At 55.5% G+C, this 70,006-nt stretch overlaps 4 protein-coding genes and 1 pseudogene across 5 annotated transcripts in view; 2 read left to right on the forward strand and 3 right to left on the reverse strand.

Annotated features, from left to right (window-relative positions):
* The window catches only part of LOC119100056 (ras GTPase-activating protein 1-like), a 10,714-nt gene extending 1,278 nt beyond the window's left edge, over positions 1–9,436 (reverse strand). Inside the window, exons 1-13 of the mRNA XM_037223170.1 lie at positions 9,432–9,436; positions 8,714–8,863; positions 7,834–8,040; positions 7,302–7,444; positions 6,573–6,766; positions 6,215–6,274; positions 5,566–5,680; positions 5,136–5,257; positions 2,992–3,153; positions 2,483–2,715; positions 2,126–2,246; positions 1,626–1,849; positions 1,132–1,336 (exon numbers count right to left, since the gene is read on the reverse strand). Coding sequence (XP_037079065.1) covers positions 1,132–1,336; positions 1,626–1,849; positions 2,126–2,246; positions 2,483–2,715; positions 2,992–3,153; positions 5,136–5,257; positions 5,566–5,680; positions 6,215–6,274; positions 6,573–6,766; positions 7,302–7,444; positions 7,834–8,040; positions 8,714–8,863; positions 9,432–9,436 — 1,941 coding nt within the window. The remainder of the gene's footprint in view (positions 1–1,131; positions 1,337–1,625; positions 1,850–2,125; positions 2,247–2,482; positions 2,716–2,991; positions 3,154–5,135; positions 5,258–5,565; positions 5,681–6,214; positions 6,275–6,572; positions 6,767–7,301; positions 7,445–7,833; positions 8,041–8,713; positions 8,864–9,431) is intronic.
* A 2,242-nt stretch (positions 9,437–11,678) lies between these two features.
* LOC119101103 (multivesicular body subunit 12B) lies at positions 11,679–20,172 on the forward strand. Of its 2 annotated transcripts, none has more exons than XM_037224370.1 (8): positions 11,679–11,738; positions 14,924–15,058; positions 15,700–15,898; positions 16,416–16,545; positions 16,881–16,970; positions 17,505–17,563; positions 18,141–18,253; positions 19,421–20,172. In XM_037224370.1, the coding sequence occupies exons 2-8, from the start codon at positions 14,924–14,926 to the stop codon at positions 19,475–19,477; spliced, it is 783 nt and encodes a 260-aa protein (XP_037080265.1). In that variant the 5' UTR covers positions 11,679–11,738; the 3' UTR covers positions 19,478–20,172. The 2 variants fall into 2 exon arrangements, with proteins under 2 accessions (XP_037080265.1, XP_037080266.1); XM_037224371.1 differs by lacking the exon at positions 11,679–11,738 and adding an exon at positions 11,744–11,786.
* LOC119100057 (protein FAM102A) lies at positions 19,738–42,701 on the reverse strand. Its single transcript, XM_037223171.1, has 8 exons — positions 42,575–42,701; positions 41,513–41,720; positions 37,740–37,860; positions 28,613–28,803; positions 25,160–25,272; positions 23,409–23,568; positions 21,727–21,905; positions 19,738–20,821 (listed from the first exon to the last, which is right to left on the reverse strand). Exons 2-8 carry the CDS (start codon positions 41,656–41,658, stop codon positions 20,718–20,720), a joined length of 1,014 nt encoding a protein of 337 aa, XP_037079066.1. The 5' UTR covers positions 41,659–41,720; positions 42,575–42,701; the 3' UTR covers positions 19,738–20,717.
* A 17,187-nt stretch (positions 42,702–59,888) lies between these two features.
* Positions 59,889–62,687, reverse strand: LOC119101567 (phenoloxidase-activating factor 2-like; annotated as a pseudogene).
* Positions 62,688–66,729: 4,042 nt separating this feature from the next.
* The window catches only part of LOC119101838 (protein odd-skipped-related 2), a gene marked incomplete at its 5' end in the record, with an annotated part of 4,939 nt that continues 1,662 nt past the window's right edge, over positions 66,730–70,006 (forward strand). Inside the window, 2 exons of the mRNA XM_037225261.1 lie at positions 66,730–67,115; positions 69,861–70,006. The exon at positions 69,861–70,006 is cut by the window's right edge and continues 1,662 nt beyond it. Of these exons, the coding sequence (XP_037081156.1) occupies positions 66,730–67,115; positions 69,861–70,006 (532 nt within the window). The remainder of the gene's footprint in view (positions 67,116–69,860) is intronic.

Raw genomic sequence — 70,006 nt, forward strand, 5'->3', positions numbered from 1 at the left:
TTCTGTTAAGGCGACGTGAGTGATACCGATACTTCATTCATACGCGGTGCGTGGTTTTCTGTTGGAGTACGCTCGGTGATCCATGCACCAATTCTCGCCGGACCAGGTCTTGTACAATGTTTGTAAGCACACTGATCCATGCAGCTCCAGAACGGGCCACTGCCTGGAGGCTAAACGACACTGAGCAAAAGCCGCGCATCCCTTTAACAAGATGCAGGTCACAGTAGGCCGAGCTTTATCTCGTCACAGTGTGCCGAGCTTTACCTCGTCACACTGTGCCGAGCTTCACCTCGCCAGTGTGCCGAGCTTTACCTCGTCACAGTGTGCCGAGCTTCACCTCGTCACAGTGTGCCGAGCTTTACCTCGTCACAGTGTGCCGAGCTTTACCTCGTCACAGTGTGCCGAGCTTTACCTCGTCACAGTGTGCCGAGCTTTACCTCGTCACAGTGTGCCAAGCTTCACCTCGTCAGTGTGCCAAGCTTTACCTCGCCAGTGTACCGAGCTTTACCTCGTCACAGTGTGCCGAGCTTTACCTCGTCACAGTGTGCCGAGCTTTACCTCGTCACAGTGTGCCGAGCTTTACCTCGTCACAGTGTGCCGAGCTTTACCGTCAGTGTGCCGAGCTTTACCTCGTCACAGTGTGCCGAGCTTTACCTCGTCACAGTGTGCCGAGCTTTACCTCGTCACAGTGTGCCGAGCTTTACCTCGTCACAGTGTGCCGAGCTTTACCTCGCCACAGTGTGCCGAGCTTTACCTCGTCACAGTGTGCCGAGCTTTACCTCGTCACAGTGAGCCGAGCTTTACCTCGCCACAGTGTGCCGGGCTTTACCTCGCCACAGTGTGCCGAGCTTTACCTCGCCACGGTGTGCCGAGCTTTACCTCGTCACAGTGTGCCGAGCTTTACCTCGTCACAGCCACAGTGTGCCGAGCTTTACCTCGTCAGTGTGCGATCTTTACCTCGTCACAGTGTGCGAGCTTTACCTCGTCACAGTGTGCCGAGCTTTACCTCGTCACAGTGTACCGAGCTTTACCTCATCACAATGTGCCGAGCTTTACCTCGTCACAGTGTGCCGAGCTTTACCCCGTCACAGTGTGCCGAGCTTTACCTCGTCACAGTGTGCCGAGCTTTACCTCGCACGACTGCTTGGACTCGACGATGCGATTGATCATGTCGGAGACGGCGACGTGCAGGAAGCCGGTGCAGACCGACTTCATGTAGAGGTCCAGAAGGGCAGTGGTGAGCGAGGCGCCACGAAACAGCGTCGACTTATCCTCCTCCGTCTCGATCTCCAGGTCGTTCAGCGTCTGCAGCAGCTCGGCCTCCTTCTTCTCGTACCTGCGGCACGGCGTGGGGCGGGGCCGTACAGGTCGAGGCCGGCCGACCGGTGGCTACAGGCTCACCCCTCGTGATGGATCGCATCAGCCTGAACCACATTTAAAGGTTGCCCATTTGTGACTCCCTGAATACCGTGACCCGCAGCTGGTCACCAGTAACTTATCGGGACACCATGACCCGAAGCTGGTCGCCGGTGACTGACCGGAACACCGTGACTGGGAGATCCCGAAGCTGGTCACCGGTGGCTGACCAGAACACCGTGACTGGCAGATGCTCGCACACGACTGACCTGAACACCTTGAGCAGGGCGGCGGCCAGCGGCACCCGGTCGCCGTGTCGGAGACCGGCCAGGGCGCGCACCGCCTCCAGCTGGTCGTCGAGCAGCAGCTCCTTGAGCGACGAGTACTCCTCGCAGGGCATGGCCAAGTCGTGCGTGTAGCGCAGCCGCAGCCGCAGCGAGCCCCACTCACCGATCGGCGTGATGCCCGACAGCTGGTAGCCAGTTCTCTCCGTCTGCCGGCCGGCCCGGGGCGTCACGCTCAGGCAAGCGGGCGCCGCCGATTGGCAGCGCCGGCCGGGCGCCAAGCCACCTCCGGCAGGGAGGAAGGGGGAGCGCGCCACACAACTGATACCCGGATTATTGTAAATTAATGCTGGTCTCACGTAAACGAATGCTGCCACATCCTTCCCCTGCATTTGAAATGGCTAGTATCAAATGTGTTCACGCTGAGGCTCATAAGACGGATTTCATCCCCGTGGGAGCCACCTGCTGGCCTCGTGATCACTGACCTCCTCCCCGCTGACAAGGTCTTTAAGCTCGAGGGTGACCTCGGCCACCTCGTTGTCCTTGGAGCGCTTGCCCTTATTGTAGATGATGGCACTGAAGGTCAGCACGTCCGGCGGAAGGTCGCTGAAGCGGTCGGTCACAAGTCAATCAGGTTGCAGCTCGGTGGAGCGACGGGCATGCCACAGAGTCGCAGTTGGAGCGATGACACCGTACCACGACGAAGACATAAGCAGCTGTGAGGTCAGCCACCTGGCACTCCGAATGAACAAGTGGGTACCAGATGTTAACGTTGTTCACCACGACCGGATAAAAAGAAAGAAAAAAACGGAGAGCTGAAACTGGAAACGCCCTTCACTCACTCCAGAACGAAGTCCTCGCCCCAGACGGGGTCGGGGCCGGTCTTGACCTTGGTGCGCGCCACCTTGACCTGATTGACGGCGATGACGCAAAATGGACTGGGCACCAACTTTAGGGGCAGCCGGTACGCCTCGAGCACGGAGAGCTGCAGACAGCGCAGCTCGCGCAGGTTCGCCACCTTGGGCAGCCGCGCGTTCTGGGGCACGCACAGCGGCTTCAGCGCCGCCACCCAGTCCTGCGGAGCGCAGAACGTCCTGTCAGCTGGCATGACATCACGTCAGCCGGCGTGACGGGGTCCCGGCACCGCTCCACACAGCACAACGCGACCCGGACGGACAGTCGGCGGCGCGCGGTCCAAGGACAGCACGCTCCACACGCGCCTCCAACAAGAGCACACCGCGGCATTGAAGTTCACACAAGCGTGACGCCAGACGTGCGAACAGGGGTGATTACGTCATAGGTTGTGGCACGCGCAGCGGCGGCATGACCGCGCACGCTCCGGGGAACCGACCTGTATCGAGTCGGCACAGCCGGCGCACAGGTAGGTGACCGTCGCCAGGCACGGCAGCGCCTTCTCCACTATTTGAAAACAGAACGACCGGTCGAAGAACGAGTCGTCCACGGGGTACACGTAGGCACAGCTCAGGTCAATCAGACCTTTGGGTTTCATCCGCTGGAAAGAGACACAAACAACGCTGATTACAAAAAGGCGCATGCCTACATGTGAATGACATATTGTCTCCAGAGGTTACCCAGGCATATTGTTTTCAAGTGCTCCGGACAGTAGCCTCCAGTGTGCCACATTCATTACTGCACGCACAAAATACCGAAATGAACGAATGTGAGAAGATTCGAGCAATCTGAATAGTACCACACCTTTGCTACATGACGTGAGTGAGCAAATGACTATTTTCTTCTTGGAAACAACTTGTTGATTGTTGGAGTTTTAGAGCGCGCCGACTACCGAGGTCATTTTGCGCCCATAACAGCTAAATTACTACCTACCTATGTAAATGGCTAAAGGATCCTATGTTATGCTGAAATAAAAACAGCAGAGTCGTGACAAAAACGTGAGATTCGTCACCAGTGATGTCCGATTAGACAAGAACTGGAGAGCATCTCGTCGGAGGTGACGAAGGCAGCGGAGCACACGAAACGGAGACGGACGAGGGCGGCGAAGAAACCGACGCGAAGGCCCATGGGGCCCGCGGGCCACTGCAGCGCCGGACCAACGTCCAAACCTCCTCTCCGGCAGGAGACAGCGACGAAGGGGGGGGGGGGGTCGGCAACATGATAGGTGTCGACCGGCCCGGCACCGGGGATGGAGCAGGGGCTTAGCCCGGACGCCAACGTCCGCTACAGACTGGTTGGCCGGCGATGAGGGAGTTCGGACGCCGGCTGGGAGCCTGGTGTACGTGCTGAAGGTGCAGCTGTGAGACCAAATGATCTCAGGAGTCCCGCGAACTGGGCGACGGCCATCTGCTCGATGACGTTGTTGTGCGGCAAAGCAGTTCTTACTTTCGATGCATCCGAGAGCTTGGGATGATTCGCGTCATACATGTATCTGGCCTCTCGGAAAGATATTTCTTTGGACGTTTTTAGCAAAGGTACCTCCTTTTCTCTGAGGAGCGCTGGGCACGTAGTCAAACACAGCGTGTGGTGTTTGGTCCTTACTACAGTTGACGCAATAAGGATGGCCAGCGGTGCACTTGTCCCTTAGGTGGGTGGTAGACGAACATTCACTGCACACTGGCTTATTGCGGCAATGGGGTTTCGTGTGGCCGAACCGTTGACATTGAAAACAGCGCATTAGGTTGGGGAACGAAAAGACGGATTATCACGCGGACAATAGCCCCACGAATATCTGATTCTAGATCTGGACGATTGAAAGTGAGAATGATGTTGCTGGTAGCCGTCAGTTCTCCTCCTCCTCTCCTGACTAGGATTCTGCACGCGACGGTTACATCGAGCCTCGAAAGCTCCCGGCGATTTTGTTCCCACTTACATCACGAAAGTCACAACAATTTACAACAGCCTCTAGATGAGTTTGTTGTGTTGTGAGGTGTTACTGTCAAAGCTACGGTTTGTCATGTTTCCCGTTCTCACCACGAATAGCGTAAGTGAACTCCTTCGCTTCTAATGCGCGCTTCGCCTCCAGACTACTGGCGAACTCTACCTCGATGCTGCCATCCCTCAGCTTGTCACATCTCGTGATGTCTCCAAACTTGTCACGGCCGTTCCGTCGTTGTAACGATATACGTTGGATAGAAAGCTTTATATCTCCGCTGGAGAAGATCAGAATCCGAGGGCAAGGGGAAGGGGGGGGGGGGCGAATCCCCCTTGCACCCGGGCCTCAGCGCTGTCCGACCCCCTCCCGGGGGTCAGGTGTCTGTCGAGTTTTGATAAGCCATGCGATTTCTAGCAAGCATTCGGCACCGGGGCTCTCCACCCACCTCGAAGCCCAACTGGGGGACGGTCCAACACTCCCTCGGGAGGTGGTCACCGCCAGGGCTACCCCGGTGCTATACGGGACGAACGATGCCTCCCAAAAGGTCAGGTGTAACCGGGGAGACAACTTGTAACACGAACGAGTGAATAAAGGTGTTCACTGACGTCTTTCCCTAAAAGTGACGGTCACGCCAGGAGGTCACTTACCTTGGGATTATCATAGAAAAGGAGATGTGTATCTGTTCCCTCTACTTGCAATACGAAGTACATCGTCTTCCATTTCTTGTTCTTCTCGTTTTTCTTACTCAGGTATCCCTGCATCTTAACACCTGGCATAAACGACTGTATTAGAACACATCTAAAAAAATGACAGTACATAATGCATTAACGGCGGTGTGTGGAAAGACAAGAAGACGCTGTAGAATCTCCATGTACATCGTTTATGTCTGCAACCGGCGATGACTACTGTCTTTGCAGCAATTGTCTGGACAACAGGCAGTCCACACAAAATAAGTTAAAAACAGAGTGGGACCATGTGACACAAAAACACCATCACCAACGTTCCACAAGAACAACACTATCGCAGGTGAGTTTTCGACCCTGTCATCATCAGCGGATGTTGAGGCCGTTCGCGTACCTTTGCTCTTCTTGAGTCCCTGCATCTCCCTGCACTCGCGCAGCGTGGCGTAGATCTCGTCGGCGTGTTTGACGTCGCGGGACTGGACGGGGCCGTCCAGCTCTGTGCTCGTCTTCTGCGGGGGCAGCGGAGCCGGTCAGAAGGACACACACGACAGTGCCCCTGGCTGGTCTGAGCGGCACCAGTAGCCCCGGCCGGCCAGCTCAGCACCGCGCGCTGACCACACTCAGCGGCGGCAACAACCGAGTGTGATAAAGCATCTCGCAAAGCCATCAGCAGCTGGTGACACCGTGGCTTGCTGGAAAGTTACATGCTCCCTAATGTACACATAACCTCTAGTATGTTTTCGTGTCGCAGTCACCGTGACCACAAACCAAATACAGACCAAAGCGCGATCCCACTCATCAGAACTATCCGGCGCCTGCTGCCAGAGCACCAGCACGACAGTGCGGTGTGACCACAGCTGACAACCTAGACCACCACATCGGAACTGCCAGAACAGCTCAGTCCAGCCCAGCCCCAGCCCAGCCCACCCAGCCCAGCCCAGCCCAGCCAGCCCAGCCCAGCCACCCAGCCCGGCCCAGCTGGCGCGGAAGAGCACGCACCTTGACCGGCTGCGAGAGTGTATGTCCTTCCACTATCTGCTCACCTTGTACCGGTTGAGTGACGGCCGCCAGACACTCGAACGGTCCGGCCGCCCATCACGTACCTGCCCGCGCCAACGCGTAAGCAGGCGCAGGGCATCGGCCCTCACCCATCCGTCCACACACCGGCTATCAGCCACCAGCCCCGCATTGCCGTGAGAAGAACTCTTGCATCGCCCTTACCCATCCGTCCACACACCGGCTATCAGCCACAGCCCCGCATTGCCGTGAGAAACTCTTAAGGACAAAAGCATCAAGCGAGCACGGTCAGATCACCAACGAACAGAAGCATGGCCAGGACAGCAGTTTGGTACGCCACACCGCGCAACAGCTCGCGCCTCCTATGGACACTACAGCACTGACGTCGCCGATACCGCCACACCACATGACCACCCGCTCCTGCCATGGCCATGACTGCGGCACTGACGCCGCCGACACCCACCGGACGCCCCTCTTCTCTATCCGGAACCGCTGGATCTGGTTGTTGATGTGGAAGAAGAGCGAGTAGTCGCCGGGCGAGTTGTCGCTGGGACGGACCAGGAAGCTGCCCGGCCCCGCTGCGGACACGGCGGCCGGTCAGCGCGGGCCGCGTGCTCGCGGCGCCGGGCACGGGGGAAGGAGGTCACGCGACACATGGCCGCCGCGCCCAGCCACACGTGCGCTGGCCCGGGTCACGCTCTGGTGTTGTGCGAGACGGCGACGACGGAAGCTGAGCGCCGGCCACGAACACGGTAAGCCACGAACACGGAACGCGATACGGTGAGCAAATCCGCCACCGGTAGCAAATGCTTCGCGGACAGCGGGACAGATCGAGGAAGGAAAAGCGCCCACCACCACTCTTTGCCAAGGTGGAACAAAACAGGTTCAGGTTCCTGCAGCAACCCCACCGATGTGAGCGATTTCCCGTCAATGTCGTTCTAAGGACTAGCGCATTGCAGTAAATGTCGCTTTAGCCTCACGGCCGTGGAAACTGTGCGCGCGTTACGCTCACGTACACACCGGGAAAAGCGGCGAATGGCGAAGTCGGTCACCTTTGACTAGAAGGTCGACGGCCTCGTTTTTGGAGACAGTGCCGTGGAACCAGGGGTAGACCGAGTTGGGGGTCGACTGTCTCGTCCAGCGTCTCGGTCAGCTCCTGGAAGATGAGGCCCTGCTCGCCCGACCGGTGCGCCGTCACCCACAGCCAGCCGTCACCGCAGTCGTTGTGCACGAAAAATATGTCGCCCTTCTGAAAGCTGAAACCGAGTGGTGTACGTTCGTCATATCATCTTGAACAAGAGGGTTACAGGGATCTTTAGAGAAATAGCTAACAGCGTGCTACAAAACGGATGCTCGAATAGCCCATGGCAACATCCGCAATGCACAGAGGAATGTGCCACGTCACGTATAAAAGTGAGGATAAAACTCACCGCTTGCCAAAAACAAAAAGGCCCACGCTTGATAGCTACTTCATTATTTTAAGTCCTCAGAAGGAAGTGAAGCAGTGCTGCGCGTGGCACGGCGCTGAAACATCACGACCACCCACGACAGCACGGCAACCGGTGTCGCCTGGCCGGCCTCTCCTCGCAGGATCCCGCGCGGTCCCACATCTCGAACGGCACTGCGGCACGCGTCCTGGCCGCACCTCAGCTCCTCAGTGTCGGGCATCTTGGTGTAGGGCAGCACGGCGACGGCCTTGCGCCTATCGTTGACGGGCTCGGGCGGCGGTACCGGGTGCTCCAGCCGCTCGCGCTTGAGCAGGTCCGAGTACTGCGTGTAGTAGCCGATCAGGTCCGAGAGCGAGGCGAACTGGCGGCCGCCGATGTAGAAGTCGCCGTACACAGCCGTGATCCTGGCGGGCCGGCCCGGCAAATGCCATTGGTCAGTGGCGTGACGCTGACCACCACTCACCGGGAGAACTGATCCGATGATGCCCTTTCCCTCACTGGCCTTAAACCGTTCCATGGTTTACGGCCCCATGAGTCAATAACCAGGTTCCGACTGGAAACTGGATTATCTTACGTATGCCTGCAGCGATGTCAGAAACATCGTACCACAGTGATGGTCGGCGGACCTGCTCACGCGCAATCCCTGACACAAAGACGATGACAGATTTTCGACACCTGCTGAGCCATGCATTGTTGTTTTGCCTTTGCCCAGCAGTCAGACTTTCCCAGCTGACCTGTCGGTGCGCTTAAGCACTGCGACACCGTCACCGACCAGCGCGTAACGACAATTATATTTCCAGGCGTCCCAGGCATCATCTCCTTACCAATGCATAGCTGAACAACCCAGCTTACAATGGAAGTACAAAATGTCGGTTTTACGTGGAGCAACATCCCCTCCACTGCTACGTTTAGCCACAGCACCTCCCTACATGCAAGAACCCTTTATTTGCTTGGTAGGTAAAAATCTGTAGACATTTCTTATCAGCAATCAAGTCTGCAGCGTTTTGGCATGTAACACGAATACAAAACCGGCGGGTCGAGCAGCTCTCAGCCGGTGACATCAGGGCCGGCACTCACCGGAAGTGGTTGACGCCCGTCCTGCCCAGGAAAGAGAGCACGTACGAGCCGGGCTTGCGGTCCGACTCGCGGATGAGGTAGGCGCCCGACTTGCCGAACGTGCGCAGTCGCTCCTCCGAGCCCTGCCGGTCCAGCCGGCCGTGGTACCATCTGGGGCGAGATGAACGCTGGTGAGGATGGCACGCCACCACAGCGGCACGCCGTCGCGCATACGTCCGCGGCATACAAGCTCAAGACCTGCAGCTATCTGCAACCTTCCATGTCAGCTTCATGGAAAAGAAGCACTCGCCACACAGTCGTGATTAAGTTTGTGGATATTTGTCTCAGATTGGAAACTGGATTCACATGCTGCATTTTGACCATGCCTGTGGGTTCCCAAACCTGCAAATTTAAAGACTAAGCCATCACAATTAGTTTGTCACAGGTGCTCAGCTGATTGGATCCTGAGATACTGGACAGGGGTTGGAGTGAGGGGAGCGCTAATCCAGGTGCAGGAGAGCTGAAGAAGAAGACATGTATATGAAACACAGCTTCAGCCTTGCCACATTCACCCACCACTCCTACATGACTTACACATTTGTGCATGTGAGGACATGGAGGTACCTGGTCCCTAGATACTACCAGGACCCATTTCTGTGGTGGTGCCATTTTGCACAGCCATGCCACAAACATGGCCATTGCACCTAAAAGTACTGGGGGTTTGAAACTCCTCCCTGACTCCATGGCAGCAATTGGCAAAAAGCTCAATGGCCTGAGAAAACTTGAGAGAAAAATAGCATCTAGTACAAACTGAATTTTATTTTAATGCTAAGGAAACATAACAAGCTTCATGCAACACTGAAGTGCAATGCAAATGCTGAAAATTACTGCTTGCAATTTTGAAAATTGCAAATGCTGGCCATTTGCAGTGCCAATGGCCTAGTACAAATGCAGCACAAGCCAAGAAAAAAAAAAATGCTGAGCTGGTTCAAGGACATCTTTCTCCACACACAGGTTGAAAAACATGGACAATATTATGCACATATTGTGCTGCTAACAGCACAACCCTTTGTGCAGAGTGAGAGGAACAAGGGGAAAGCAGATATGAGGGCTACCATTTGTGATCATGGATATGAATCCAAGCAAATGAGACATCCATGGGATGGAAAGTTCACTCTTCATGAGAGAATTCCTGACAGAGGTTCATTGATGCTGCATTTATGAGCTATCCAACAGATAACATCACTGGATAATTGGGCTACCTGCCCTGCAATTTATAGGCTCTGGTCTGCAAAATGTATGTATTTGCATTCATTTGCAGTTTGAGCATTGGTGGCCATGCCATTGTAAAAGCACAAACATTGTTTGGTAAAAAAACAACACAATAAGCAAATCTGAAAGCCTGTGAACTTTTAAAGGCTCTATTTCTCAAGTTTAGGTGATAATGTCCAGCATTTGAATCAGTTTCAGAGAAGGCATCCTTGCCTTCTCTCAAGTCACTTTCTGTTCTACAGGTCAGACAGTTTAGAGATATATTAGTAAGTTATGGCAGGTATATCCGATTCTATGATGCTGTTGGCTTTACACACTCACCTTGGCAGTTGAACAACAAAAAGATCCCAATGAGCGCAGCCCCAAAGCGAACCCACACCACATCAGAAGCATGGAACATAGCTTATAATCTTACCCCACATTCCTAATCTATGATATACAATATGGGAAAGTGAAAAATTGGTACCTCCTTGCATATTGCCTGAGAAGTGATACATCCATCAATGATGGCTGCACCTCTTGATTTGCTTCTTTACAATTGATCAACTTATAATCCCTACAATCTCTACAAAGAAACATATCTAAAGATGTGCACTGCATGGCTAAATATCTTACCTGATTATGTCCAAGCAGAAACTTGGCTTAACATACACAGGGAAAATAGCACATCTCACAATTCATGATTACCTAGGGTAGCTGATTCAGCATTTTGATCAGACACCTCTTTTTCTGAGAGAGAACTCTGAGGAGTACTATTGTGCCAATGGACAAGTAATGAAACATAGTAAAACACAGATACAATAGAACATGGTAATTTACAATGTTATTTAGCCTGCATCAATAAAAAATGCATGACATGTGAAGGCATCTAGCATGCATGCCTCAGTCATGGAAAATGAAGCATTTCTCAACTGCTCATTACATGCCTAGAGTACAGGTGACACCTTACGTGATTCCACAACCAGACAACCAAGTTGGCACTTAAGTACCCAACATGCAATACCATGCATGTGCTGTACAGCGCTGATGGCTGAGCACCCAGCAGCACAATCCATCCACTAAATTCACTCACTCCTTTTCTGGCGGAGGTTCATACGTGGGGTCTTCCTCGACGTTATTTTGATCTTGAAAAGGATCAAACTCGTCCACAGCGGGCTCGTTCGGATCAATATCGACATTCGTCACATGTTGGCCACAAGATCTATCTCGGTACCTCCCAGTCCCGGGTCTGGCAGAAGCCATCAGCACTTCTACAACAGTAACGACAAATATAAAACAGCTGTGGAGCACCTTAAGCACTCACGCTGCCCCGCCCCACCCCGGGCCTCACTTTCTCAAACGCGCTCCCCCCGCGGCTAGCCCACACGACCAACACCATTGGCTTCGCTGCTTTGCAGTGCTGTTTACCTCGAATGGTACTGAAATAAGACGTGAAACGACGCTTAGTCCTTGAAAATGTCTGTCTTTTGAAGTAAAATTTAGTAGCTTTAAAGGTATTTATTCCTTCATGGCTTTTTAAAATGATAAAAAGCATGTACTATCTAATATGCATACAGTTTTTGGAATTATTTTGAAATAGGAACGGAAAATTGAACCAAACTTTTTAGTTTTACTCAGTTTTTTGGGTAAAAATATAAAACTAAATCCAAAAAATGTTTTTTCTGACTCATTTATCTGCACCAGGTCTGTAGTGTTTGGAAGCATATGGTAGCACCTTGGCAAGACGCTTACCACGAGCATGAATCATCGCAAGTGACCGCTCCGTCATTTATTGGTACGGGTTGCTGTTCCAGCGGAGAGGGGGTTGTGTTTTCCACGTGAGGTGTGCTATTGAATTGGTAGGGTTGTTTATGCTTGAGTGCATGCCTAACTGAAAACATCATTGATTCCTTTTGGCTGCAGTATGGAAATGAGTGTCCGGAGGATGTGTGCGAGTGTATTGTTCCAAAGTTGTTTTGTTTTAAACCATATTTCTCGCTCTCGTAAAGCTATGAAGCTTTTCCATTCCGCTTGATATCTTAGGCGTATTATAACGCCAGCCTTATCCCACGGAAACACGTGTGAGGGTTTAGATATTTCAGCATGAACAAATGAAAAGTTAATCAATTTATTTGGTATGGTTACCATTGGGTAAACACACAGGTTTCACTTCATTTCTGTGGTGTACTCACAACATTGAAGCTACAGTTACTACTAATGTGCACTGTAGCTCACACTCCACACTCCAGGTTTGGGACATGTTAAATAGTATTGGTGCATAGAGCCAATGTTTTGGTGTAGGTATACATTGGTACCTAAAGTTAGAAAAGAGCATGGTACAGCTCAAATGTTTGCTAATGTATACCATGACCTTTTCATTGTGGGGCATATATGGTCAAAGCAATCTCTTTTTGAACCTTCTGTGCAGCAGCTAGAATTGACTGTGGATGTAACCAGTGGTTAAAAAGGTCCCTGCTGTTGCTGATTGTACCTGGTTGTCATGATTGTATCAGAGTTTGCCATAACCCTTCCATCATGAGTCAAAGGTTATTATCTCTGGCAGTGACTGCTGTGTTAATTGTTAAATGTGCAGATGTTAAATGAGCGCAAATGTTTAATAAGTTGTTAGTCATGGTGTACATTGGTTCCTAATGTTAAAAAAGAGCATCACACATTGTTGTTTTTAAGGCACAACATATCATTAATAATCATAAATCATGTACATCTGTGCTCTTAACTTCAAACTTCAATAATTATGACAGCAAACCACCAAGCTCTGCAAACACAGCACCCCAGCATTATTTCTGCGGTATTGCTGTGCGACATAACATAACTGTGCATCGAGAGCCATAAAAATTATGGGGCCAGGTTAACAAGAATGTCATGAATTTGTTTTGTATGTCGAAGCAATCAAATGATATTGCATCATCGGAGTTACATGAAGTGGGATCACTTAGGGATTTTGTGTCACTGGATTTATTAGACTGACAGTCTGACCAATAGCACTTGTTGCTTAGTATTATGGGATGTATCATGCCTAGTCTTACTCCCATTGCAATATTAAGTTGTCTACTAATTGATATTTGTATACATAATGGTATAAATAGTCATAAGACAGGAACATTTCATGGACAATTAGTCACCTTGCCCTCAAAATATGATAATTACTATAACAACAGCAGACAGCAGTAAGGTAAGTAGACTAGGTGTAGTGGACTAGGTCTGGTCTGGGTCAGTCCAGGTCATAGTAGACTAGGTTGGGTCAGGGGAGGTGAGGTCAGATTAGATCAGGCCAGGTCATCTAGGCCATTGATCTTGAAATCCAGCAATACTAAGGCTAAACAATCCCAATTCATGCAACTCCAATGATACATTATCCCTTGACTGCTTGGATACACAAGAAACACATTTCATTATATTCTTGTCACCTTGACCCTGTGCATTTTTATGGTTCTTGATGTACAGTAATGTGATATAGCCATGTAGTTAAATAATGTAACAATGGTGCCAGAGTTGTGTTTGTGCTATTGAATCAAATACTTATCAAATACTTAAAAATGATGATTGACATACAATACTCTTTTTTAACATAGGTGTCATTGTAAACCTGTACCAAATTGCCTGATTTGAATGTCATTCATGTAAAGAACTGCCTGTTCAAATGGCCTGCAGGCTTCAGGTGTCATATGAGTTTGACCAACATTTGTCCTGGTGATGAAGGTTTACAATCTTATAAAGCTTAACACAAATGACTGTCAAAGCACTGACCTTCCATTTATATCACCACTAGGATGACATGTGAGCTGGTCACCAGGCAGACTATTAGACCAGTTAAGTACTTAGATTGTGTGTTGAGTTGAAGTGTTGAGTTAGTTCTTGGTCATTTATCAATACTTTAGTTGTAAACACTTGATAAAATGTTTGATTTAACCAACATGTTGTAGTTTAACCAATGTGTTTGGAGTTAAGTTGAAATAAAACTTTGCATATTGCTGACTGGTTTGGGTTATGAACAACTCCCTTGGCATTTCCAAACTTTTTAATGTGGAGCTAAGCAGATCACATAATAAGATTGGTCTCAATGGGATCTGATGATACATGCTAGTTTGTATGTTGTTGAGGCAATGATTAACCCCATTATGGCAAATCTAAGGTCAAATTCTCCAAATGTATTTCCCAGCTTCATGACATACCTTAAAGACCATGCCTTATGGTGATAGAAACTTAAGCAGGTGTGTTCCTTGTTCAATTCTGAATAGTATGGTGTATACATTTGTGTGTTTTGAGCATACCCTTGTGATATATGGCTCTGTTGGTGTAGCAATGTTCATGTGCTGTGCACTTCATGCAGCATTGTTGGTTGCTGCCCCCTGCCCACTCTGTAAATTGCTATGCAGGGTTCCTTGGAAACTGCAGCTGCTCTGAAACTAGAAAAGCTAGGAACTTGGGGTCAAAACACATGCAATGGATGCTCCACAGGCTACTGAAAATTTTGGCATCATTGCACAACATGCCAGAGAGATGCCCTCAAAAAACCTTAGGGGAGTGACATTGACTTCCCCCATTCCTCTTATCAGAGCAAGGATTTATGTGTGCTACAAAACACACAGTATGGCATGTTGTGCATGAAAATGATATGGTTTATGTATTGAATGATATGGTGTGAAAAATGATTGTACCTGTTATGTGCTATAAAAGTTAGAGCCTTCTGTATCTATCAAACAAAAGAGTTGAAGTCAATTTGTTGCTGAGTTATGATGACCACTGTTTACTATAAGGTTTTCTTCCTGTGATGGCACTTGAATGTCACTGTGTGTAGCAAGGAAGTGGCCATTTTGCCTAGCTGTAATACATGCAGAGCTGTGTAGTAGTTTGTCAGTGGGACTGGCGCGCTTACCGCAGTCCTGTGCGCATATGGATTTGTGTGTTTTGGGCATACCCTTATGATATATGGCTCTGTTGATGTAACAATTTTTGCAGATGTCCATCAGCGGGCGAAGCGCCATGTTCAGCAGACAGGTCAGCGACCTGGCCTCGGCGCTGCCCGACGAGCGGCCCGTCACGGCCGTTTGCGTAGTCGAGTCGATATCCGGCTGTCCGCCCGGCTTCACCGCTGTGAGTGGCTCCGCAGACTCCGCGCGTTCGGGCTCTTGTGGCTGTCCTGGCGACGGACAGTGGTCAGTGACGGTGATGTGTGTTGAACGAGCGTGCCGATCGTTGTTTGGTTTATGTATGTATGTATGGTTTAGCTTGTGTGGTTTAGCATTATGGTTTAGCTTGTGCACTCGTGCCGTGGTCGGCGTATGACGCCACGTGGTTTAGCAAACGTTGTACTTGACACTGTGGGGCTTAGCCGATGTTGTACTTGACACTGAGGATTTTAGCAGATGTCGTACTTGACACTGTGGGGCTTAGCAGATGTTGTACTTGACACTGAGGAGCTTAGCAGTGCTTGACTCATCTGTCAGCTAGACTGATGGGAGCAAAGACGGTAGTGGGAAAGTCGCCCTTGGGTCCAAACTTCGTTGTAAATATCATGCCTTATGTTGAAATAACTTGTACTTCAATTTGAGTGCATGTTCCAGTCGCTATGCTTTTCTGGTATGCCACTTGTGAATAGTCACCTGTGAAGAGACATCCATGAATGAGTGCATTCTGCGTCTGCCATCGTGGTGTAGGAACAGTATACGTGGCATTGCACGCGAGCGAGAGAGGCGTTCAGACACTTCCGTTCAGTGACGGCGTCCACCCCGAAGGTCGCTAGGACGTATGATCTGGACACGGACGCCGACCTCTGGAAGGACGGCTTCTGGCGTCGGGAGACGCGCTACCTGTGCCTCTCCAAGCTGGAGAACGCCGGTGTGGCGGGCCACGTGGTCGAGGATGTGGCGGTGATCGGCGAGCGGGACATGCCGCCAGAGAGTCACACCTTCCTGCCGCACACCACCGACACCGGTGCGGGCCGCGCGCGCTCTCGCAGCAGGGGCTCAGTGGCGCGTTTGTCTGCGGCAGGATCGGGTGGTTTGTCTCGCCGCTGGGCTAGGTTTCCTCATGATGTCTTGTCGTGAGTTTGGAATCGGTGGTTTGTCGGCTCTCGCTCCGTAGTGTGTGGTTTTGTTGTGTCCGGGACCTATTCGTGGCCACAGTTTATTTTGACGCGCTAAAGGTGGTTTTTCGCTGTCGTTTCATATCATGTCCCTGCTTTGTGCCTCGAGCTTACATCGCATAGCTGCTTGGTGTTGTTACTTCACCGCCTCCCTCTGCAGAGCCCGGGCTCTGTATTGTTCCCCTGTGCTGTGCCCTTGCGCCTTTTCCGCCAATAAGCTGTGTCCCAGTGGAGCTTTGCTTCCCTGTGACGTATTGACCCCGCGATGTGTCCTTGCACTGTGTCCTTACCTCACCGTATTTCCTTGTGCTGTGCTTCAGCCCTTTAGTACGTAACCCCACTGAAACTGATTGGCTCTCCCGGCAGGAAACAAAGCCTGGAAGAAGAAACAGCTCGTATACAAGCTGACGGCAGTAGAAGTGGCGTCTCGCTTCATCGTCGACGTGATCGTGCTCGGCCGCCAGAAAGCCAATCCGGAAGGGTTCTCCCTGGTCGGGTGCGTACTCTCTTTGCACATCTTACCCTCTTTCTATGTGTCACGCTCGCAGGCCCCAGCTATCAACGCTAGTACTTTCGGCGCGGTTGCGTTTAACACGTTCATCCCCCAGCTGCCCATTTGCCTACTATTCTCGTCCTCGGACGTCATGGTGTGTCTGGTCCGATGCCTGACCGTCGGTGATCACTGCTGGGCCCGGTGCGCCGCGCGGCCGGTGATCTCTGCCGGGCCCGGTCCGCCGCCCACCCGATGATCACTGCCGGGCCCGGTCCGCCGCGTAGCCGAGGCTCGCAGTCCGCGGGCGCGGCGTGACCGCCGTCCGCCGCCGTCCGCAGGGAGCTGAATGGTCTGCTAGTCTGCTGCAAGTACGGCCAGGCGATGCACACCCCGAAGAGAGCGGCGCCGGCGCCACCTCTGCCCTACTCGTGCGTACACGTGCCGCCGCGCGGTCCTTAGCGGCGTGTCCAACCGGCCAGGCGGCTGGTAGCGACCTCGCTCGGCCGCTGTGAACTGCTGGCGTGGCCCCCGGACCTTCCAACCGCGCGCTTTTGTGGCGGCGGCTGTGTGCTGGTCGTACCGTCTCAGGTTGAGCGCCTGTTGGCCTGGTGTGACGTACTGCCAATGGAGCCGTGCGAGTTGCGCCATCGGCAAGGTCCGGCAACCCATACATTATCAGCACTGGCCAATGGCCGGTAGACGCTGGTCAGGCGCTGTGTTTTCCGGATCCGCTGCGGCGGCGCGGTGACTGACGTGGTGCGCTGACCACAAACGGCCCTCGCAGCCGCGCTCGGCGTGACGCCTCGAGACAAATGACGTCACCTGTGCGGAAGGCAGCGGCTCGGGGATCGCGGCCTTCCCACCCAGTTAAACCGCGTCGCGTGACTCCGCGAAGGCGGCGTTGCCGTTGTCCATCGAGGCGACCGACACTGGTACCTGACCCGGTCTGTTCGCCCCTGCAGACCGGCTGCCCGTAACGGCCCCAAGGTTCCGGACTCGACGCTGGCGCAGGGGTACGCCGGTGAGTGGTCCCGCCCCCGGCTGCGGAGCGCCGGCCGGGCCGGGCTGCGGAACGTCGACCGGCCTGGGCTACGGAGCGCTAGCCGGCCGGGGCTGCGGCGCGCCGACCGGCCGGGGCTGCGGAGCGCCGGCGTCCGGGCTGCGAGCACCGCGGCCGCACCGGCCCGGCCCGGGCTGCGGCGCGCCGGCCGGCCTGGGTAGCGCCGAACTCGGCCGGCGGGGACCGTCCGGGGACGCCGGCCGGCGCGAGTGGAAGCGGGGTGAGGGTGGGGCTGGACTGGGCGGCGATGGATGGCTCCTGGCACAGTGCCAAGGCAGGTCCTGTCCAGGCTAGACGAATCTTTTGGGCGCATTGTAGCGCTAGCTGCCTCCGCCCACTTCAGCCAGCTTGTGGTTGTGTGTTGAGAGAACGGCGGGTGTATTTGGCATGAAGACCAGCAAATGTATGAAACATCACTGATCGGGAACTTAAGTGTTGGTGAATTTGTCATCCGGGGGAATTTCGTATCGTTATTCGTATCTTTGTTTCATCGGTCCCCGAAGGTCATGTGATAATGCATGCTTTTAACGTGTTACAGGCATTGACGGAGTCCCGTTTGTGATAAACCCCAAGCTGAACAAGTCAAAGGAGCTTAAACACTTCATGTTAACGAACGCCAGCTCCATGACCGTGGAAGACCTGGAAAAACTGGTTGGTACTGTCGAATATTCAATATTTGTATGCTCTCAATCAATGAGATTGGTGCCGCTGTGCCATTATGGCACAGCTCTACCAATTTATGTTTGCTGCGATTGATGACGTCAGTGGTTACGAGAAAAGGCATCTAGTGAACAGCTATTGCGACATGCATCATTTGTTATATTGAATGTTTGCTTTTTGGGAAAATCTCACATTGTTCAGCATTCAGTGGAAGTAATTTGCGACAGCGAGGTGCTACCCCTCACAACCAGCAAGAGCAAACAAAGGCATGCGTTGTTGAGTAAAAACATAATCGTGCAACATTTCACCCAAACCCTTGCGCATGCTGTCATTTGGTCAATTTACAGCACCAGAAGCAATAGTGCTTGATGTCACTTTCCCCAACCAGCGCGCGTTTTACGCTCTGCGCGCCAACTGATCAGGTGGCCACGTTGGTCGCCCTATCCAGCGCTGCGTCACCTGTGGCGTGGGGCGTCGCCCTGACGCTGCCGGGGTGGAGTGTAGCGTTACCCCGCGCGGGGATCGCTCCCAGACGGGCACACGCCGCTGTGAGCCGGCCTGGCTCGTCACCGCTCGCCGGAGCGATGGCCCCGCTCACGGGCTCCTTGCCGCCAACAGTTCCTCCAGTGGCAGTGTGTGTCTGGTGCCATTCGTTAGTGCTGACATGGCCGTACAGATTCGTTGTCTGTGCACTCACGTGGATGCGGGTTGATTGGTGGCGTATTTAGGATACGTGTTAGCTGCTGCATTATGCCGAGTGTGGGCCTTGACCAGCGTCACGATACGGCGTCACGTACGGGGGGGCGTCACGCGCGCGGGGCCCGCCAGCGCTCGATGGCCGGATGCGGGCCGACCCGACCGATCCGCACGCCCTCGGTGACAAATGGCCGAGTCCGTCTGCAGCGGCGCCGCCCCCGCCACGGCCGGACGGACTGCGGGCCGCGTGCAGGCGTCAGAGCCGGAGCTGGCCGGAGGCCGCGCCCGCCGCTGGGCGAGGTCCCCGTGCGAGTGGAGCGGGTGGCGCTGTGCTGGACCGCGTCGCGGCCAGCTCACGCAGCACGAGAACCGTGCTCCGTTTAGCTTGTGCGCTGCGGCTGTTCCGGCGCCGTGTGCCGCTATCGTGGCGCAGGTAGCCTGACGCAGTCCTGCCATTTGCAGACGGACTACGACTTCCGGACCGAGTACGCCACGCTGCAGCAGGCGACCACCCCCTGACCGGCGTCCGGCGCTGCCGCGTGACGGCCTCACGTGCGCGGACGGGTCCTCGGAGGCTGCGTGTGCTCCCCACTACGGTCACGAAGCCGCGATGGATTGGCGTGCTTCGGGGCACGGAACACGCTGTCATGATGGCTGGAGGGGCTCTCGGAGTCAGACATGCCCCGCCATGTGTTCAGCGACCAGTGCCAGAGGCGAGCACCTGGAGATGGGTCTTCATGTGCTTCTTGTGTTCCGGATCGTAGTCCCAAAACGCAGGCTTGTGTTGTCCTGTGTATTGTTTCTCGCCTTGCCGCCTCGCGTGATACGTGCATGGATGCATGGCCGCTGGACGAGAAGTGGGGCGAATTGGCATGTTGTTTATGACATAGGCTCGCATCTTTGGCACAGATGTCGACATAACACATATTCGGGCGCGATACAGTCATCCTCACAAAAGCCGTGGTTCATGACACTTATCCGCGTGTGAAGCTCTATCGGTGTTTTAATGTTGTGTAAATGCCTCAATCGTGTATTTTGTTCAAGAGGTACTATGGAGGAATGCCATCGATAATGGAATTCAATGGATCTTAAAGAGTGATGTAGAAAACCGTCGAAGATGTGATTGGAAAAGCAATCTGTGAAAACAGCACGCCTGTAAAGAGTTAGGAATGTCCAAATGACATATCGTGCCCCTCAATAAACTCGCGTGGCGACCACTTGTTAGCCGACGTCGGCGGCATAAAACACACGACCAAACGGCGACTGCGATGACGCAGGGCACGTGTACGTTCCGGAGGCGCCGGAAGCAGCCTGTGGCCGCGGCCTCAAGGGCATGTTCCGCAGAATCTGCAGAACCCTGCCACCGGTCCCCGCCTCCCCTTCCCCTCCCCGATCACAGCGGCGCGGAAGACCCGCGCCCAGCAGGCGACACAACCCGGGGCGCGTCTCACACGGCCAGCTCGCACCGTTCCGGCCAGGCCGCCGCGGGTGGCCGGCCACACACTGGACTAGACTGGGACGTCGCGAGGCCCACACCTGCACTGGACTTGGCCGCCGGCGGCTCACGTCTGCACTGGACTGGGCCGCCGGCGGCTCGCATCTTCACTAGACTGGGCCGCCGGCGGCTCACGTCTGCACTGGACTGGGCCGCCGGCGGTTCACGCCTGCACTGGACTGGGCCGCCGGCGGCTGGCCAACGGCGGCACGCCTGCCGCCCGCATCTTCACCAGACTAGGCCGGCGACAGCGCGCACCACCGACTATCTCCTGCTGATGACTACCGGCTGGAAGGCGGCGGCAGCGCGGCCGCCTGGGCTCAGTGATGTACTGCCGTCCCGGGCCACGAACAGCTGCAGGCCGGTGGCTGTGGACGTACGCGCGCTGTCAGCCCCAGCCGCGGGGCGCAGACACGGGCAGGAGGGGCGGACGACGTGCCGCCGATGTGTTGGGAGACGTAACGTGCACATGCTGACAAACTCACCAAGAAAAAGAAAGCCGAGCAACGCGACAAATACTACATTTTTATGCATGGACATATATCATGCCCCGCACTTTCGCCAATCAGTAAGAGTATGGGGTGTCATTCAAGATTGCCGTGAGTCCCAGCTTTTCTTGGATGTGACTTTTAAGTTCGTTAGTCTGAGGCAGCGTCCCTACTTGTGGCTGGGAATCAGTTAACACACTCACAGTACGTGTTCGTGTTTTAGGCTGCGCGCTGTCCGTATTGAGTTCGGTGCTCTAGGGGTAAGGACGTAGCCAAACAGGTAAACGAAAGAGCAGGTGCTGCCCATCCCCCTCTTTCGGTCGATGGGCCGAATGAGCCTTTGGGCCGAACGGGCGTCCACTGTCCGAAGGGCGTCTAAAAAATATGGACAATTATTTTGAGAAATTGAGACGCAGCAGCCATGAATGCGCTTTTACAATGTTTCCAGAGGTGTCTGGAGCTCCTAGATCGACCACAAGAGTTTTGCTAGCATGCGGAGGACCCCTGCGTAAAGCGAGCAGGCTAAATGTGATAGGAAAAGTGATTCTGGGGGATTTCAGAAAGCTTTGGAGAGCCTAAGGTTGTGGGGTTCCTCCAGCCGACTTTCGTCCATCTTTCGGAGAGACCCTCGTCACGTCTCCGTCCGGAAAACACGTCCTCGGCGCGGTCCGTGTCGAGGTCGAGGCATGTTGGTCCGTCTTGGGATCCATGCTCTGTGGTCTGGTCCGGTCGAGGTTGACGTTCTGCGGTGCGGTCCGTGTTGCGGACGTTCGGTGGCCACTCACCCTCGGTGTGGTCCGTGTTCAGGTCTGTGTTCTGCAGCAGGTCGTTGATGACGTCCTCGGGGTCGACCCGCGTGGCGTCGAACCGCGAGCTGGCGGGCACCTCCTTCTTGCGCCGCTCGCTGGTCGGCGGCCGCTCCATTGAGCTGTAGTCGGAGAAGGCCGAGCCGCTGCTGGCCGTCCTGCAGGCCGGCACGGAGACCTCCGTCAGCGACAGCAGCGCCGGCGGCCAACAGTGGCCCAACCGGGGACACCGGTCAACAACCCACATCGCTGGGAAAGCCATTTCCGAGCCATAGGGCCCCGCACATCTTGATATCGATACTTGATCGATGCTGTTAATAACAAGAGAAGACTAATATTCTCCTACGCGCCTGGGACCGCCTCGTGGCGTGAGGTCACCCGACGGGCCTCAGCGGGGCCCATCGGGAAGGTCAGCGCCGGCCCGGCCGGGAGGGAACTGGGAGACGTCACAGGAGACGGAGGCGCTGCTGACGGGACACCGGGCCCGCCGTTCACACGGCTCAACCGACCCGGGAGAGGGAGGGGGGGGGGCGAGCCGGGCTCGCTCCCGACGCGTCAGCGTATCTCGGGCGGTGGCGGGGAGTGAGCGCCTCTCTTGGGTAGAGTGGTGAATAGCGCGGCGGCAGCCCAGGGTGTGGAGTACTCTGAGTGGCGAAACGATCGGGCGGGATATCGTATGAGGACGACGTTATAGACCAGCGCGCTTTGACATGGCCAAATGTCAGACCATGACCTTTTGTCCCATACGCCCCAATACGGATGAGTCGACTAGCTCGAATGGAGGGCAGGTCGAGCAAAAACGGCTGGGAAACCATGTCCCGCCAAGCGCGGGACCCTGACTACGCCCACATCACACTTGGATCTCATTACTTACCTACTGCGCTCACACAAAGCACCTGACACCGAGCTACGTAAGCCAATACTCCTCACAACATTCCAAAGAGTGTGCCGGGTCTGGCCCGCGCCTAAGGTGGGCCAGCTGCTCCCGGCGGTGCCACGCGTGCGTCCTCCGATGGGTCCCCGTGGCCCTGCAGACGAGATGGGGCCCCTGTGGTGCCGTGCCGGGACAGGTCCATGTGGCGTCGTGCATGCGTTGGCCCGTGTGCTGCCATGGCTGGCATGGGTCCATTCCACACAGTGCCAAATCTGATGACGTGAATCCCTACGGTGCGATCCACACCCCAGGTGGGTCCTTTTCGCGTGCAACAGGTATATGTGGTGCCGTACCTGGTACGGGTCCGTATAGTGCCGTAGCCCAGGTGGGTCCATACTCCCGTACCTGAAGCCGGGCCGTCCCTACGGTGCCTCGCCCAGGACGAGTCCCTGTATGTCTGTGCCCCGTACTCTGTGGCGGTTCCCCGTGTGTGGCGCACCTGGGGCGGGCTCCCGCAGGTCCGTGCGTGTCCCCGTGTGTGCCGCAACTCTGACGGGCTCCCGCATATCCGTGCGTGTCCTCGTGTGCGCCGCCCCTGGGGCGGGCTCCCGCAGATCCGTGCGTGTCCCCGTGTGCGCCGCCACTGGGGCGGGCTCCCATAGGTCCGTGCGTGCCCCCGTGTGCGCCGCACCTGGGGCGGGCTCCCGTAGGTTCGCGCGTGTCCCCGCGTGCGCCGCCCCTGGGGCGGGCTCCCGCGGGTCAGGGCGTGTCCTCGTGTGCGCCGCACCTGAGGTGCCCCAGCTCGGAGCTGCTGCTCTGTCGGCTGTGGGACGGCTGGGACGCCAGGCTGCCGTAGCCCGACTGGCTGCTGGAGTTGCGCGAGTGGCCGGGCGGCCCGGCCTCCCGCGAGCTTGACAAGCACTCCAGCTCCGACGCCGGACCATCGCCTGCGGCAGTCGGCATACCACGGTCACCACCTGACACCGACAAGCATCATAGCCCATGCGGCGGCAAAACGGTCACTTTGCCACCATTTAGTTCTCCAATAGTATGTGACAGCGAGCTATCTGTACGAGCGCGTTAAAGATCACGTCGACTCCTTTTGACCCTGCGCCCTTTCACACCCCATACAGTACTCTCGAAGCAAGACTACCAGTCCCAGTCGTCTGCTTCCCAGCTAACGTAGACAGGTGACATCGCCGGAGGCTCGGTGTCACCTGTGTGTCGATGACTCAGGCCGGCGGGCACAAGCAGGCGCGCTCGCGCCGCTTGTCGGGCGAGGGCAGGGCGGCCGACGGGCTCAGGGGCCAGTCGAGGTCATAAGAACGGCTGCGACGCTAGGTTTTGTCACAGCAGGAACCACCGGGTTTTGTCCAAGAGCACCACGTTCTAATGACGACGGGGTGAGAATTGTACGCTTTACAACCACAAAGCCGACAAAAACGGACTTTTCACAACTCTACCGCACCGGGAAATCTGTATTGTGCTTGGGTTGTTGTGCTTACTGACCGAGGGAAGCTTTACGAAAGATCGTTATACTAGCGCACACTAAGGCAATAGGCTAAGTGGCATACGCACAAAGTGCACGATAAAACTTGATACCGTTCTGACGTCTCGGTCGGTCGCCACTGCAGTTTTCATCATTTCACGACAACCTGTTAACACCCGGCGCGAGCGTCGGCTCCGGGCATTACCAGACCGGCTTACAAACCCCATGGTCCACCAAGCGGTCATCGCGGCTCCGCTTATTACCAGCGTCGCCCGCTTCGTTGGGCGGCTTTCGAGCCGGTTTTCATGGGATAGTCGCCTGGACCGGTCGCGCACCTGGCGACGCTCGGACACTGGTCCCAATAGGGACTGCGGACCCGCTCACCGCACCCCGGCCGCGCGCCGCCAGGAAACAGGTTCGACGAACGGCAAAACCCGCTCCCAGGGTCAGATCCCGGAATCCACATCATACGGGGACCGAGCCAAGCAAAATATGCACCCCCTGTTGGAGCGGAAGATAATAACCAAAAGTTAGGAGCTGGTCTAGTTTTTTCCAGTTATCGGCCCAAACGACCGACACGCTGGTAAAAGGGACCGCTCCCATAAAAAACGACGAGTTCACAGGAGGTTGGCTGGCCCTGCGCAAACCACACAAAGGTGATGTCTGAGTCCAGAAATCCAGCCTGGTCGGGGCACGGTTCTGGGAAGGTGCTGGCCACGGGACGTCCACCCTACGCGGCCATACACCGGCTAACGGGAGATGCCAGCGGACTCTGCTGACCCCTGGCGACGATGTCAGTGACGCCGCTGACCTCTGGCCGCGGGGTCAGGGTTCAGCGGCGTGATCGGGGACGTGTTGATCTCCGGTCGTAAGGCCAGGGGATCTATTGACCAATAGCTTTGGCAGGAGGGTTGGAACGCTGCTGACCTCTGGCAGCAGGCCAGGGGATCTGCTGACTCCTGACGACGAGTTCGAGGGAACAGCTGACTTCCAGTGTTGGCCGGGGGACCCTACTGACCCCTGGCGCCGGGCTCAGGGACACTACTGACCTCGGGCGGCGGTTGGGTCGGTGGGTGTGACTCGGCTTGACTCCCCCGGTGTCGACGCCTCGGTCGTCAGGTCGCCGCCATCACGCGGGAGGTGCGCGGACCGGGGCGTGGGCCTGCCGACAAACATCACACGTGCTGGCACCTGCACACAAATGAAAGCTCACAGCCCAACGACGATGTGATGTAACATGCAACCCGCACCTCGGTTAGACAGGCATACACGAGATGTCGGACAGCTGAACTGCGACGTAACGGCAGGTAGCCTGACAAAAACACACCTGGTGTCAGACAGGTGGGAACTTCAAATGTCAGACAGCCAGACACGGCTGTCACGCAGCCCTTCACGGCAGACCCGAGACAGCCGGACACGCCGGCCTGGGAGCCGCGGGCAGACACGCCGGGCGTCAGACAGACACACCGGCCGTCCGAGCCGGACCTCCCGGCACCGTCACACGGCTGTGGGGGCGGGCCGGCGCCGGCCGCCGCCTCGGAGCGCCCCGCCCCGCCCCTCCCGGCGTCGGCCGCCGCCTCCCCGCCCGCCCCGCCCGGCATCGGCCGCCGCCTCGGAGCGTCCCGCCCCGCCCCGTCCGGCATCGGCGCCGCTGCAGCACAGTGGGCCGCACACACGCGTGTTGACACTGCAGCCCCACGGCCCCGGCGGGAGGCGGGCTCGGAGCCGCCCGCAGCTGCAGCTCGTCGCCGGAGCGGGCCGCGTCACGGCGCAGACACCGCCGCTCGCGGACCGAGTAGCAAGAAACCGTTCGCCGGGGGGGGGGGGGGGGGGCACGAGAAAACCGGCATTGCCCGTACCGTTAGAAAGCCGCCCAAATGTGTCGTTTGTTTCGCCGCGCACGCTGTCCAGACAAGCAAATGTGGACAGCCGGCTCCGAAAACAAAGCACGGAACACAATAGAAAATGTAGTATGACATGACACTTCCAAGCCGTGCCATATTTTTTGTTTTGGACGATACAGATAAAAGTTTGGCTCGGACAGAACGGCTACCATGAGTCAGAAGTTACTGGCCAAATGATGCGCCAATAACTCGCGCGCAACTCAGCAAGGCAGACCACCGACAACTCGCAACGCCCAAACGCCAGGAGATCAAGGTCTTTCTCGCTACATTACAATGTCAGGTGAGCAAAAGCCTCACGTTTCCACGCAGCACAACGCAAAACATTTTTTCGGTGGGCCCAGTAATTTACAAAACAAGAATCTAATTACTCCAGCCCGTCACAACTTTCATTTGATTCCGTCATCAGTTAATACCGCTGACGGCGCGCTAGCGCGTTGAAGAGCAAAAGCGTCCATGCCAACCTTTCAGTGGCCCAGATATCTGCTCATAGGGATGACCGACAGTCAGAAGCAACAACCGCCGCCTGTCTCTTCCGGCCGCGCCGCACTGGCAGACCGGGGCGGCTGCTCCGGGGTGGGCTCCCCCGCCCCCTGACTGGCCCGCCAAACGGCGGCGGGCTTCCAAATAGGCCATCCAGGGGGGAAGCCACGCACTGAGCGCCGGCCTGGCCCCCGTCCAGCCCCGGCCGGCCTGCCAAGAGGGCATGTCGGAGGCGAGACGGCGGTCGTCCACCACCGCGCCCCGCTGCCGGGAGCTGCTGACTTGACGCGGCGCCGGCGCCAGGGCCAAGGACGCCGGCTTGGCAGGGGTGGTGAAGATCAGACCCATTTCTACTGCAGGCTCGCGCACGCAAATAACGAACGGTTCGACCGTGGGGAGACCGCGCGGCGCGACGCAGAGAGGAGATGTGACGTACAGAGGTGTCATCAACGCTCATATAATTAGTTTGAAATGAGCGAGCATAGATAAATTTCATACGGCATGAGTCCGCACTGTTAAAAGAGTCGGCGATGCACAGAACAGCGCATCAGAGAGTCACGCGAGCTGGCCAGATTGACCCGACAGTCGACCAGCACAGATGGGGATTTCCAAGACCTCGGCCATTATTTCTACAATGCAGGAAAAATACCACAGAAGCCATCGTCCAAGTACCCTATAAAAATCCAGATATCTGTCTTAACTGCAGGATCTTAAAACAGAACACGTTATCAAGGACGTCCCCGTAGCACGTAACAAGCACAACTCAGGTCTGCGCACGCGAGGTGGCTCGGTGACCTCCCCATGTCCTTGGCGAACGGACCGGGGCAAACGCCGCCAGCAAACTACCTACAGATTGCATCAGTGGTTGGAAATTCGCTGGAGCTGGCCATCCCGAGTAAGACAGGGATCCCGCATTCTGGTTGTCATGGTGACGAAAAACCCGGCCGGTGCAGCAGACCCGAGGGGGGGGGGGGCTGGTCAAGGATCATGCAATTTCTTCGATATTAGATTGCGCTACTCTCTGAACACAGTGAAGCACACAGAGACACAAACAAACAGCGAGGTCTGCCATCGTGCAAACCTCTGATGTAATACCCGATTTAATACCCGTGATTCTTATTGTCACGTTAGCGTAAACGCCTGATAGCCAAACAAAAGAGACAACCTGGCAAAATAGGCAAATTCACAAGCGTGGCATTTTCACGGTAAATTTAAAGACCCTTTTTACCGTACCATTTTTACATCAGAACCATTCATTTTACGAACGCCACTGTCAACAGTTAAGTCATGGGTCAGCCAAACAGCTCCGCCCAGCTTATGGACGGCACGAACGCGGCCGACATGATGCCGAGCTCAGCTAACCCGTCTTACCGAACGAGCGCAGCGCCGCCTTGCAGCCTGCATCTGAAAATAGTCTGTCTGAAGGGCATCGGCAGATCGCGCGGTTAAAAACGGCCGGCGGCGTTGCCAGCCGCCTCCTGTAGCCGAGACGTGTCTCGCTCGCCTGGTCCCCGGCGCGTCGAAAAGGCTGCGATCGGGCACCCAAGCTGGGTGGGTGGAGGGCGTGGCAAGTCACGGCGGCGCCGGGGACCCGCTGCCGTCGTCGAGTCGGGCTCGTCTGCCGGACTGGCGCCCGGCGCAGGGCAGACGCCGCCGGTGACGTGGCCGCAGGTCCCACTGCCGGCCGTGGACCCGGCTGCTGGCCGCGTGTCACATGGTGCCAGCGTACCGGCCGGATCGGGTGTGTGTGACGGGCCGCCACACGGGGCAGGTGCGGTTACCCGCCACGCGGTGGGAATGGGAACGCGCCGCTCCTCGATCCGGAGTCTGCGGCCGCGCTCCGGCAGCGGTCGCCCCGACTGCCACTGCCACCGACACTCCGCGGCTGCCACTCCGGCAGCGGTCACTCCGACTGCCACTGCCGCCGACACTCCGCGGCTGCCACTCCGGCAGTGGTCACCCCGACTGCCACTGCCACCGACACTCCGCGGCTGCCACTCCGAGATCCATCCCAGAGACGGCAACGTTTCACTCGGAGATGGCCCCAGACGCCGGCCTCCCCGCACCCGCATCCCATCCCACCCGGCGCCAACTCCGCACCGGCCGCGGCGTACTCACGTGCGGAAGCAGGGGTCGCCGCTGAGCAGGGTGGTGGACAGCACCACCTTGAGCGTGGAGTTGTCCTGGCGGTGGCGCAGGTCGTAGCCCTGCAGCAGGTAGCGTCGACACTGGCCCACGCCGCCGGCGAACTCGGCCAGCTCGATGTCGGCGAAGCCCAGCTTCTGGTACGAGCGGCCGCCCTTGGCCTCCTGCGACGCGGGGACGACGGCGTCAGGCGGCGACGGACCGAGGGCGGCTCGCGGCGGCGCGACCGACGCACACGGTGGCGTTACAGGCCAGTGGAAACAGCGCGTGGCCGAACGGTGTGACGGTCTGGACTGCTGTGGGACACGTGGCAGTGGTGATGCAGTGGTCACTTCTGTGCCACGGGTGCCGGAAAACATAGCGTGCTGGAAACACATCTGCAGCTGCTTGGAACTTATGGTTGCGGAGTGTGCTGAGGTCGTATAAAGCCTGGTGGAAACCCGCCGGGTGCTGATAAATGTGTTATGATAGCGGCGATGCGCCTCAGCAGTCCCCCCCCCCCCCCCCGCCCTCCCTACCCGCTCCCCGCTCAGCTGGCCAGAGAAAGGGCAGGGGAACACATCCGCATATATTACCTCTCTACACGCAGCGCTAACTGGGCCATGCACCTATTAAAAAATAAAAAAATGACATCAAATAACATTGCAAAATTACGTGGTTGCTAGCACAATCTTGCCATGGAAGTTGCACCAGCTTGGTACCCTCCAAAGCCAACACGTTTGGCTGAGCCGGCAAGTCGTCGCCATCGCACCATTCAAATCGTGCAGTCAGGATACTGACCAAAGCATTACCGGGCGCTGCCATCACTCATGTTCCCCACCGTGCATCGAGCATTGCAAGCCACTGCCATTATTCGCACTGCCCACGGCTGCCGTGCCGCAGTCCTTAACAAACACACCAGCTCGTTATTCCCCATCCCCATCGGCCACAGCTGTCAGCCATATATACGGGAGTCGTGCCACGTCAAAGAAAGGCTTTGCACGGAGACCGCCGTGAAGGGCTAGAAGAAAAGGCACGCCTCTTTGTTTAAAGTAAAGAAATATGCCTAAACATAGCACTGAAAATATCGGAAAGGAAAATGTGTTTTCATGAAAGGCCGCGCTGAGGGCTACCCAATAAACACAAGCCGTAATAAACTACTTACAATGTATCAATATAACAACATTTTATTTTCGCACGCACAGACAACGAATACATTCGAGAGAAAAGCTTGCAACCGCGTTGATTCAAGGACTTGACCACTGAGCAATCTGATATGAGTTGAACAGATGGGAATAACGGGCCTCTCCGGACCCATTTGATATCTTGGTTGTAAGTTTGTGCATCCTGCTGCGACGATTCTGTAAAGTTTTGGTTTCAGCACACTTGTGGCTAGGGATGTTAGCGGTACTTTCCAATGTGGTAGCGCGCGTGGCCATAGTCGCAGCGGCGTCCGGTGAACGAAACGTTACCAAATCAGCAATGTTACCGTTCTTTTGCATGTGGGAAGATAGCGGTACTTTCCAATACGGCGTACTTAAGTCCATGGTCGGGGCGTAAGCTGAACAGAATTACCAAAGCGGCAATATTTCCGTAATCCCGCATCAGTTGGGGTTAAAGATACTTTTCAGAATCCGAAGCTCCACGTTCTAGGAAAGAAAGAATTCGGAGAACTGCTGCCAGGCACAGTCCCTTTAACAACGACTAAACACACAAGTGCTAGCGGCACCGAATTATCCTTGGTATAATTACCCGTATCATTCGTTTATGAACAGTGATGCCAATGACGGGACATTAGCACGTCACATCGGGAAAACAAAATTAACGCGACGTTTTACCCACCAGCATGAAAAAGATTTGTTGATACCACGCTGATATGAGCTTGGTCTATTACTTACCTTGCCTGAACTCCCTATATGCCAGTCCCATTATTTCGGCCAACAACTCCTACAGCACACCAACGGGCCCAGATACTGCACCTAGCGCAGGTACTATGCTATCTATGCACCGAAAAGGAAGACCAAGGTATGCCCCCACTGTCTACAGACAGGTGGCCGATAGCATCTTGGCGCCTGCCCAGGGCTGGACATGAGCTGCAATGGTAAACGTCAGCAACACAGTGCTGCACAGCCGCCCGGGCAATCACAGGAAAAACTATCACTTTCACTTGGTTCGCGTGCCAACTGAAAGCATGCATTGCTGGCTGCCTAATCGTCCAATGTCATGATAACGGCCACCATTGTTATATTGGCATCACGACGGTGGTATCGCGAGTTGCTTCACTACGGTGATGGCAGAAACATTGCCTTGTAACGGACCACCTAAAACACGCAGACAATGCAAAACGGTCGCGAAGGAGAACACGGAGAGAACTACGCATCGGAATCAACTGATCACGCAGATCTGCTGTTGAAGAGGTGGATCAATATTCATCATGCACCATTAATCGAACCAGAAGGCTTTTAGTTTTAGGCACGCTTCTCAAACGCCCGAATGCACGCAAGGCCACTAATTGCATGCAGCCAATGCCAAGAAAGGAAACCACACATCAGCCACGGGTGGACAGACACGGTCACGTGGTCGATAACAAATTAGTGACACGACTGCCACTAATATCCCCTTTTAGAGGAGAAATGTTGCAAACAAACTTTGCTACGTAAACTTGGTGTGGTCACAACCACACCTATCATAACGCAATGCAACGGGGAATAGGTGGCTGTTACTTGTTGTTAAGGGCACAGGTAGCGGTGCAGTTTGTTACAGGTAGCCTCCGACACAGCCCAATGTGCCACGCAACTGATCCGTCCTTAGTTCCAACGCAAGCGTTTCAGTGGTCGCGCATAGCACGGGAGAGACAAATGAGCGCAGATTCGCGAGACCTGCCACGCTCCCTGTCAGGACTACACGGAATCGGCACAATCTTCATCGACGTTTATCGGAAGTCGGCGGATTTTTCCACGCCCCCAGCCTGCCGAGACCTTATCCCAACGGCACGTATGGAAGGCAAGGTCATCTGATGCTGCCTATTCGGCTCGACATCCGGTACTGCCGCGAGAGCCAAGGACAGACGCGCTCCTAGGGCAAATGTAATATCCCGAGAGTAATTCGCGACATTGGCGAAGCGCGGGCCGTGGGATAACGCCGGGACATAACGCCCGGAAACGAACGCCGTCCTCGAGATCATCGCCTGGCCTAACGTAAGCCCAATCCCTGAACTCATCGCACGGCTAGGAGAGAACACGCCGTCCGAGACGCCCGCCACAAACGCAGCGCTGCGAGCGAAGCCACACGCGTCGGCCGCGCGAGCACCGCGCGGCAGCGCGCTCGGCTCGGAACATCACAGCAGCACGCCGCGCCCGCTCGAACCGGTGACGCCGGTCCCAGGGCGTCCGACGCCCAGCTGGCGGCTCACAGCTCCCGGGAAGGCCGGGCAGCGCGCCCCGCAAACCGGTCTCTTCAGGAAAGGTCCGCCCCGCATCACGACCTCCCCTCACGTCACGCACACCGCACGAGGGCAGCCGGTGTTGCCGCCGCTCTCACCCCCACTCACGCAACGGGGCAGACGAGCGAGTGACGTCACCGGCAGACGGGCCAGTGACGCCACCGGCAGAGATGAGTGACGTCACAGCACACGGACTGGGACCAAGCACCGACATGGGGAAATACACCGTTCTTCCCTGGGCCCGGGAGGAAGGGATGATTGGACTCGTCTGCCGGCGGCGTCGCGAGCGGTTGCGGTCAGTGTGGGGCTGGCCGGACCGGTCGGTCGGTCGGTCGGTGGACAGGGCGACACGGCCAGCGGGGCGGACCAGCCCCGTCCCGTCCCGTTCTGTCCAGGAGGCCCGCCGCGGCCGGACCGGTCTACCGGCCTCGGCCAGTCACCCGCCACGCCGCGCCGCTTCCGCCGCGAGCCGACGCGGCCGGCCGGCCGGCCCGCCGCTTACGGAAGGCCACTGGGCCGCGCCGATTGCTGCCAGGTTCGGAGAATTCCGAATCTAAATGATGCACTTCGCCATTTTTGTTTGACCTTTCGAATCCGCGCCATTCTTACCACGGAAACTGCATAGCTGGCAGCACTTGGAGATGCACTAGCCGTGTATCTCCACTGCCGATCGCTAGTGCCTCTTCGTCCCGCTTCAAACAGCCGCAGCCGCCGACATAACGAATTCGCCCGAGCGGGACGACGCATGCTAATCGGCCCGACACCCGACCTTATCGCCGTCCTTCCGCCGCCGGCGCGGTGCAGACGTGCCGGACGGGGGGCGACAACCCTCTGCACGCGGGTGTCTGCAGCATGCGGAGGCCGGCCGGAGACGCCGGACCCCTGCGAGGCACGGGAACGGCGGAGGCCGGAGCTGACCGGCGCGGCCGCGTGCGTGGGTAAACGCACCTCATTCGTCGGCGGTGATCATAAGCGGACGTTCGGGACTCTCACTGGCCATCCGTGAGTCATCTGCTGCAGTTCATGCAACCCACTGAACGACGTGACTTGGATCAATGAAAGTATGGGATCGTTGGCTCATGTAGCATGGCAGCTTAATACCTCCCGGTATATTAACCATAGTGCCGGAGTATTGACGCAATATGATGGCAATCGACTCCAGACAAACACCCGAAGTCATCATCAACCGCAGCGAGTATTCGAAATATGCTGTCCTGCGGTACGTGATAAGCACATAAAAACACGGTGTACATACATAGACCATCCATGTTCATGGATTTAGTCCACTCCTTACACTTTTTGCTTAATAACTTCGGCAGCTCGAAATGTTGTTCTAGGAACGCTTCTACCAAAGGCCTCCATGGAGAAAACTTATGCGTGGACCCTGAACTCGCCACCCAAGTGGTCCGAACTATGGCCGGAATGCCACGCAAAAAAAAAAATGATGTCATATAACGGAGACCGTAAAGCTATGCAACGGCTTTTATGAACTCCAGAGGATAAGTATACCAACAAGGTTAGAGCAAAACAACGAACAACATTCGACGTGCCGTAAAGAAAACAATGTCTTTTTCTGACGCCCAGTGACAGCCCATGCGATAAGGATAAACCTGTTCCGTTCGTTTACGTTCGTGCTTGAGCCACCCCAAAAAGAAATCGAACGGTCACTTCATCAGCATGCAACACGTGTGAGCCCCGATAGGCCACACCCCAGCCGGACACGGCTCGCCCAGACCGGCCGGCTGACGACGTCAGATCGCCACCTGCATCTCCGGTGAGCCGCTCAGCTGCGGTGGACGAGGCGCCGCGCGGCGCGGTCCGTCGCCTCGCCGGCGGCGGCGGCGGCGGGCGGCGGGCGGCGGCCGTGGCAAGGCCGCGGCGCCGCGGCGCCGCCGGCACCGTTAGAGGCGCGCCCGCCTCCCGCCGAGACGACACGCGCCGTTCGCATTCCCACGGGCGCGGTCGGCACGCGGCGGACGGCCGGCGCCGATTACCGGGCCGCCGACGACAATGCGACTCTCGACCGCAGCCGGCGGTGCCGTCCGGCCGGCGCGCTCCGTCCGCTGTGCCGGGACGCGGCGGGCGGCGTCGACAGCTGACCGGAGCGGCCACCGTCCCGTGTCCTCGCTCGGCGTCCGGCCCCGCGGCGCCTGGCACCCGGGGCCGGCCGGGCGGCCCGCGTCCGCCGCTCGATGCGGCCGCCACATCTGGTCGGCCCTCCCGCCCGGCGGAGCTGCGCGTGCCGGCCGACACTGAAGCCCGGTGTAGCGCAGCGCACCGGACATACCAGAACCTAACGCGCGTCGGGAGTGGGGGGGGGGGGGGGGAGGGCAGTCTCGAATCGTGGAACGCACCTGTCGCTGGTTTACGGGAGCGTCCTTACACTGGCTGGCCGAGAGACTGACCGCGCCAAGCTCCCCGCAGTACAGCGCGTCCCTGCTGCTTGCGTCGTGTACCTGCGCTAACAATGCTGACATCGATAGCTCGCCCGAACCCAGCGCGCACGACCCGCTCTATCGCCGGATTTCCGCGTCGTCCGATCTCCAGGCCGAGCGGCCGGTTGTGCTTCCTGCCCGGCCGTGGGCGGGCTGCACGGTTGGGTCAGCGCCATCCGTCCGAGCGCGACAAGGCGCTGCAGCCAGTCCAAGCGCGACAGGGCGCTGCAGCCAATCCGAGCGCGACAAGGCGCTGCAGCCAGTCCGAGCGCGACAAGGCGCTGCAGCCAGTCCGAGCGCGACAAGGCGCTGCGGCCAGTCCGAGCGCGACAAGGCGCTGCAGCCAGTCCGAGTGCCACAAGGCGCTGCAGCCAATTCGAGCGCGACAAGGCGCTGCAGCCAGTCCGAGCGCGACAAGGCGCTGCAGCCAGTCCAAGCGTGCCACGGCGCTTGAGGCGGGCGGGGTGCCGGCCGCCTCGGCCGCCGGCGGAGTAGGCCGTATCGCGAGAAATCGCGACACAGGCCGACCACCGGCGCGGCGCCGGTCTGGCGGGCGGATAGTGCGCCTTCTGCGCCGGGCCGGGCCTTTTGTAGAGGGGCACCGGCTGTTGTAGCGACGCGGCGCCTTTTGTGGAGGCGAGATGCCTCCTGCACAGAGGCGGCCCCTGAGACGGCACCGCGCGGTACGCACTCGGCTGGCGCGGCCATCTGCCGTGACCGCGTCCCGACCGCGTCCCAATGCCGTGACCGCGTCCCGACGCCGCCGGCCGGCGGCGGCGGGCCCGGCCACGCTGGCAGACGGTCGGCCGGCCGGCGCGGCGGTGGCTGCTGTTCGCGCCGCTCGACCGACGGCGGGTCGCAAAACCCTACCGGCACCGCTGCTGCGGACTGCCCTGACTTGGGCAAGGCACAGAGCCCCCCCCCCCCCCCCCCTCCCCCATCTACACAGCGGCTATCGACGACAGGCGGCACCTAGTGTCCTGCGCTGGGTGCCACCAATTACGAACGTGCGTCTGCTGGCCATGCACTTGTCACGTGCGAAATTATAAACCTGTGATGAATATGATGAAACAGCCACAATGCAACTTTTAGGCGAAATGACGGCGATCCTGCCCATCGCGCAGGACGGTGTAAATTTAAATATAAACCCCAACGAAGCGCCGTAACCGAGGATCGGTCGGACTGCTAACGTAGACTGTCAGTCATTAAAGGTTGTCAGAATGACGAGCCGGCTGCTCTCTATAGCTGGCGGGCTGCAGTTCCAGCAGTCCCCGACTCAGTCCCTGCACACAAAAACACGCAGGTCGCCTCCATCATTTTGGAATGAAGTGCTATTTCAGCGTAGTCCTCGTGAGTAGGCCTAGTTTTGGTGTGGGTTTGGCCAGACAAGGCTTCCCCGCCCTCACCCACGGGCAAACAAGCTATAACAGTGCGTTACAATGCATATCCAAGTCACCGGACTAGCCAAGCTGAAACCCTGACTCACGATGACCACCAGCAGCCTAGCCACACGCCCTCCGGGTCGGTCCTCTGTACCCGTCCCCCCCCCCCCTGCCCTCCCGCTCCAGCGGCCCAGCCGGAGGTCGGCGTGACGTGACTGCCGGCGGGGTCCGGATTTCCACGAGCCCGGCAGCGGCCAGCCCAGGTGGCGGCCTCCCGCCCGGTGACGTCATCCCCACCTGACGTGGCATGTGACGTCACACCGTGGTGTAATCGGGGAGCGGCACGGGCCGCGCGCACAGCGATCGACCCGGCCTCCCGCCCGAGAGAGGAGGCTCACCGGGGCTCACGTAAGTCGGATAGCGTTCCTACACTTATAGTGGCCAACGGCATCTGAAAAGTATATCGAGGTGCTCTTCGCAGCGCTACTGAGCAACCATGTGGCAGAACGTAGCGGAAAAGCATTTTCATTCCGATAGCTGTTCAGCACGCCAATGTAAGCGGCTGGCTGTCTGGCGGAGGGCAGACGAAAAACTTAATGACATTTACCGAACATGAGCGTACGCGCAACCACAGTCATGTCACTTTTATTGAAAATCCAATCGCACGAGCCTAGTCCGAGAGGTGCCCAAAGGACGCCATGCCAGTTGTCCGTCGTTTTACCTCTGGTATTATGAACAATCTCACATGACGTTTCATTGCTAAGAGATATCCTTCAAGCCAGCTTGAGGCTGGAAATCTCGAACAATTAGCCCATTCAAACCGCAATCACAAACTGTTTGTCAGCCCGGAGCACGGACGTTTGCTCAGGCTCAGTTATCACTTCAGTTCTATTTGCCGTCTTCCGCGGCGGTAAACACACCATATCTATTCCGCCCACATCGATGACGTCACATCGGCTACAAACGTTATCGATTCATTGGGTCAGACAGTGTTCAATTTGTTTCATTGTTTCTAACATGGCAGCTTCTGTTCGCGCTCCACCGACATATAAGATGAAATAACGTATGCACGCTCATGCATTTTAAGCCGCAAATTCGACTGGTCGTGACAGCCTTCAATGCTGCCGATTCCCAGATTGAACATGAATATCTGAATAACAAAAGCTTGCACAACGCTGTCGATTTGGCAATGAGATACGAACACATGCATCCAGAATCAACGGCTATACTGACTTTTTGATGGGGAATACGAAACAGCCTGCACATAGATCCAGTGTATAGCAGCGTCCGTTGCGACAGTCCCGCATGATGCGGACACGCGGAACCGGGAGGCTGACCTTCCTGACGGACACTCGACAGAGGCGGGAGTCCAGCACGAGACTGACCTTCCTGACGGACACTCGACAGAGGCAGGAGTCCAGCACGAGACTGATCTTTCTGACGGATACTCGACAGAGGCAGGAGTCCAGCACGAGACTGACCTTCCTGACGGACACTCGACAGAGGCAGGAGTCCAGCACGAGACTGATCTTTCTGACGGACACTCGACAGAGGCAGGAGTCCAGCACGAGACTGACCTTCCTGACGGACACTCGACAGGGGCAGGCGTCCAGCACGAGAGACCTTTCTGACGGACACTCGACAGAGGCAGGAGTCCAGCGCGAAACTGACCTTCCTGACGGACACTCGACAGGGCAGGCGTCCAGCACGAGACTGACCTCCCTGACGGACACTCGACAGAGGCAGGAGTCCAGCACGAGACTGACCTTCCTGACGGACACTCGACAGAGGCAGGCGTCCAGCACGAGACTGACCTTTCTGACGGACACTCAACAGAGGCAGGCATCCAGCACGAGACTGACCTTTCTGACGGACACTCGACAGAGGCAGGAGTCCAGCACGCCAGTGCTCGTCGGCGCCGTCATCTTGGCGCAGAACGACATCTTGGCGTTCCACTTCACCGTGTGATCACGCACCTCCTCCCTGAAATGGAGCCGTGGTGAGCGGTTAGCGGCGACGGTACGGTGAGAACGGGTACGGTGGCGAAGCGGCGTTGAGATGCGACGCTGGCCACCCAAGTAAGCAGACAGCGAGGAGACGGGTCGCCCACGGCGGCGCTGGGGACGTGTGATCGCCACCGGACGAGTTACCTCGTCATCCCGTGGTAGGGCCCCTGGGCTCTGGTTGCCTCACTGAATGCTCCACGCCCCAAGAACGGTGTGGCATACTCGCCACATTATCTTCCACCATATCTATATCACATCTGCCCTTCCCTCCCGCCCACTGACTAGTTTACGGCTGCTGCTTAGACCGGTTGGCCGCGTCCCACGCGGCTCAGTGACGTGGCGGTACTGGCAGCCGGCCCGAGCAGCGCGGCTCGGTGCGGCGCGCCGCTGCGTGGGCCGGACATCCGATCGACCCCCACCTCCCCACCCCCAACCGGTGCCGGTAGCGGGGCGCGCTGAAGGGTCCGGGCAGCGCGGCGCGCGTCGGCACGGCCCCATCGCGCCAGGCCGGATGGCGGGCGCCCACGCTGCCGGGCGGCTGCCGACGGCGACAACAGATGCCGGACACAGCCGGCCGCCAGCAGCGGCGCGCCGGCCGGCCGGCGACAGTGGACAGTCCCACTGACCGCCTGGTGTCAATCGGCGGTCCAACTGGCCGTGCCGCGTCGGCGGCAGCGGCGGCGGCGGCGGCGGCAGTGGACACCTGCCATCGTCCGGCCGCCGATCCCGGATCACCAGGCGAGCTGACCTTGCGGTCGACGAAGGTCGGCCGGTCGAGGGACCCGCTCGCGTCACGCCGGCAGCGCCGCCGCCACGCCCGCCCCGACAAAACACGTCCTCGGCCTCGTGCCCGCCCGTGCACTGACGAGCGCTCTCGCACACGGGCTGTCAGCTGGCGCCGGCCGCGCTGCACTCGCCGTGGCCGCGCACAGGGCCGTGCCGGTCGACCAAGCTCGCCAGCAGAACCTGTCTCTGCAGCCCTACAGTAGCGCTGCCACCGCCGCGATGCCGAGCTCACTATGCGGACTGTCTCTGCGCCCTACAGTAGCGCTGCAACCGACCGCGATGCCGAGCTCACGGTTATCTGAGGATGTCTCTGCAGCCCTACAGTAGCGCTGCATCGACCGCGATGCCGAGCTCACGGTTATCTTGAGGACTGTATCTGCAGCCCTAACAGTAGCGCTGCATCGACCGCGATGCCGAGCTCACGGTTATCTGCGGACTGTCTCTGCGGCCCTACAGTTAGCGCTGCACCGACCGCGCGATGCCGAGCCTCACGGTTATCTGCGGACTGTCTCTGCAAGCCCCACAGTAGCGCTGCACCGACCGCGATGCCGAGCTCACGGTTATCTGCGGACTGTCTCTGCAGCCCTACAGTAGCGTTGCATCGACCGGGATGCCGAGCTCACTCTGCGGACTGTCTCTGCAGCCCTACAGCAGCGCTGCATCGACCGCGATGCCGAGCTCACGGCTTATCTGAGGACTGTCTCTGCAGCCCTACAGTAGCGCTGCATCGACCGCGATGCCGAGCTCACGGTTATCTGAGGACTGTATCTGCAGCCCTACAGTAGCGCTGCATCGACCGCGATGCCGAGCTCACGGTTATCTGAGGACTGTCTCCGCAGCCCTACAGTAGCGCTGCACCGACCGCGATGCCGAGCTCACGGTTATCTGCGGACTGGGTTGCATCCAGCATAGTTGTTCTTGGACTTGACATGCGGGGCGCTTAGCTGAAATTAGCAGCTTACGTGTTTAAGTTTGGTCTCAATCCTACTGTCCGCTCAGAGAGGAAGATACAGCTTCCAGATCCATCAGCTACAGCTTCAAACCAAACACCAATTAAAAATGCAACGCTGACAATCATATTTCAAAAAACCTGCGTCGGCTTCAGACGGCATGCGATAAAACCGCAACTTTTACAGTGCGACCTAAAAATTCGACTGAAGAACATGACTGTCACCGGCAAAAGTCGCGGACCCAGCACTCCGTCGTGCTGTGGGCACTACAGGCACGACCGACGGCTGCACTCGTGACAACAGCAGCTGCTGGTGGATAACTGGTCGCGGCCTCGGTCGCCATGCCGGCCTTGCATAATGTATCGCAGCGACCGATGCGATATGAAAGTCCGCCTTGACAAGGTCGCTTGCCGAACCCGATCAACACCGGATTGGCGATGTCAGGCTGCAACAGCCCACAGCGGGCCCCGACGTGCCCGGCGCGGCGGTATGACGTGACCCCGTCACCGGAGCCCCCCCCCCCCCCCTCACTCCCCCGGCAAGGGCACGCGCAGGCACCGCAGAGCCACCAGGCTCACCAGCGCCGCATCCCACCAGCCCACGCCCAAGGCCTTCCGCGAACTGGAGGCCGGGCGGTTTCGACAGAGGCCGGGAGGCTCACGGCTGCGGTCAGCCGGCTGGGCCTAGTCCGTGCCTGGGCGGGGGCGACGGGCGCAGGTCTGGTCACGAGCGGCCAGGACGGCAGCCGGCTTAGCGGTCGGCGTCGTCACGCGCCCGGCCGCGCTGCCGGCCCAGCCGCTTCGCCGAGGTCCCCACTCCCAGGCGGCCCCGGCCCCGGACACCCAGCAGGCGTAAGCCGCGGACCACGAGCTGCGCGCCACCTGTTCTTGCCGTTCCTACCACAAGCCAACTGACTTCGGTACGGTTTCCGGACCTGGCCACCTGGCTGTATCAGCGCTGCGACCTAGCCACCCGGCTGTATCAGCGCTCCGACCCAGCCACCCGGCTGTATCAGCGCTCCGACCCAGCCACCCGGCTGTATCAGCGCTCCGACCCAGTCACCCGGCTGCCGATCAGCTGTCCGACCTCGACATTCGGTCGCGGAGCAACCGTACCGCCTATTCATTCGACATTGACTCGGTTCACCGGCCCAGCCTCCCCGGCGCAGTGCACGCGTCCGACCTAACCATCCGACTGCGGCATGGCAGTCCGCCCTGGCCACTCGCCTGCAGAACGGCCTTCCAGCCCAGCCGTCACGCAGCTCTACAGTCGTCCGAGCTAGCACCCAGCAGCCGTCCAATCTAGCATTCGACGGCCGTTCGTCCTAGCATTCGACGGCCATCTGACCTAGCATCGGACAGCCATCTGACCCCGCCATTCAGTCGCAGCCCAGCCGTCCGTTCTGGCCACCTGGTCACGCACAGGACAGGAGGCCTCTCACGCGACCTCGGCTAGGGCCGGCATGACCGGGGCCAGTACCGGCGGACCCCCGCAGATATCCAGGCACCGGAAAATACTAGGGTCTTTCCACGCTGACGTGGCGTGGAGAGATTGGGCAAAAGACAATTCCACGGTTGCCCAGCTGATAGGTCCGACACCACTGGTGGGCAGGAGCATGCCTTGTCTGGGGAATCTGTGTGTGATATCAGGCAGGTGAATTTTAGCATATTCATCATGCTTGCCTCTAAAATTGTGAGACATAGAGCGTTTTGTGTAGCACGCCATCTTAATAACCTCCTCAGTTTTGACTCACATATTGTGCTATAACATACATTATTTTGTCTCTCTTCTATCTATGCTATCTTTTCATGCACCTGGATCCCCAATCTCAAGATATCAATCAATCACTAGATAAATGTGCTACTACTAAGAAAAATGGGTATGATTACTTACCTTGATGAGCAGTCCATAAATTTGCCTCCATCCAATAGGTGCACCTTGCAGAATAGCACAGCACTCACAAAGGAAACTGAAGTCAATTCCTCTACCTCAAGATCCACCTGAAATTTGTACTTCTTCTTTTTTGTCATTATATTCATAGCTACTCTACAGCTGGGCCAATATCAAACACTTGTTTTCTTCAGCTACACTGACACATAAGCTGAAAAAAATGGTTGATCAGCAACAAAACACATAAGAAAATGTGATAACACACCCAGGTCAGCAGTAATCTTAATGAATGCTACTGCTTTACAGCAATGGCAATGTTGCATAAAATGAGATGTGCAAGGAACAAATCCTGACATCAGCTATGACAAAATGCATTTGGGCACCACAAATGCATTAGAAATAAGGTGATGGTAAATTTTAGGTCTCACATAACAGTGGAACAGGATGATGATTATTGATAGTATGCACATATTCTATTTGTGCCAATGTTTCCTTGATACAAAAGGCTCAGTGATCTTGACCCTCTCCCCATGAGAAAAAGGTATGCACCAGGTAGACACCAAGTTGATGTTATGTTGGTATATCATGTCTGGCTAGGTGATGCCACTGCTCTGCATTATATTAAATGGTAAGAATTGAACAAAATAGGTGTGGAGGTGATAAAAGTATTCATGCAGCTCTCAAGCACCTACAAACCTTCAGGAAGTCCTGGACAGCTAGTATGTATATTAGTAGGCAGTTACTTTGCAAAACCTATCATGATGTAGAGATAAAGCCCCCAATGTTCACAAGCCTTGGCAGGTGGACGCAATCTAAAGAAAAATCACTGACAAATTCAACCAAGTACTTACAAAGCCACAAACCCAACAGTAGGGCGCAATGCTTCAGCCAATAAATTGTCAAAATATGTATTACGCGAAGCAGGTTAGAGCTTACAATGAATTCAGGTGATATATGTTTTAAGCTGAACCCAAAGCGTTTACAAAATTTATGACACTCCACCTAAGTCACGAATGGCAGCATACTCTGTAACAACATACAGTCATTTGAGCACACTAATCATACCTGCACCGCAACACTTGTTTAGACCAACATCCACACGATACGAGCGCGGTAAACGCTACTTTTCTTCGCTCACTGGCTCGGCAACGCACCCACACCACCACGAACAGGCGCCAACTCCGACGTAAACACACAGCTTGGCTACCGAATGAACAAGATGACCTTGGGTGACAACGACTCTACTGCTACCATATTCCAGAGACTTTTTAGAATATCTTAAGATATATGGGGATCAAAGTAATGGACACATGAAGCTTAGAAGCTATAGTCGACATCGCCACCAGTGGCATGGTTCCCCTTTACCCACTGGTGACGGCACCGACCTATGCGCTTTGCAATTGCATACAACCACTGACCCATCACTCACTGCCGGTGTACGTGATCACTGAGCTGGACCATATACCTGGCAAGCGGCACGTCGCGCTGGGCTAACAAGGGTCAAATCCCAACCGCTCTGTTGGCTCCATAAGGTCCGCCCGCGCTGCAACTGGGACATTTTGCTCACTGGCGATGTACTGACCTTGTGATGGTCCAACATTGGACACCAGCGACTCGTGGGCTCATGGCTCGGCTCGTGGACGAGGCGTGCGGTGACGTCAATGCTGCACAGATGAGCGCCTTCCGGCGCGTCTAAAATGGTTGCAACTGAGCGAGGCATGTTATTGGAATCTAGATATATTTTGTCGGCATTGCAGAAAGTCATATCGCAAACGTTGGTCGAACAGCCCAAAGTGCATTGGAATCCAGGCCCCATGGAGATCAATGCTTCCCCCGTTCATGCAAAACGGCTTACCGAAAGGCTGCGTGCATGACTTTCCCTCCCAGGTCAACAACGCGGACACATCTATTGTCACTGAACTGAATAGCTCAAGTCCGACGCGGGTCGGCTTTTGCAGAGCTAATAAATGGCTGTTTATGTCACTTAGGTCACTTTGACTCCTTATAGCGCGGAACTGCTGCCTTCGATCGCCTTGTTCACGTTGGGTCAAGCGACAGCGTTGCCGATGGTTGAGCATAGCAAAACGCGGCCGGGTTTACTGTTCAACGTCGCCTCCCAGTCCCACAGTTTCGGATCTCGCTTGCCGCCACATGGTACCGATATGCAGTACCGATATGCACATATTACCGATATAGTACCGATATGCAGGGGTACAACCAAAGGGAGCGGGCGCCCAGGGTCCCTCACGAGGACCCCTTCTTATTTGGAAATCTTACGTAGGCTGTTGGTGCTATGGATCGGTACATTAGTAAGTGTATCATTGAACTGCTGGTGAAAATGAGTTTTGACGCCCTTGAATAACAAAGGCAAAATTTTTCAACGCTTGAAAATAGTTGGCAGCCTTAACAACGTCAGCATAAGTAGGTCAATGCCTGATCCCCAAAATACCTTTGCCAAAAATTAGTGTAAATTTGGCGGTCTACACATGATCCTGATATTGACGCTAAAATTGCATTTCATGGATGTATGCAATGAGTTAACAAATAAGCGGTCAGGGCACGTACGGGAGATCGCAGTGCTGGGACCTCCTTAACAAAATCCCGGCTGCACGCCTACGAACATGGGCCGTGCAAGTGTGTGATGGAGGATAGAGAAGGTAGTCACTCGGTCCATCGAGGAAAAGCTGGAACATTAACCCTGTGGCATCATATAGAGAAAATTAGGCAAAATATCTAGCATGCCCTACGTGTCCTCCGAGTATCCATCGTTGCTAGAGCGGTCACCGGTCGGGTAGTCATCTACATACGTGACAGACTTGTACTTTACTACCTCGGGTAAAGCCGTGGTGACTTCAGAATTACTACCTCGGGTAAAGCCGGGGTGACTTCAGAATTACTACTTCGGGTAAAGCCGAGTGACTTCAGAATTACTTCCTCGGTTAAAGCCGGGGTGACTTCAGAATTACTTCCTCGGGTTAAGCCGGGGTGACTTCAGAATTACTTCCTCGGGTAAAGCCGGGGTGACCTCAGAATTACTACCTCGGGTAAAGCCGGGTGACTTCAGAATTACTACCTCGGGTAAAGCCGGGGTGACTTCAGAATTACTACCTCGGGTAAAGCCGGGGTGACTTCAGAATTACTACCTCGGGTAAAGCCGGGATGACTTCAGAATTACTTCCTCGGGTAAGGCCGGGGTGACTTCAGAATTACTACCTCGGGTAAGGCCGGGGTGACTTCAGAATTATTACCTCGGGTAAAGCCGGGGTGACTTCAGAATCGACCCCGTGCTCATTGAATCACGATAGAATGGATATTGCTTTGCAATTTAGCCGCGAGTCGCAGTGGGAGCTGCCAACCAAATCATCGGCGAAACGAATTAAAGAGAGACGTAAGCAGCAGGTAGCCCTATGTGTAACTGTCTTCTTAAAATTGTTACTGCTCGATAATGTAATGTTTTCGCATTTGCGCCTTTTCGTCTGTAAACTGACGTGGGCCGAGTAGGGGGCGAAGATCGGCAACAAACCAGCCACGAGAATTGCTGTATTCATGAAGCAGGGGAAATGTATCGGACTCGAAATCCAACGGCACTGGTTACGAGTCCCAGAGCAGGCGCATTACTGCACCCGACTGAAATGGAAAGTCCAGCTGGCAACTGGCCAATGAGGGTCAGCCCAGGCGTGGGACGGCCGCGCCGCGTCATTGTCCGGCGTACAAAACTCTCGGCGTTTACTGTCTGGCAAAAATGCGGAGGCCAAATTTTCTGCTGAACTGGACGGCACGACCTGGGTAATAGGTTCAGGGTACTTGCAACAAGCTATGCTTAGCAGTTACTCCGAACCCAAGGCCACCTATGCATAGCATGCGGAGCCAGTTCATGAAAAACACAGCTCGTTAGAGTTGGCACTCTGTACAAAATGTGATGACAAGACATGAAAGGATGTACCTTTCCCTCTCACTTTTGGCTCATGCCTCTGGAATTGAAGTTCTATCCAGAAAGTTCTAAGTAGGCCCTTTAGCACATTAAAATTTGGGCGCCCTTTACTCGAAAGGCCACGTGTCACGTGATGTTCAAGGGCACGATGAACCAAGTCGAACATGTATGATACATCAAGCCTTCATCGCAAAATTCTGCGTCAACTGGGAGTTTCACGATCGGGTGGGGGAGGGGAGGGAGGGAACCATATTTTGTATTCGTCAATCAGTGTTCGATCAGTGTTCAAATAGCAATCAGTGTTCAGTGCGGGCTCTGATTCTAGAAACCAATAGATTCAGAAAGTGAGGAAAAACTCTGGGAAAATCGAGCGACGACCCCAGCCCAGGTGAATAGGCCGCACAAAGCTCGGGCCAAGAGACCCCTAAACCCAGACGGAACGCGTTCCAAGTTCACGTAGGATGACGTCCTGCCATCCTGGGCAAAGCTGTTCCCCAAGCTTAGGCAAACAGACTCCATGCCTGGGATCAGGGGCACCCCAGACACAAGGATGCAGACAGTGTACTAGTTAACGTATAATGTACCATAAAACCAAGGTCTGAATCCGGTCCTGGCGCAATATGGAAAGGAATCTGACGGTATTTTTCACGAAATTGCTGAAATAACTCAAGGCAGAGGCTCCATATGGAAGCACATTGGGGGAGGGCTACCGCCATCTAGGCTTCGATGGCTAACATACGTATACCTTTCACACCGCTAGGTCACGAATATTCTTCCAGATCTATTTTGCGCCACCTATACTATTTCGCTGCTGCCGATAGTGACACCTCGGTACCTTTCTAGTTGCATATTTGCGTCTTAAGGATATTTTGATACTCGCAAGCGTCTTAAACTCAGGGAGCCTCCAGACTTACAGTTGGAGCCTTCCTGGAGCGAGCAAAAGCACAGGGCCTCGTGTAGCCTTGGTCTGAAGGTGCTTTTGACCAGAAAAAGCTCCTATTTCGCCAGCTGTGTACTGCCAGTTGCCGCCGTGACGGTGGTTCGTAACTTGGAAAAATGACAATAACGGAGACTTCACTACTTTTTTATGTCGCGGTACATTAAGACATCAAAAGTCGTGCATCAAGGGTTTTAATCGCACAGATTGGTGGGTATACGTTCTAAAGTGCGTCCAGGAAAGCGCATACTGAATGCATACGCCGGCAATAAAAGCACTCGTGGATGGCCTCTGACTGCAATTCGACAGCGATCAGCCACAGACTGTAGCCCGACTGCAACCAGCTGCCACCTCCTCACCTTCACGCTGGAACCCCACACACCGGGCTCTTGTCGCAACCGGCCACCGGAAGAGGACGGTCTTCGGCCGCCCCAGTCCCCACCCAACGCTACCTCAGCACATACAGCATCCTGCTTAAAGCACGCATAGCCTCTGCTACAAGGTGAGCGGGCGCAGGACTACCGAGTGGTCAGCAATTAGTGGGTGGGCGCTGCACGGCAGGAACTAAACGCCCAAAACAAAACAAAGCATGCCAACATCCCTCATTGCAAACTTGCACACACACGGTGGAGCTCCTGAAAAGATTTAACGGTGCAACATTTGTTTGTAAGGTTTCGGTTTAGTTTAGCTCACGGGTGTCGAGTTGTGTTCTTTTGTGAATCTTCCGTCCCCGTCCCCCACAACCAAAATGCACGCCGCCTTCCATGATCGTCATAGAAGAGCGCCATCGGCGCCTTAAGGTGGCCTCTAAAGGGGCGTTTCCACGTGTCGATCAGAAGAGACGCGTGCGTCCAGAGCCTGCTTCCTGGGTCTAGCCCTGTATGACTTCTATACTGCTTAAATTAAAGACTTTTATAAATTATCAAAATTAAAAAGGTATATTGTCTTCAATCAAAATAAAGTGGGCTAAATCCGGTGAAAAAATCGGAGGGGAAGGGGAGTAGGTTGTCGGGCCTTTGGCTTCCGCCCCTCCCTCCCAATAATCCACAAAAAATGACACCCTTGGCTTAGCCTAAACGCTTCAGGTCAGCAACGACAATTTCAGAGCGAGGGCTTCTGGCAGGAGATGAGTGGTGGGGCAGTTCTGCGATTACCGCAGGCTGTCCCCGTTGCTGAGTTGTATCCCACATAGGAACCGGTCTTCAGGGCTGGTGCAGGTGCTCGGGCGGGATTCCCACTGGGACGGTCGTGACGCTGACACAAGGCTGAGGTTGGGTGGTGAAGCAGCAGGGTGGGGGTGATTGCAGTGTTTTAGATTGTGCTTTGGGTCAGAGCGCCACAAAGTTCCCCGTCATACCAAACAGGCTATTTAGAGGTCCTAATGCCGACACGGATAGGAGAAAAATATTCCTACCCGGTCAGACCCCAGTGGACAAGCTATTCAAGACACGAACTTGGCAAAACAACTGCGCCACCTGGGCCTGTATATAAACGTGGTCTTACAAAATTATGAATGTCTACAAAGTGAGCTGTATTTCGAAAATTAACGCTTGAGGCTGGGAGAGCAAGCTTCACTCTTCTTTATAACATGCATGATAGCCTTGCGGTTCTCCTAAATGTAGTGCCCACGTCATGTAATCGGAAACGAGTCGCACTACAGCGCAATGCATGGCTACTTAAATGGAAATAGCCAATAATATCAACCAGAGACACTGATGCTTTCTTACATGAAAGGCACTGCAGCGATTTTCGCAAACGGAAGCGAGTTATAAATATCTAAGCAAAGTTTTGTGATGCATTTTTCCATGTGAAAACATAAGAAATGCCTGGTAGCTTTGCCTTCATGCTTGTCAGAGCACGGGCCAGTTGGTTGGCCGGCACTCAGCGCCTTTCGCGCCAGCCGGGCCGGTGAGAAGGAGGGACCGACGCAGCCGTGGATCCAAGCAGAACCAACATAGAAAGTGGTAAGTCCCAGGACGGAGAGAACGCATGCTTTCCCCATGGCTTGCATTTGGGGAAGGAGAGCAGTCAGCATTCTTATAATTTGACTACCATCAAGGTTAGACGCTGTGCCTGGGTTTTCCCCGTAGGCGTTCTGTCAGAGGGAGGCTGGTATGGCACAGGGGCCACGTCTGCCGGCCTGAGCTCACGTCCCGCGTCACAGGGAGGCTGGTGTGGTAGAAGGGCCACGTCTGCCGGCCTGAGCTCACGTCCTGCGTCACAGGGAGGCTGGTATGGCACAGGGGCCACGTCTGCCGGCCTGAGCTCACGTCCCGCGCCACAGAGAGGCTGGTGTGGTAGAAGGGCCACGTCTGCCGGCCTGAGCTCACGTCCTGCGTCACAGGGAGGCTGGTGGACAGGGGGCCACGTCTGCCGGCCTGAGCTCACGTCCCGCGTCACAGAGAGGCTGATGTGATAGACGGGCCACGTCTGCCGGCCTGAGCTCACGTCCTGCGTCACAGGGAGGCTGGTATGGCACAGGGGCCACGTCTGCCGGCCTGAGCTCACGTCCCGCGTCACAGAGAGGCTGGTGTGGTAGAAGGGCCACGTCTGCCGGCCTGAGCTCACGTCCCGCGTCACAGAGAGGCTGGTGTGATAGAGGGGTAGCATCTGCTGGCCTGACCTCACGTCACGCGTCACAATAAGACAAAAATATCGACAGGTCAAAGAAAAAACAACTGGGTTACTAAAATAAACGTAAAAATGAGTAATGTGCTCACTTAAATTGGTCTGTGTGTGCAAGTTTTATAATGTTAGATTGTTTAGAACGAGCAGCAAGGTCCAAACGCGAAATAATTTTCCAATGTTATGTAAGTTGTTGAGTGCATTTGTGAGAAACAATATTCACATGGATAAGACAGTAGTAATAGCTCTTTTTCTCGGAGAAAAAACCGGGAGAATGGAGATTTAGATGGGTTCGATATTTCGACAATACGCCTTTATGAAAACAATAGCAGAAGTATGTACTTCTGCTATAGTTTCAATAAGTACATATTGCCGAAGTATCGATCCGTCGTTATTGGCATTCTTCCGGTTTTTCTCCGAGAAATACGGCTATTACTGCTGCCTTAATTTTGCAACGTGGTAAATCCTGATTTTGAGATAGATATAAGATGCAATTTTAATCTAGCATGTTTAAGGGGCCATCCATAACCTACGTTACGTATGTTTCCTCATTTCTCAACCCCTTCTTCATGGTTGCACACTGGTTGCATTGAGTGAAACCGGCTCCTTCTGGTTGCGCTGTGCTATAAGTACGTAACGTCTCAAAAATAAGGTCCGTTGGGCCTCAAATTGAGATGGAGGTGTGATGGAAACGACATGTGATAGAAATGAGGTGTTGCAGAAATGAAGGACGTGCTGCTTGTCATAAAAGAAAGCCAACGCTATCCGGTGTCAAAATGCTTTAAAACATTTTTTGGAGGTTTTCACATTCCTTGCAACCCAACCACGCATGAGTAAAATCTTACGCAATCAAAAAAACCCTCCCCCTTATTGCCACTCGGCTATGCTCTGTCACAATTCCCTCCCCTCCCATGCGTAACGTAATTTAAGCATGTCCTCCAATTAACATTCCGAGAGCGTTCGTTGTCGACAGACTTCCGGCTCATCCGCGATCTCTCGCACCTCCAGGGTCTCGCCAACAAGTCTGATAATCATCCGCTAGATGACAGCACCAATGGGAAGGCCGCTTTTTGCAGGCGCCGATTGACAGCGCCTGGGTTGGGAGTTGCGAGCGTGGCCGCCTTCCCACGCCCCTCCCGGCCGTCCCGCCGGCCCTGGGGCGGGGCGGGGCGTGTTGCCGCACGACCGGCGTGTCACGTTAACTCCCAGACCCGCGCCAGAGGCTCGGCTGGTCGCGGCCGACTCCGTGAACGGACCACGGACGGCCCTGTGGATGGACCCCGCACGGACGGCCCTGTGACCGGCACAGGTCTCAGGCAGCCGCCGGCACCCGGCCGATCAGGGGCGGTTAGATGCACAGGGAACTCCGCTCTCCGGGCGTCACAAGCAGCCGCCGTTAGCGGTTTCTCTGCCACGTAATGATGGTGCTACACTCCGCTAATTGGTATGGGCCTGCGTGATTAAAGGCTGCATTGGTGGCGGATATATATGACTTTGCTGTTGTACAATACTACCAGGTGATAATTCAGTGGGTGTTGGGGTTACTCAACGGGTAATTTATGCCACTTGATCACGGATATCAGCGTGAAGGATTGCACCAGATGGAAGTGCGGCAGGACTTAATAGCTATCTGGTTAGTGTTGCAAATAGCTGTGAGTAGATCTGGCTGAAGTGGAGCCTTTCCCAGAGCCGTCAGGCAGGCCTAGGCAAGAGCTCTCTCTCTTTCTCTCTCTCTCTCTCTCTCTCTCTCTCTCTCTCTCTCTCTCTCTCTCTCTCTCTCTCTCTCTCTCTCTCTCTCTCTCTCTCTCTCTCTCTCTCTCTCTTCTCTCTCTCTCTCTCTCTCTATCTCTCTCTCTCTCTCTCTCCTCTCTCTCTCTCTCTCTCTCTCTCCCTCTCTCTCTCTCTCCTCTCTCTCTCTCTCTCTCCTCTCTCTATCTCTCTCTCTCTCTCTCTCTCTCTCTCTCTCTCTCTCTCTCTCCCTCTCTCTCTCTCTCTCTCTCTCTCTCTCTCTCTCTCTCTCTCTCTCTCTCTCTCTCTCTCTCCCTTTTCCTGGATTTCTACTCCTTTGCCCCTCTGTTTCTCTGCCACTCTGTTCCCCCGTTCCTCCGTCTGTCCCTCTGACTCCGTCTCCTCTGTGCCTCGTCGCTCTGCCTGTCCGTCTCTCTGCCTCTCTCCCAAGATAACGCTGGTGCCATCCATGTCTGCATCAAGCCATCCGCCCATGTTTTCCTCTCTAGAGCATCACTCCATCGTGACTCCACAGCGCACAAACCGCCGCTCGGACATGACCTGAGGTCACGGCGTGACCGGACACATGTCCGCCCGACCACTGACGGCCTCACTTCACACCTCCTCCGCGGTCATCTCCGGCGCTGGAACAACACTCGCCATTCATGACTGGTGCTCGTGCTCGTAACCAGTCGCGCGCCGGGATCATTCAATTACCTCCACACGTCGTACATCACGAGCGGAATTCGTCGGCCGGCCGGCAGAGGTCGTTCCCACACGCCGCCGCGGCGCGCCCGGCGGCGGTGCGGGGCTCATAGCGGCCCGGCTGCGAGCGGCGGACAACGCAGCCGGAGCGTTACCCCTCCCCTACTCCACCCGGTGCTCCGCCGGCCTCAGCGACGAGGAGCTGTGCCAGAGAGGGAGCACCTGGCGGCGATCTGCTGGTCCTCAAGCCTTTAGCACGGCTGATCAGCACAGCTAAGGGATGGTTCACGAAAGTGATAAGCTACTTATGCAACCGTTTGGTTGATATATTTGGCATGGCGGGCGGTGTCTAAATCTTTCAGCTCGGCTCGGCACTAACGAGGGAGGAGGGTAATAGGAGGGAGAGGACGTCCCGTTTGTCATCTGCCAAAGGGGAACGTATGCTTTTGACCGCAGTTAGATTTTAAAGGGCTCCATGATGCTTGCTACCACTCAGAACATTTCATCGCATCAAAAATACGGTCTTTAGGCGCGTAGGTGGTGATGCATGCCTCTGTTGGAGACCCAACATCAGCATCTGGCCAACATCAGGCCCATTGGTAAACAGGAGGTCTCAAGAAAAGCACAAAAAGCTTCGTCAGCCCAAGAGGACTGGGCAGAGGAGACTGGGCAGACGTGAGAGGCCCCAGGCCAAGAGAAGGCCTATACTGTCACACACACACACACACACACACACACACACACACACACACACACACACACACACACACACACACACACACACACACACACACACACACACACACACACACACACACACACACACACACACACACACACGCGCGCGCGCGCGCGCGCGCGCGCATCTATCTATATATACGCTAAGAAGATCCACTTCTTACAAAGGTGTGCAAAACCTCAGAAAAGAAAATATGTAGGGATCGTAATTGGACTCCAGTTCTTCCTTAGAAGGCCACAACATCTGCTTGCCCGTCGGAAAAAGTCGATGGAGCGTCCCTGCTCCAGCGCCCCTGCAGGCCTTTCAGCACAAGTATATATGCTGAAATGATGCGGCATCTCCTAACTCACTGTAACAAATTCGAGTGTGCTGAAAATGCATTGAATGGAAAGGCAACACAGACATGACACTGATATCTCGAGACCATGCCAAGAAATTAAGCGGCACTTGTTCTGAAACAGCATGAAGAGTGCGTGATTCGTGGTCACGAAGGTGGTGACCGTTCCAGCTGCGTGTGGTCGCTCAGTCATAATATGGTGCTCCGTTCACTCCTGAAGCGCATGTTCGCCCAGCCCTGATGTGGTGCCCCGCTCATTCCTGAAGCGCATGGTCGCCCAGCCCTGGTGTGGTGCCCCGTTCACTCCTGAAGCCCGTGGTCGCCCGTCCCTGATGTGGTGCCCCGTTCACTCCTGAAGCACATGGTCACCAGCCCTGGTGTGGTGCCTCGCTCACTCCTGAAGCGTATGGTTTCCCGTCCCTGAAGTGGTGCCCCATTCACTCCTGAAGCGCATGGTCGCCCATCCCTGGTGTGATGCCCAGTGCACTCCTGAAGCGTATGGTCGCCCACCCCTGATGTGGTGCCCCGCTCACTCCTGAAGCGTATGGTCGCCCATCCCTGATGTGGTGCCCCGCTCACTCCTGAAGCGTATGGTCGCTATCTCTGATGTGGTGCCCCGTTCACTCCTGAAGCGCATGGTCGCCCATCCCTGGTGTGTTGCCCCGCTCACTCCTGAAGCGTATGGTCGCCCATCCCTGATGTGGTGCCCCGTTCACTCCTGAAACGCATGGTCGCCCATCCCTGACGTGGTGCTCTGCTTGCTCCCGAAGCGCCTCGCTTGCAGCTCCGTCAACGACGCCAGCAGCCACAATAGGCCACGTCCGGCGGCAAATAACTCATAGCGCGCGGCGACAAGAACTGAGCAATTCTTGACTAATGGCTGTTCGTGAGCATCATTATCGCGTGTGAATACCGATAATTAATTCGCTTCTTTCGGTCATGAATGTTCCATTGACTCTCATTAAACTTCTATTATTGTATGGCACCCAGCACTTTTTCTATTTGGACAATGGAATGTTGAACAGCTGTACACTCGCGATGTTCATAACAGGCACCATATCGCGCACCACTTCCGTGAAAGCGTGTTCGGTGCTGATAAGCCGCAGAGCGCTTCACCACGAGTTTGCAGACAGTCACCAGTCACTCCTCTCCCGCAGTCGTAGTGGGAGGAGGTTCGGGTGGCGACCCGGTCAGCCACCCCGTCACAGATGGGAACGGCGCGAATTGGAGACAAATGGCCGACACAATGCTAATTCGCCCTGCATTCTACACGTGCCGCTGATGGATGGCGACGATGACGGCGCGCCGCCAGCCGGGTTTTTCCGCGGGGTCCCGCGGCGCCGGCTGTGCTGCGGGCCAGGCCAGGGCGACCGAGGGGCGGCGCCGACTGCAGAAGACGTCATCATGTATTTTGGGAGGTATCCGCTGAAGCGCGCCCAACCAGGGCAACGGGCTCTGCTGGCCGCAACCGGGTTCGTGGGAGGCACTTCAGCTATAGAGCATGTGATACCGCGTGGAGCAAGGTCATTCAGAAAACTCGGCATCGAAACAGGGCGAGAACAAATTTGTCTGACAATGCTGCAACCGAGGAGAAACGAAGCTCAGCCGAGCATGCTTCCGTTCTTTCCGTGCTGTACAGGCCAGCATCTACGCGTCTACGTCTACGTTTACGTCTACGGCGTCTACTTCACGGCTCAAAAGAGATATGTTGGCGGACACGGCAACAGCTACATCTCCCCGCGTCTTTTTTTCATTTTCCCTTCCGCCTTATTGCTTGCGCTTTATCGGTGCAACGGGTTCCTGCCTATATGTTCTCTTTCTCCCTTCATTCTTCCCGTTCTCAGCTCTTTTTTAATTTGTTCCTACATTCTCATCACGTGTCCTGTCCCGTTCGGGCTGGTCGCCTCACCTCCCTAATGCTCTCCTTTTCTCTCTTCTCCCCTCGCCTTCCCTCTCCTCTTCCCTTTCTTCTCCTTTCCCCTCTTCCCTCCCCTCTCCTCTCCCCTCTCTTCTCCTCTCCATCTCCTCTCTTCTCCCCTCTCCTCTCCTCTTTCCACTCCTCTCCTCCCTACTCGTCTACTCTGCTTTTATCACTCCATCTGTCCCGCTCTCATCTCCTCTCACCGACTTAGGGGATAAGCGGATGCACCAGCAGGCACCTCTGCTAACAGCCGCCCCCGACTGACGTCCATACAACTGTCAGCAGCGATCTTATCTGGACACATTGGGTCCAGCTGACCGTGGCGCTATTGCAGCTGACGCGCTTGATGCAATTCTCTGATCTCGTCTGTTTGAATCAGGCTCAGCCACCCACAATGATAAAGACTGACAGTGTGTTTTTTTAGTGACAACGTCAGTAAATCTTCTTGGACATCGGAACACTTTCAAGCGTTATAATTCGTCGAAATGTCTGCTGCTATTAAGCTTCGAACTGAACGCGTGCATTTCACTGAACTCGCTTGTCGCACATGGCGCTTCTGCTTCTGACCATGCATATCAACCACCAAGCTCGTTGACTCGTGGTAAAATAGGACAGTTAAGACGGCCCAGCCGTTTATGAAATGCAGGCTTGTGCGAATTTTGTGACGTTAGACCACGGCTGAGCGACAGCAGTGTTCACTTGGATGGATTTGAGAAAACGAGCCATATCAAATATATGAGCGATTAAGGACATGGAATGTGTTTGTTTCTTATGCTCAAGAAATAATCTGCCCACTGCGCTGCCAAACGTTGATCTTTCCGTCTTGCATGATCTTAAACAAAACGTGCCTATCCATTTTTGTGCTCTATAGTCTTAGCTCGGTCCTGCATGCAAGAACACTGGCATTAAGTGTTCTAGGCGCACTTGGCGGTGATCAGGTCGCCACGCGTTTTCAGAAACCGTGCATCGGGCGCTTCGTGTCTTCAGAAACCGCACATCGAACTCCAGGCGTCTTCTGAAACCATACATTTGTGGCGTGCGTCGTTGTTCGACAGCACAGCCAGCCATTCGAGCAGCAAAAAGCTGAATGCGAGATGAGGCCTGGCATTAATGCAAGATTGCAACGTCATATCTTCAACGATGGCCATCAAACCAATTGACTGCCGGACAAGTAGCGACAAAAACCATTAACTGCGAGCTTTCCCGACAACCAATCACCGCCGCGCTGACCGCGCCGCTGTCCGCCGATTGGTGGACGGCGGCCGGCCCGAAATTTCTTGCAGATCACGTCGTCCATCGCAATCAGCGGGTCGTGACCGAAATTGGCGGCGGACGGCGTGGTTTGCAGCGTCGCGTCACGGCCCACAAAATGGCCGTCACCTGCGTCCGCCGGTGGGTCCGGCTGTCCGGTCGTTAGCGCTATTGATAGCCGCCGCCGCGGTGCATACGAAGCAGCGGCGTGCGGCGCGCTGGACAGAGTGTCGGTCGAGCGTCAGGCTGTTCGCCGCCGCCGCCGCCGCCGCCCGCGCAGCGGAGAAGCCGGCACCGGCGCTGGAAATGAGCGGACTCCTGCTACGGGTGGTGGTGCGAGTGTGGACCAGACTAAACCGAGCCAGGCCAAACTAGGCCCGGGCAGAGGAGAGCAGGGGGAAGGAACAGAACGAAGCAGCACCCGATCGGAACAGAACACAACTCAACAGACCCAAACCAAGGAGAACAGATCATGTTAGACGGGACCATCCCGGGCGGCACCTATGGCCGCGCATCACTGGAGTGCGGACGTGTGCACTGGCGCTGGGAGATGCAACGAAAATCGCCTGCAGAGACAGATGTGATGATGGCGAGGCCCCGCCTCCAATCTCTCTGCTCTGTGCGGCCACCCGACAGCGCTAAATCCAGCGTGCTTTGTTGAGGTGTGAACCCAACGTGCTTTGCTGAGGTGTGAACCCAGCGTGCTCTGCTGAGGTACCATCAAGGCACTTTGTTTTCTCTCTCGGTAGACCCCGGCCGCTCCCCACTCTCCCTGGTCCCGAATTCCAAAACCTGTTTGCCTGCAGAACAGCGGGAGATGACGTCAGGGACGGTACCGGTGTGAGACGCTCGCGGTGTGACTACAGCCAGAGTGCACAGGAAGACCTGATGACATACTGGCCGGCGGAATACATCCCCCATGCGTCGGAACTCGAAGACCAACAAACGTAGGAGGAAAGAGCGGTGAAATGGGTTGCGGGAACCTATTCCGAGAACCAGCGCAATGGTGAGAGTGGGCTCGAAATCTGTTTATTACTTCTGGTGTCGAACGTTCTTCTGGAAACTTCGTTATCTTTACTTTGCAATTTGTCGGAATCGCATTGTTTTTATTCGAATTTCCACCGGTTTCTTGAAAAATTACCTCATTTTTTAGAACAATACTGAACACAGGACAACATCGTCAGATAGCAGCTGACACCTAACGCAGAAAACAAAGCATTACTCATGCGCCGTTCTAGTTTGCATGTCCGCAAGTGTGGACTCCTGAGCTGTCTCTGTAGATTTCGCTACATGCGGCGCCAACGGCCTAAACTACGATGCCGTCCAGACGTCGTCAAAATAAAGAAGTAGACCGTAGAAAGGGATATGCCGTTTGAAGCACGCCATGAAATCCAATAGTTACAATAGCCCAGGGACACTGTTCGCGGCTAACAATGAGAGGGGACAGGGAAAAATGTTACAGCAAATAATCGGTTGTTGCAACAGACCTACCTCAAATTACGCTCCAGAACAAATTTCCCAGATTTAGTCACTTTTGTCCCAAAATGGGGAGAGGTGGGGCTGAAACACCCAACGCAACAGGAAATTACGACTGCAAGAACCGCTCAAAAGAAAGCAAAAAATTTGAGGGTGAGGATAGCATAATTTCAGCAAAGATATTTAACGTATGTCAAGCAAACTGCACGTCAAAATGGGTTATATCTTTATGAACATAATTTCCTCCTTTTGCTCATTATTTCCTACTTCCGTTGTTTGAATACGTTTCTTCTACCTAAATGTCAAAAGCATCCTTCCGGTTACAGCGTCTGCCTCTCAACTTATCCCTGACGGGATGAGTGGATTTGGGTAGCTTTGGTGCTCGCTGTTATATCGCAGGAGCAGCTATATATATATATATATATATATATATATATATATATATATATATATATATATAGCTGCTCCTGACTGACCTATAGTGGGTGGCAGCGGCGACTCAAGATCAGCTGAGGTCGGAGGGCGGGGTGGGCCGTGCAGAGCATTGCGACACGCTAAAGCTTCGCCACCAAATTCTGCCGTTGAACTGGAATTTTACGATGGAATGATGGGAGTGAGTGTTCACACAACGAACATCGCTTAGTGTAAACAGTGATCCCAGAAATCAGTTAAGCAATAAGATCTGAGCTTATAAGGCAATAACTCGCTTATATCCTGTGAAACCATGTAACTGTTATATTTCTCAGTGATCCATTCTTTAATTTACATCGCGAGAGACAAGACTTTGCAACGGATGGCCTAACCTGACGTGGCCTGGCCGGTCCGGTTCGGTCCGCGCCGGTCCAAGCTTGGGCCACCCTGACTGGCGCGGTGTGCCGGGGCGCAACCCAACGTGGTGCGCGCTGATTGGCCAGTGGTCACGTGACCCGTGTCTGGGTCGGGTCGCGGTGGTATAGGGAGCGGGAATAGACGAGAGGATCCGGGTGAGTGCGGGCGCGGGAGGTGTCGGCTTCCAGCGAAGCTGACCGTGAAAGTTTGTGATACACTCACATGATGACAACTGTGCTGGGATGCTCCATGCTAAAGCGTGGAGAAGATAAGCTGGCACCCCAAACCTGCCTATCGAAAGAATGGGGTCACACTTGTTACCAACGGAGCGCATGTATGTGAAAGGACAATAAACAGGGTGGTGACGGCCGAGCGGCACGCCTGCCACTCAGCTCGGTGCTGACAGCTGGCGCAGGCCGCGGCGGTGCCGGTGTGGCGATGGAGTACCCAGCACCGCACTGCTGCCGGTCCGTCGCGCCGACCTTCGATGTCCCCCGCCGCCGCTGCACGCTGACCCGAACGGCAGACAAGGTCACGGCACGGGGCGTGATGTGGCCGACGGCCGCGGTGGCTGGCGGTCGCGCTTTGGGGGCGGTCCTGTCGCTGCTCCGACACGCGGAGGGTGATCTAATGCTTCCCACAGGTTCTGTGAGGGCGCTCTGAGAGCTCTCTGATGTACTCTGAGGGCACTATGGCGCACTCGGAGGGAGCTCTGAGGGCGTTGTGGTGCACTCTGAGGGCGCTCTGAGGGCTCTCTGTGGTGCACTTGAGGGCACTATGGCGCACTCGGAGGGAGCTATGAGGGCTTGTGGTGCACTCTGAGGGCGCTCTGAGGGCGCTCTGGTGCACTCGGAGAGTGCTATGGTGCACTCTGAGGGCACTCCACGTGTGCCTTTCCGCTGCGGAGCGGACGTCGCCCACGGCCTTCCGTGGTGTCGTGGCGGCTCGCGGTCGGTGACTGAATACTGTCCCGCAGCCAACGGCAAACGCACCGTTGCATGTAGCAAGAGCGACACTTCCCAAAAACGATCGGAGGTGTGGGTTTCAGCACTTTTCCGTTTTGATGTCATTTTTTCCGGCAGCGCCACAGGGAACTGGAATACCAAAACTGATGGGGATAAGGCCCTCAAACACATTTATCAAACCTGCCGAACGTTTCGCTGTTGCCTTTTTGTGCGTCTTCACTCAAGGCGTGTGTTTAGAGCCCTGGCATGCGTATTACACAGCAGCAATGGCCTAAGACAGACCCGTCAAGTGGTTGCGCTGTGATTAGTTTAGTTCCATGGACATGAGACGTTTGAAGGGTATTAGAGAGACACGCAGTCGTCCCGAGACCTCTCTGGTTACGCAATCACGCTTTCCGTCATGATGAGCTGTTCGCCGTCTGGCAAAACGAACCATCTTTATTTGATGTATGGTAGAAAGGCATTGGACCCCTGGTTTCTTGGGTTGTGTGTTTTGAGTAACAACAATGTGCAGGCTGGCAACAGTGAGCCTGCACATTACCACAACCACGTTCATGATAACTGAGGGTTTCATCACAATTAATGTAACAAGCCGACCGAGCGAAGTCAACGGCTGTTTGGCTCTTAAGCTGTGCTGAGCTTATGAATGACCTAACTTGTCTAACTATAAATTGTGCTGCAGTCGACATGCAGGGATGTGCGAGATGATCATAATGGGATCAGCCTGCAGCGCAGTTGTGGTTTTCATCATGCTGTCTTCAGTATCTGGTGACCTGCGAAGTGATGCAATCAGCCCACTTGATGACCTGCGAGGTGATGCATTCATCCCACTTTTTTCTTACCTTTGTTGGGTGGTAATTGACGTAACTATATCATTACGATGCCATCATTTTGTGGTTAGATTATGATGCCCTTTGCCAATAAAACACTGTGTGCTGCGCTTATGGATCATCATTTTTTGTTTACTTAGTGATTAGACAGCCCCGATTCTGAATAGCAGACCACAGACGAGCAGAAACTCGGTCAGGGACAGGCCGTTTCTGTGGCGAGACACGCTTGGGAGGCCGCAGTATGTCGACGATGCCCGTGATTGTTGATAATCTGAGGACACGGTTTGGGTGTCTGGATTCCTTCAACCAGTGCACCACGATAGTGAAGTAACAGGCTGTTTAAACTGGCATTTCGTCATGCGGACCAGATGTTAACCACGCCTCAATGTTGGTTGCCCAAACCATCTCAATCTGAATGAATAACACACCCAGCTCAGGATATTTACTAGTCATAGTATAATGGCAATGAACCCGTAGAATACAGGAAACGTCTCGCCGTCCTATCATCTTAACTGTGTTTGCCGATAAGAATTAATGCTACTGTGAGGGGCTGATACATGTCCACCTCGTTGTTCGTTCAGTCTTCCAATGCTGAGTGACGTGGTATCAGTCGACGGGCTGAAACAAGAGCAGCCTATAGACACCATGATGACTAAGGACAAGTCTTCTATGAGTCAATATGAGTCAAATAGCAAACAACTATGTCACTGCTTGCGGCCACGAGGCTTGGCCAACTATAGGTGTGGGCTGAATATGATGGTTAAAGGGAACTGATCAGGAATATTGTAAGTGATTCTATGTTCGCCTCCGCCTCTCAGGCGTCCGTAATCTTGTGCAAATATTTCGGCAGACACAGTTCTGAGATCCAGTCTATGTGGTCTACCTGTTGTCCATCGACCCTGTCAGTTCCTTTTCTTGAAGTTCGTTGGTCTGCTGCTCGCCCACAGTGCCCCAGTCGTCCGTGAAGAGGCGGCATTCCGGCCCCCTTCAGAGGCCCTGCTGCTGGCCCTGCTGGAGGAGCTGCTGCTCACGCTGCTGCTGCCGCTGCTCGACTTGATGTAGCCAGGGCTCGATCCAGTCGAGCTGGTGGCGCACGTCCGCGTACACGCCGGGTACGCCGGGCACGCCGCAGCCCACGCCCCACGAGACCACGCCCAGCTGCACCCAGCGCTCAGGGTCGAGCGGGTCGCGGCAGGCGAGTGGTGAGCCGCCGTCGCCGGTGCACGTGTCCTCGCCGCCCACGCCGCCGGCACACGTGAACGACCGGTCTAGCCGGAAGTACTTGCCCAGCCGGGTCTTGCGCAGCGCGCGCTGGCAGGCCCGCCTCGGCACGTGCGGCAGCTCGATCTGCTTGAGCACCGTCTGGAAAAAGCCGTCATCGAAGGCGTCCTTGCCCCAGCCGGTGGCGAACGCAGTCGGCGCGGTTGTAGTTGACATCAGCGGTCGGCAGGCAGAGGGTGTCGATGTGCTCCTGCAGTGGCGCGGGCTCGGACAGGAACAGTAGGGCCACGTCATCGCGCAGGCGTTTCGGGTCGAAGTCGGGGTGCGGCTCGAAGCCGTCCGCCTCGATATCCAGGTGCGGCAGCACCTCAGACTCGCGCTGCGTGTCCCACTCGCCGAGCCGCACCACGAGACGCGAGCCCTCCAGGTCTTGCAGGCAGTGAGCCGCCGTCAGCACCACCTGTTGGTGGATCAGCGAGCCGCCGCACACGAAAAAGTGGCGCACCTCATCGCCCAGCTCCTCCACGCGCAGCACGGCCACCATCCAGGGGAACTCGCCGAACTGCGACTCACTCTCGTTGAAGCCGATGATACGTGCGCCGATGCCGTCCGGCCGCCGCCGGCCGCACTGCGGAACGTACGGTGGTGGCGCAGCCGGCGGCGTCGGCGCCGGCAGCGGCGCCACGCAGCACACGTCGCCAAAGCGTGCGCATTCCGAGTGCGTGAGGAAATCGTGCTCGTCTTCGAACTGCGTCTTGCCGATGCGGATGTCGAAGGCGCCCAGCTGGTCGCTTACGATGTCCTCCTCGCCGCAGCGGAAGTAGGGCACGCACTGGAACTCGCCGCGCTCGCAGGGCGTGGCCGGCTCCGGCTCCAGCCCGCTGTCGGTCTGACACCCGCCGGTCAGCGCCGCCAGGAAGTCTTGGTCGCTCAGGCTGGCTGTGTCGGTGACACTCTTGCACTTGGGCGGCGGCTGGCCGTCGTCGACAGTGCCTAACAGTGCGTCCAGCAGGGCGGCGTCGCTCGCGCTGGGACTCGGCGCGCCGGCAGGCGGCGGCGCGTCGGCGCCGCCCGTCAGTGAGTTGAGGAAGGCATCGTTGTCGGCCGAGCTCTGCGCCCACGTCGCCCGCGCAAGCACCAGGAGAAGCCAAAGCGATGGCTGCATCTGAAACGCGACAAGGGGTATGCGGACACGGGGATGAGTATGTCTTCAACTTTTAGCGCGCCGTCTGGGCTATTACGCGGTCGGCCAGCGGTCAAAACGTTCATGGGTCACCAGGCCTGCGGAGCTGGTCCCCGGTTCAGCAGTGCGTCCTGACGGGCTCCTGAGCGACCGGAGCTTGTCGGGGTGTAACGACCAGCGACTGGAGCATCAACAATTCGGTGCTCTTCGGTTTCCACGTGCTGTCATGCATGAGGCACACGTCGAGCCGGGTGCCATGCAAAGAAATCAGCTGTTTACAGATGCGAACACAGGTCGGAGGATCGGCATAAGCATGGGTTATGCGCGACACGAATGAGTGGGAGCATGTGTCCGTTCACTTAATACTCGGCCCCAAAATGCGACCGATCGCCGTTACACACCGCGAAGCATCATCGCACAACGGCCGGTCTGACTTACCGCGGTGTCGCTGCTGTGTCACTGCGCCGGAGGCTGGCCGACCACTGACTAGACTCTGCCCGGCGACGGCCTCCCCACTGTGCCTGACGGCGCTCATAAACAAACCCTCTCCCCGGAGAGCACGCATCTGCGCCGCATCGCCAGAGGCACCAGATGGCGCCAGATGACGCCAGATGATTTGGACGCCTCGTGAGTGTAGAAGCGCAGACAAACCGGACAGCTCCGGCGTTCGCGTACAAATTTCAGTTCTGGTAAAGAAGACTGGCACACCCAACAAACGCGTGTCTTCATCTAGATCGACTCCTTGGCATACATCCATTCATGGAGCGTCAAGAAAAGCGATGCTGCCGGGGTCGGATTTGGTACGGATATTGTTTCGGTAGGTGACAGGCATTGCACCTCGATGTTGCCACTATTTCTATGCCCTTTCGGATACATTGTGTGTTTACTGATCCCGTGAGTAGGTAAGTATACATTGCCTGGATTCCTTACCGCAACTGGCAAACTTGTTCCAATTCAATCTTGACGTTGATGCGTAATATCCATATTTAAAGGAGAATGCACCCGATTTCCACGATGCAATACTACGCGTCATCACCGAAATCATGTCAAACAAGCTGACTCGAGGCCAGTATCTTCTGGGGAGGATAGATTATCGACCATTGTGCATCGATTGGTGAACGTTTCGACCATTCTCCAGGCACGGAGCATTGGGTTGTCTAAAAACTAATTTCTGGTGATTTGAGACGTTTTTGGAGACATCCGACCTGGCCTAAGTTTGCCTTGTTCTAGAAAGGATAAGGTAATGGCCATGACGTATCGATTGGTAAATATTTTGAGCTGATCGGTCCCATAGGCGCAGAGCATGTGGCTGTCTGGGAAGTGATATTTGCCTGCCTGATATATGCCTGATATTTGGTGGCCTGATGACCTGATAAATGCGTTTTTGGTCACGTTTAACCTGACCTAAGGTCGTCATGGTCTGAAAAGAATAAGATATTGACTATGGCACGTTGTTTGTTGAAGGCTTTGTGGTAAGGATATCACACAAGCTCAATGCATGGGCTTTGCCTGCAAACCTATGTTTCCGATTTTCGGCGTTTTCGGTGAATTTTTGACCTGGACCAAGATTATCGTTTTCTAGAGAGTAGAGGTTATCGACCAAGTGGCATCAAGTGCTGCAGATTTGATGTCGATCGGTCTGATACGCTCGGAGCATGGGGTTGTCAACAGGTTTTATTAGCCGTTTGGTCCCTCCCATCACGAAGCGGTGGTGGGGTCAGACTATTGCAGTGTCCCCAACGTTGCCAATTTGGGTTTCAAATTATCTCCTTTTGTTGGCAATGACAGGGGAATGACAAGTTTTTTTAACTTAGGGGTCAGAAAGCTTACCTCTAGTGCAACGACGCTTTGATACGGACTTTGAAAGCCGAAGTTATTTTGAGCAGCGGATTAATTCATGGGAGGTCAATTTTTGACAACGGAAGGTACAAAAATAAGGGCTCACATGCCATGCATAATGTTAAATTGCAACAATGTTGGTGCTCCCCCTCCCCCTCTTTCCTTAAACTTTACCGGCTTTGCCGTCCCCGCCAATTTTCCGCAAGGAAATTGGACTTTGCGTGCAAATAAGGAAAATTCAGTAATATTTATCAGGTTCATCCATCCAACTGACGTCTGACGTCTGACATCTGACGTTAGATGTCTGGCTTTCGTCTAAAAAGCATGCCTCAAGCTTTCGCAGCATATATCACCCAAACGTTTTTGCGCAGAAGTGTGTTCCAAACATTATAAACACACACGTTGGAAACAGGAAAGTACGTGAAATGCATAACTTTCATAGTAGTGCGCAGGGAGTCAAATGAGATTTCTTCGGCAGAGTCGGCTACTTGAAATAAAAACTCTGAGCGATTCAGAAGGATTTCGAGAAAAATCGTCTTACTGATGAAGTTGTATGCGTCTGATGTAACAAAAAGTGAAAAGCACAAAACCGTGGAGCATTCCCTTTAAGTTGTGTTAGTTCTTCTGGACCATTGAATTGATGTTTCTACGCTCTAGCTCTGGTCCATTTCTACTTTAATTCCCATTTGCATTTGACATCATTAATCCTTACCTTCATGATTTTGATCAATGACGATTTTTAGCTCCAACTTTTTCTTGTCGCTTCAGTTCTGCTTTTTGGTTTTCATTTTATTATCTGTCCTGCAATGACATCCTGCGGACCCAAACAGAGCATCTTAGCTCGCAGCGACTGTTGGCGACAGACTTGCAGCCAAGCCCACGTGGACGGGGCTGCACACTCCCTTACCGACTTTTTGGCTCCAGATTTTCAGGGGAAATGTGAAAATGAGTGCCAAGCGAGTGAATTTTTACATCGCTCACTATAGCACACAAAAGCACGACATTAATTATCCTCCAAATCCCAAAAGAGGCATTTTGAAACTCTTACATTATTTTCCCTGAGGAGAATCCCGTGAGGAACTCCGTGGGTGCCTTACGAGGTCACATCCACTTGTTACCAAAATACATGCATGCGTGCCTGGCGGACGATGGTGCCAAGATGATTAAATATGCGACTGCTGGAGCCAGGCTCGCACTTGATTCTGCCTCAGTGAAATCGATTCCGAATGAAACTCAAAATGCATGAATTCAGTTATAACTCCGAATCCAAATCGCCCAAATCGGCTTTGAATCGACTCCGATTTTGATACAAAAAACGTCCCCCAGTTTTTGAACCCATTTTGATTGAGTCCATCCCGATTGAGTCGATTCCTTTGGCATCAGTTTGGACGATTCCTTTGGCATCATTTCGGACGATTGTTTGTTTTGTAGCCGTTATGAAGGCCTAAACATGGAACTGTATTCGTTAAAAGTATGGTTCTACAAGGTTGTATCACGTTGTGCACGCATCAGAGCTATCAAAATAAGAAAACATTGTGTCGTTACCTTTCCATTTTGGTCGACTTACGACAACTATGCTGATCCAAGGTCCTTCTCCGTCACACACAACAGTAAATCAAAGGAATCGAACACACCATGACTCACAAAGATGTGTTTGATTCCATAGTCCATTCCGACTCCACCCGAAGCCGAGCACAGGTTTGGTTGAGTGCCAGAAAGTGAATCTCTGCAGGGCTGGTGATGACCGTTATGCTCCCATGGCCACCCAGTTTGAAATTCCTCCCACTCAAGCGCGCGGGCACACACGCGGGCGCGGGCGCGGGCACACAAAGACACTTCTGCGTCACTTTTGAACATGGAAACAGACTATCTCTTCTCTGGACATGGCTTTACCTAAATACATCAAATGGTCCGTTTCCGTTGACCTCACGCCATCGGGCCGCCCGCCACCCACTCAGCACGTGGGTCGAGTGGAAGCTTAAAACACCTCTAGCGCTGGTCTGACGTGGCGCCTCGCGCTATATCTGCGCTATGAATGCGTTGTGAAGCTCGCACAACTCTCACACGTTTTTTTCAGAATTCTCCAAACCATCCTACATTGGTCCTGAAGAGGTTGGTGCTGACGTGCTCTTTGCGCATCCCTGCCCACAGCCATGCTCGCCGCAGCCTCGTGTGACTTCACACTCGCTGTCTCTCGTGGACCGCCGGCGCAGTGGCGCGGACCAGCAGTCGCGGTCAGGCATAACTCACGCACCTCCGTCACCCCAGCTGGCGCCGCCCCGCCCCGGGGGAGGTTCGGCGGCGCCCCCGCCGCCGCCGCTCGCGGGTGGTCGGCCATTTTCGCGCCGGGAGCGCGGCGGCGGCAGCAGCTGGCCTCCGCCGCCGCCCGCCCGCCAATCAGCGCCCGCTGCGGCGGCGCATGCGTAAGCCGGAGTCTGCGGCAGCCGCCTTCCGCGGTTAGTCGGCCGCCTGGTAGCGGAGGGGAGGCGTTGGCCGCCCGGCGGCAGTCCGCTACCGCCCGCTCCGGTCGGCCGCCGCTGCCATGGCGTCCCCACCCGGGCGGCCGCCGCCCACCGCGCCAGCAGGCACCGGCCTCAGCGCCCTCGAGTCGTACATGGCGCTGCAGAGCTCGCTACGCTCCCAGCAGGTGCTCTCGGCCTTTTCTCACATGGCCGGCCTCAGCCGCGGCCTCGGCCTGCTGACGTCCGGCGGTGGCGGCAGCGGCGAGCCGAGCGGCGCCAAGTTCGACTTCTCGCGGCTGGCCGAGTCGGCCACGGAGCCGAGCCCGGCCGGTGGTGCGCCGCCACCGCCGCCGCCGCCGCTTTCGCTGCTGCAGCCGTACCGGCCGCTGCTGCTGCCGGCGCTCTTCCCGGGCCTGTCAGCCGTGTTGCCGCTCACCCGGCGGCCCGGACCTGGCCGCGGCCGCGCCGCCCGCCCCAAGAAGCAGTTCATCTGCCAGTATTGCCAGCGCCATTTTACGAAGAGCTACAACCTGCTGATTCACGAGCGCACGCACACGGACGAGCGGCCCTTCTCCTGCGACATCTGCAGCAAGGCCTTCCGCCGGCAGGACCACCTTCGGGACCACAGGTGAGGTCAGCAGGCCATCCCCGAGACCACGGATGGGGTCAGGAGGACCACCCGGCGTAACGTATGTGGGACCTGGCGTCAACAGGATCTCCCATGGGGCCACAGGTCGTCAGGACAAAGACTAGCTCTAGAACGACAAGGGTGAACGGGTGTCCGCAGGACCACCTTAGAGACCTCAGGTAAGGACGGAAGCACCTCAAAACAACAGGGAACGTCAGGAAGACAGGGAATGCCTGAAGGACTTTAGGTAAGAAGGGATGTCAGTAGGATCATGGGGATCATGGGTCAGTGGTGGAGGCAGGGTTTCGCCCACGAGAGGGCCAGAACAGGATTAAAGTAGGCTGTCTCAGTCAGGGAGTCCCTATTCAACGCCTTAGGAGCTCTGTTTGTGATTTCGGAGGATCGTTTTAGATTCTGCTTTCTTCCTTATGCCTGGGCTCCGTGTATTGATGCTGTGGAAGTCCTACGGACGTTTTAAAGTGACAAAAGCTGCTGGGTCCCTCGGCCCCAGGGGCCCACCACCTTCAGGGATGGGGTGCATTGTCCCGAAAGCTCCCCCTGGATACGCCGCTACTAAAGGTTAGGTCAGCACGACAGGGCATACTACAAGCACCACGGATAAAAACATGTAATTAGCAGAACCGTGTCAAGGACCACACGCGAGAGGAGAGGGACAGAGCCAGCCCAAAAACGTAGACTGCGGACGGGACTGACGTCAGCTGAACCTCCTTCACTACAACCGTAAGGATAAGACGAGAAATGACTTGAACCCTGAGGTGTTCACAGGTTCAGATCGGTGTAAACGCGCCAGGCAGTCGAGGACTAGAGAGGTGCCTTGTTCCGGTGCTATGAGTGAAACGTGGGAGGCTCGCACTATTCCATTTATTTATTTGTTTTGCTTTCGTTTTGCAGAAATTTAAACTCACTGAAATAATTACTTTCGAGTTTAATACGTTTAAGCCTCGGTATTGCAACCCCGATTCAAACTATGGATGCCTCTTTCCTTTTTTCATCCATTCCCACCTGCGCGGCACTATTTCTGTCACGTTTCAGCCTTGATATGGGTACAGCGTAAAAGCAGTAACTCCAGCAGTACCAGTATTGGGGCGGCACTTGCTTCGTGGCCCGCTGTAAGAAGTGAAAGTCGGTGCTTCTTTTCTTCCATGTTTCTTCAAGCTGAAAAACTGCTTCTTGAAATCAAATTTATATTCGTTGGAAAAACTGGAAAGCTTCCCGGCAGGCCCAATGCTTTTCATTTTTACTTCTAAGCGTAGCCGGTCACATTCTTAAAGGACGCTACCGGCCTCCAATCAGCGGTATCTGTGGGCGCCCGTGCACCGGTGCGGTGGTGGGTTCCTCCTCTGGGGAGGGCCAGTGCCACTATGCCACGCCCGTAAGCGTTCCGAGCACCCACGCTGATTATGGTCATCTCGCTGCTCGATGATTGATTTCATTGACTGCCCCTCCCCTTCCCCCTCCCATGCTGCACGCTGGGTGCGCCTCGGCCGCCGGCATACTTTGCACCAATTGGGATGAAGGGCGGCATCTGTTTTTACTGCGGCGCAAGCGGACCAGACAATGGAGATTCCACAGCCGTTCACTAGCCTTTTCGAGGCAGTGATAAACACGGAGTATGTGGGGCGCCAGGGCCGGACTATTACCAGACGACCAGCTAGCCCCGAAGCCCAGTGGTCTTCGTCTCCACGTCACCTCATGGGGCCAACGTCGCAGCTCGAGAGCACCTGGCGGTGGACGGTGGATGAGACTATCGTGGTCTGCAGCTAGACTCCCTAAATTCAACTAAAACTCAGACAGGAAACTCTCACCTCTGGCGAATATCCAGAGGCTAAATGAAGCTGGATTCACGCGAATAGGTTTCTTAAAATGTCAAGCGCTTCTCTATGACTTTGTTCGCCTACGTCCCATGTGAGTGAGAAATTGGAAGCGGAACACCCGCGCTGAGGCCACTCCTGTGCTGATGGTCTCAGCTGGGCAGCAGAGACAGACTTGCTGTGCACCCCCAGCCCCGGGAGGCCGGTCGGCACAGCGCGGCGAGAGGTGCGCGACCATTGATGCGGAGATAAACGCCTCCGATTTTAATGTGCGTCATAATTCAGGGACCACACATACAGGCACAATTTTGCAGCAAGTATTAATCATTGGCATCGTTGGGAGACAGACAAGAATTGTGGGCCTTGCAAAGAATTTCCGACACACAATACGGCCCGTGATTTAACCACGGCGAGCCGGATTTTACACGACCGTAAATTCCACACGTCCGTGACTTATGCTTAATAAATATCCCCACCGACAATAACCCGTCGGAATAATCAGCACTAAGAGTAACATTATAGCGCTGCTATCAATGATGTTCATTTGGAATTTATCGCGCCACTTTTTACTGGGCGCGGCGCGGCCGGCCGGCGCGGTGTGTCAGCGCCGACTAACAGGGGCGGCTCCGGGGCCGGGGCCAGTGGGTCGGAGGCCCAGGGGGCCTGTCACTAGGCCCGTCTCGGACCGGGCGTTCTTGACTGAGGAAAATCGGAGGCCACAGGGGATGACGATTATTGACTGAGGGGAGTTGGGGAGGGAACAGTTGGGCAGCGGCGCGCCCAACTACATTCCCAACTATCTTGCTGCAGACCCTGCTTTTCCACACCGCCCATTTGACCCTGCACCAAACGCACTGCGACAGAGTCAGAGGGAGGGTGTCTCACTGTGATGGTTGCACTGTGCCGTTCTCAGGTACATCCACTCCAAAGAGAAGCCGTTTGTGTGCGGCGTCTGCGGCAAGGGCTTCTGTCAGTCGCGCACGCTGGCCGTGCACAAGATCCTGCACATGGAGGAGTCGCCGCACCGCTGTCCCACGTGCAGCCGCAGCTTCAACCAGC

The sequence above is a fragment of the Pollicipes pollicipes genome, unplaced genomic scaffold (genome assembly GCF_011947565.3).
Source record: "Pollicipes pollicipes isolate AB1234 unplaced genomic scaffold, Ppol_2.1 Scaffold_4881;HRSCAF=5763_pilon_pilon_pilon, whole genome shotgun sequence".
NCBI lineage: Eukaryota > Metazoa > Arthropoda > Thecostraca > Pollicipedomorpha > Pollicipedidae > Pollicipes > Pollicipes pollicipes.

What these genes read in the sequence shown, in the direction of transcription:
- LOC119101103 (XM_037224370.1), top strand. Translation starts at nt 14,924, where the DNA reads ATGTCCATCAGCGGGCGAAGCGCCATGTTCAGCAGACAGGTCAGCGAC. An exon ending in GTCCGCCCGGCTTCACCGCT is followed by an intron (nt 15,059 to 15,699) that starts GTGAGTGGCTCC and finishes TCCACCCCGAAG; the next exon opens with GTCGCTAGGACGTATGATCT. An exon ending in GCTGGCGCAGGGGTACGCCG is followed by an intron (nt 17,564 to 18,140) that starts GTGAGTGGTCCC and finishes AACGTGTTACAG; the next exon opens with GCATTGACGGAGTCCCGTTT.
- LOC119100057 (XM_037223171.1), bottom strand. Translation starts at nt 41,658, where the DNA reads ATGAATATAATGACAAAAAAGAAGAAGTACAAATTTCAGGTGGATCTT. An exon ending in GTCGAGTGTCCGTCAGAAAG is followed by an intron (nt 28,804 to 37,739) that starts GTCAGTCTCGTG and finishes CCCGCGTCGCAG; the next exon opens with GAGGCCAAGGGCGGCCGCTC. An exon ending in GAACACGGACCACACCGAGG is followed by an intron (nt 20,822 to 21,726) that starts GTGAGTGGCCAC and finishes GTACGTCCACAG; the next exon opens with CCACCGGCCTGCAGCTGTTC.